The 72,089-nt window shown below is 47.0% G+C and overlaps 1 pseudogene; it reads left to right on the plus strand.

Moving 5' to 3' along the window:
- The first annotated feature begins 21,755 nt into the window (after nucleotides 1–21,755).
- On the plus strand, nucleotides 21,756–25,811 carry LOC125554679 (annotated as a pseudogene).
- Nucleotides 25,812–72,089: the final 46,278 nt, after the last annotated feature.

Consider the following 72,089-nt stretch of genomic DNA (forward strand, 5'->3'; position numbering starts at 1 on the left):
TGCCTGAATCAGTTCGGCTTCTTGAGTCTCAACTTCAAGTTGAAAGACATCGATCAGATGTTATGCGACAGGAAGCCGAAGGAATTAGGAAGTCCCTGCAGAATTCAGATGCATACTTTCTGGTGCAACAACCAGTGCTGGAGGATTTAAGCGCCAAACAAGAGAAAGGTAATAAGCTTGCTAAGCATCTTGCCAGCATTATGGGTACCTAGGATATTGTTTCTTGAGCTCTTTTGAAGTCTTTTCAGTTCTGGACTTGTTTTGCTATGGCGTTTATATGCTGCCTTTTCCCTATATTTGCACTGGTGGTGAACTTTGATGCCCAGTGGATGTAATATGTGTAATAGCCGTGATAGCCTAGCGTAAGTTGCTTGCCTATTTATTTCCTTATTGTCTTGTTTACTTGTTTTCTTGTAGTTAGTGTAGTTGTTTTTCCGCGGTTTGCTAGTGGCCTCAATAGCCTATTTTTTTTAAAACTAGGCCACATTAACCATGGGCTACATATTTACTGTAGTTATCATGGGCCTCCTACGAGCCGTACAAACAATGGGCCTTTTAAGGGCCATAAAAACAATGGGCCTTCTACGAGGCGTACAAATAATGGGCCTTATACGGGCCATAGACACAATGGGCCTTCTACGGGCCGTATGATCGGTTGGCCAAACATGGGAAAATAACAGACCACATTATGGTCGTAAATGGGCTAGAGTTGAAATCGTCCGTTCATGGGCTGACCATAACGTGCTGACCATAGCAGACCGTCGTTAATCGGCCGTATTCGATTACGCTATGAAAACGGCCCAACGTACTAATGGGCCACAAACAAGCCGACTATAACCATGGGCTGAATTTGGCCCGCAAGCAAAAAATGACAGTAACGGGCCGAAAGTAAACGAATGCTGGAAATGAGCCCAAGAATAAATGGGCCCTGAGAAGGCCGAAAGATAACATGGGTTGGAAACGGCCTAACGGAATAATGAGCCGTTAATGGGTATAAAGTGATACACTGTTCATTATGGGCCAGTTTTACCACGGGCCGTTAATGGGCCGAGGGTTACTAAGGGCCTCATATGGGCCGAAAGACATCAAGGGCCATACATGGGCCGGAAGTTAAAACGGGCTGGAATTATGTTGGACGGCCTAGATGACGCTACTGGGCCTAATTCGGATAGGCCGTAAACGGGCCCTAGGTTAGCGGGCTGCAAATGGGCTATATGCGAACAGGCCATTAACAGGATTGTCGTGGGCCGGCCCGCCACCTTTTGACCAAGTGAAACGGGTCGGCCTTTTCACAGGAATGGGCCTCTGTTGGGCCGTGCCACGTGTCGGCGTATCATAGGCCTTTGGGTCCAATGAGTGGATGACATCTGTCCCAACGGTGAGCCGACACGTGTTCCCTCCAGCCAATGATGATTTTACACATGGAAAATCCCCATTGGTCAGGGCTGTTAACGGCTTATCGGATCCAAAACCAGACCCGATAGCTTAACGGCGTTCCGTTATGGTGGATGCCACGTGTCGGTCACCCTTGACGAAAGCACTTTTGTGACGCGCGATTTATCATCATGGAAGTGGACACTTCTATGATGATAATTTTCATAATGTCATGGAACACTTCTACGAGAGAACAGGTATGACTATCTTGATTCTGTCATAAATTTGTCATGGATGTACATGCATGACAGAAAACGTGACCTACTGTGACAAACACGTACCATCACTGAAGTGTATTTTTTTGTAGTGAGGTGGGTTGTCCCCATCAACATCCATGCCAAGTACAACTTTGGAGGCCATGATGTGAGCTCAGCTGCTGATGAGGTTTTCGCCGGTGGCCGAGCAGATGGGCGAATGGCGTGCCACCATCCAAAGCCTGCTCGGTTCCACCGAAGATGGGGGCTCACGGCGAGCTGGTCCACCACGAACTCCCCAAGCGACAGCAATAGCTCGTGTTGTTAATCGCACGGAAGGGTCCATCCTCATGGTGCAATCCCCACCATGACAGCCAGTACGAGCGCAGCATAATCAAGACCCCGACGATGTCTGATGGCCTCTTCTGACCCTCGAGCACGTCCGGGCCAACGTTGAGCCCAGGAGGATAGGCGGAGAGGAGACGCGTGCATCATCGAGCTGCGTCGTGATGACCTCCCCCGGACCGACGGGTATGACGGCCTGCGCTCGGTGTTGGAGGGTGCCTACCTTTCGAGGTTGGTTGTCCTGCCTTTACACGAGAGCTACAACAAGTCCGTTGGCCATCCGTTCGCATGTTCAATCCAGAGATACCTGAGAAGTACGATGGGAGGCTGAACCCGGCAAAGTTCTTGAGCATCTACACTATTGCTGTTTAGGATGCTGGAGGAAGAGACAAGAAGGGGTTCGCCAACTACTTCCCTTTGGCCCTCAAGTCCAATGTGAGGTCTTGGCTGATGCACCTACCGAAGAACTCCATTTCGTCATGGGCTGACCTGTGCCATGAGTTCATTGGCGCTTTCACTGGCGGTCATCAGGAACCCGGCAGGGCCAGTGATTTGTAGCTTGTCTGGTAGAAGGAAGGAGAAACCCTTCGTAAGTATTTGCGGAGATTCAGCAAAGTTCATAGGAATATCCCAAATATCCATCCTTCAGCTGTAATAGCTGCCTTCTAGTCCAATGTGCGCAATCGTCGTATCAGTTCCAAGATGAACATGCGGTTGCCCAAGACTGTGAAGGAGCTTTACACATTAGTGGATAAGTGCGCTCGGATGGAGGAGGGAAGGAAGTTACCTGGAGAGGAAGATTGCAGCAATTTTGATTCAGAGGGTGAGGATGAATCAACAAGTGTAAAAAAGAGCAAGAAGCAAAGTAAGAAGCAGATAGATAAAGTAGTGATGACTGCTGAAGGATAGGGTACGCCTAGTACCGGCAAGAAGGCCAAAGCTGAGGTCCCCGGCAAGGAAGCTATCGTGTGCACTGATTGCCGGGAAGCCGCTGAGAAAGCCAGGAAGGGTGATGGCCTGTACCTCAAGATTCATCGGACCAAGGGCCACGACCTTCAAGACTGTTATCAGGTTGTACAACTTGTCAAGAAGCAGAAAGCAGAGTATGAGAAGCGAGATAAGGAAAAAGGTCAGAATGTTGCTGGCGGTAATAGCCGAGGTGGTGAAGTAAACCGCCCCGGCAAACCCTTTTAGAACCAAGGAAAGCCCGCCAGAGGTCGAGAGAAGGAAACCTATGATGATGAGAGTGATTGAGGCGATGAAGAGGATACTAGTGAGCAGGAGTTTCAAAAGGCCACAGACGCCCTGTGCATTGACGGACGTGCATCTCTGCATGCTTCTCAGCGCTACCTCAAACGGTGGGTGTGAGAAGTCAATGTCGTGGAGCTAGCGCCAGAGCCCTGAAAGCCGCTCAAATGGTCCCAACAACCCGCAACCTCAAGGTCACAAAGATGCTGGTGGATGGTGGGGCTGGGTTGAATCTAATTTCCCTGACAGTCATCAACAAGCTTCAGATAGGAGAATAAGAGCTGGAGGTTACCGACATGTTTCAAGGAGTTAATCCCGGCAGGAGCTGTCCTAAAGGAAAGATCACGCTTTTATTTACTTACAACTCAAGAATTACAACTCGATACTGAGAACAAAATATGACTCTATGTGAATGTCTCCGGTGATGTACCGAGATGTGCAATGAATCAAGAGTGACATGTATAAAAAATTATGAATGGTGGCCATTTTACAAATACGATGTCAACTACATGATCATGCAAGGCAATATGATAATGATGAAGCGTGTCATAATAAACTGAACGGTGGAAAGTTGCATGGCAATATATCTCGGAATGGCTATGGAAATGCCATGATAGGTAGGTATGGTTGCTGTTTTGAGGAAGGTGAATGATTGGTTTATGGTACCGGTGAAAGTTGCGCGGCACAAGAGAGGCTAGCAATGGTGGAAGGGTGAGAGTGCGTATAATCCATGAACTCAACATTAGTCATAAAGAACTCACATACTTATTGCAAAAATCTATAAGTCATCAAAACTAAGCACTACGCTCATGCTCCTAGAGGGGTAGATTGGTAGGAAAAGACCATCGCTTGTCCCTGACCGCCACTCATAAGGAAGGCACTCAAAGAACACCTCATGCTTCAAATTTGTCACACAACGGTTACCATACGTGCATGCTACAGGACTTGCAAACCTCAACACAAGTATTTCTAAATTTCACAATTACTCAACTAGCACGACTCTAATATTATCATCTTTATATCTCAAAACAATTATCAAGTATTAAAGTATTCAATGCACTCTATATGAAAGTTTTTATTATACCCATCTTGGATACCCATCATATTAGGACTAATTTCATAACCAAAGCAGATTTCCATGATGTTCTAAAGGACTCTCAAAATAATATAAGTGAAGCATGAGAGATCAATAATTTATATAAAATAAAACCACCACGGTGCTCTAAAAACATATAAGTGAAGCACATAGAGTATTCTAATAAATTCTGATTCATGTGTGTCTCCCCCAAAAGGCGTGTACAGTAAGGATGATTGTGGTGAACTAAAAAGCAAAGACTCAAATCATACAAGACGCTCCAAGCAAAACACATATCATGTGGTGAATAAAAATATAGCCTCAAGTAAAGTTACCGATAGATGAAGACGAAAGAGGGGATGCCTTCCGGGGCATCCCAAAGCTTAGGCTTTTGGTTGTCCTTGAATTTTACCTTTGGGTGCCTTGGGAATCCCCAAGATTAGGCTCTTGCCACTCCTTGTTCCAAAATCCATCAAATTTTTACTCAAAAACTTGAAAACTTCACAACACAAAACTCAACAGAAAATCTCATGAGCTCCGTTAGTATAAGAAAACAGACCACCACTTTAAGGTACTGTAATTCACTCATTCTCTTTATTTATATTGGTGTTAAACCTACTGCATTCCAACTTCTCTATAGTTCATACCCCCTGATACTAGCAATAGTTTCATAAAAATAAGCAACAACACATGAAAAACAGAATCTGTCAAAAAAAGAACAGTCTATAGCAATCTGGAGGTTTCAAATACTTCTGTAACTTCAAAAATTATGAAAAATTAGGACGACCTAAATAATTTGTATAATGATTTACTGCAGCTGGAATTGGTATTCTATCGCTCTCTAGTACAAAATGAAAATTATTCTCGTGAGCGCATACTTTCTGTTTTTTCAGCAAGATCAAGCAACAATCACTCAAGAAGATCCTAAAGGCTTCACTTGGCACAAACACTAATTAGAACATAAACAACACAATCATAAGAGTGGATAGATGATTTATTTATTAATAAATAGGAACAAAAAGCTAGGAACAAAAATAAAATTGGGTTGCCTCCCAACAAGCGCTATCGTTTAACGCCCCTAGCTAGGCTTTGATAATTTCAATGATGTTCACATGAAACACAAGAATTGAAGCACAAAGAGAGCATCATGAAACACGTGAAAAAAACATCTAAGTCTAACATACTACCTATGCATAGGCATCTTACAGGCAAACAAATTATCATAGCAAGCAAAAACTAGCATATGCAAGGAAGAGGAAAGAGACAATAGCAATCTCAACATAACGAGAGGTAATTTAGTGACATGAAAATTTCTACAATCATATTTTCCTCTCTCATAATAATTACATGTGGGATCATAAGAAAATTCAAAAAAATAGCTACCACATAAAATATTTTCAACACAATCCACATGCATGCAAAGTTGACACTCTTCCAAAATAGTGGGATTAACATTAACTAAAGTCATGACCTCTCCAAACCCACTTTTACCAAAATAAGATTGAACATTCTCCAAATATGTGGGATCTAAAGTTGACACTCTTCCAAACCCAGTTTCAATATTGCAAACATTATTATCAATCTTATATTCATCATGGGGCTTAAATAAATTTTCAGGATCATAAGAAGAATCACCCCATTCATGATCATTGCAACAAGTAGTGGACATAGTAAAACTAGCATCCCCAAGCTTAGGGTTTTGCGTATTATTAGCACAATTGACATTATTAGAATTTATAGTAACATCATTGCAATCATGCTTTTTATTCAAAGACCTATCATGAATCACATTATAAAGCACTTCATCACAATTTTCAGATTCACGGATTTCAAGCAAAACTCCATAAAGATAATCTACTGCACTAAACTCACTAGCAATAGGTTCATCATAATTGGATCTCTTAAAGAGATTAGCAAGTGCATGAGGATCCATAAACTTTTAGCAAGCAAAGATGCAAGAAAAAAGAAGGTACATGGTAACACAAGGAAACAAAAGATCGAACGGAAGAAGGGCGAAGAAAAGGCAAAGGTGCAGTGGGGGGGAGGAAAACGAGAGGCAAATGGCAAATAATGTAATGCGAGGGAGAAGAGTTTATGATGGGTACTTGGTATGTCTTGACTTGGTGTAGATCTCCTTGGCAACGACGCTAGAAATCCTTCTTGCTACCTCTTGAGCATGCGTTGGTTTTCCCTTAAAGAGGAAAGGGTGATGCAGCAAAGTAGCGTAAGTATTTCCCTCAGTTTTTGAGAACCAAGGTATCAATCCACTAGGAGACTACACGCAAGTCACCTAGTACCTGCACAAACAATCAAGAACCTCGCAACCGACACGATAAAGGGGTTGTCAATCCCTTCACGGTTACATATGAAAGTGAGATCTGATAAAGATAATAAGATAAATATTTTTGGTATTTGTCGGAGTAATGGGCCACGGGTGGGCTAACCCGAGGCCCAAAACCTTTCAAGACATCGGGGCTGACTGCGCCCCTCGAGACGCCAGATGCAAAGCTGCCTTCTGGAGGACGGCTGAAGGAACAGTCGGCTACCCGCATGCAGCCGAGTCCTAGAGGCGAGGTCAAGACCGGCCGACTCCCGCCTGGCGGCTTCCAGAGAAGACGGCCACGGGGAGTCGGCCCACGGCACCAACAAAGCCCATGCCCTCATCAGGGGGGATGGGACGGGGAGTGGCAACAGTGAAGCCCACTCCCTCCCCTTTTCCAGGAGATGGCTAGGCCACAGTGCGTTGTACCAATGGAGATCTCCGTCTGGCGCAGCACTGTTGCCATGCCATCCCTGACATCAGCAATAGTGGGCGGAGTCCTGTGCCCATGACGGCCTGTCAGTACGGTCCACGGATGACGGGCCCTACCGATCAGCGAGAGTCCAGAAGACGGCAAGAGCGCCACCAGTCGGACCCGTAGGGAGCCGGCCCCCGGGAGTCGGCCTGCCCCTCCCACGGGTTCTCCGCGCCATTAACCAGACGAGACAGGGAGTGGCTATAGTGATCACCTGCCAGAGAACCCCCGACAGTATTTTTGTTGTATAGATTGAGAAGTAAAGATTGCAAAATAGTAAATGAGATGCAATAATAAAAAGAGATGCAATATAATAAGTAAGAGACCCGGGGGCCATAGGTTTCACTAGTGGCTTCTCTCATGATAGCATGTATTATGGTGGGTGAACAAATTACTGCCGAGCAATTGATTGAAAAGCGCATAGTTATGAGAATATCTAGGCATGATTACGAATATAGGCATCACATCCATGTTAAGTAGACCGAAATGATTTAGCATCTACTACTATTACTCCACACATCGACCGCTATCCAGCATGCATCTAGAGTATTAAGTTCATAAGAACAGAGTAATGCTTTATGCAAGATGACATGATGTAGAGGGATCAACTCAAGCAATATGGTATAAAACCCATCTTTTTATCCCCGATGGCAACCATACAATACGTGCCCTTGCTGCCCCTACTGTCACTGGGAAAGGACACCGCAATATTGAACCCAAAGCTAAGCACTTCTCCCATTGCCAGAAAGATCAATCTAGTAGGCCAAACTAAACCGATAATTCGAAAAGACTTGGCAATATATCAAATCATGAATATAAGAATTCAGAGAAGAACCAAATATTTTTCATAGATAAACTTGATCACAAATCCACGATTCATCGGATCTCGGCAAACACACCGCAAAAGAATATTACATCGAATAGGTCTCCAAGAACATCGAGGAGAACTTTGTATTGAAGATCAAAGAGAGAGAAGAGGCCATCTAGCTAATAACTATGTACCCGAAGGTGTATGGTAAACTACTCACACATCATGGGAGAGGCTATGGTGTTGATGTAGAAGCCCTCCGTGATCGATTCCCCCTCCGGCAGATCGCCGGAAAAGGCCCCCAGATGGGATCTCACGGGTACAGAAGGTTGCGATGGTGGAAAAGTGGTTTCGTGGCTCTCCTGGATGTTTTTAGGGTATAAGAGTATATATAGGCGAAAGAAGTACGTCGGTGGAGCTTCATGGGGCCCACGAGGGTGGGGGGCACGCCCCCTGCCTCGTGGAAGCTTTGTGGACTTCCAGACTTGTGCTCCAAGTCTCCTGGGTTGCGTTTGCTCCAATAAAGATCCTTGCAAAGGTTTCGTTCCATTTGGATTCCGTTTGATATTCCTTTTCTGTGAAACATTGAAATAGGCAAAAAACAGAAACTGGCACTGGGCCTCCGATTAATAGGTTAGTCCCAAAAATAATATAAAAGTGCATATAAAAGCCCAATAAACATCCAAAATAGATAATATAATATCATGGAACAATAAAAAATTATAGATACGTTGGAGATGTATCACCTGCCGGACCACCCCCTCCAGTCGGGCCTATGGACCCCGCCAACGAGGCTGCTGCTCCCACAACAGAGGAGGTGCCACTTGTCGTTGTTGCCAAGCCCCGGGCTCCCACTTGGGCAAGGCACATTGTCCACTTTCTCCAAACCAGAGAGCTTCCCGATGACCAAGATGAAGCTGAGAGAGTAGCCCGGAGGTCCAGTATGTATCAGTTTGTCGATGCCACTTTGTATAGAAGGAGGCCCAACGGTGTGAAATTGAAGTGTGTCTGCCGGGAAGAAGGAAAGGAACTGCTGGATGAGATTCACAGAGGAATGTGCGGCTCCCACATTGGATCAAGGGCATTAGTTGGGAAAGCATTCCGACAAGGATTCTATTGGCCCATGGCCCTCCAAGATGCGGTCGAGCTAGTCACGACATGTGAAGCCTGTCAGTTGCATTCCAAGAAAACACACCTGCCTGCCCAAGCTCTTCAAACAATCCCTCTATCATGTCCATTTTTGGTCTGGCGGCTCGATATCGTCGGCCCCTACCCCCGAGCAATCGGGGGCTTTGAATTCTTGTTCGTTGCCATCGACAAGTTACAGAGTGGCTGAAAGTGACTACCTTGATAAAGGTGACTTCTCAGTCAGCTATGAAGTTCATGAAAGAATTGTTGTGTCGTTTTGGATTTCCCGTAAGGATCATCACCGACAACGGCACCCAGTTCACGAGCCACACCTTCATGCAATATGTTCATGCCCTCGGATGCAAAGTCTCATTTGCCTCTGTGGCACACCCCCGAAGCAACGGACATGCTGAGAGGGCAAACGCTGAAGTGCTACGTGGACTCAAGACAAGAAATTTTGATGTGCTGCACAAGCACGAGAGGCGGTGGATCGAGGAGCTGCTGGTAGTTCTATGGTCCCTCAGAACGACACCAAACCGAGCTATCGGGCAGACTCCCTTCTCCCTGGTATATGGGGTAGAAGCAGTTATCCCCACGGAACTCATTTACGGGTCGCGTCGAGTGCTTGCCTACAATGAAGTAGCGCAAGATCAGCACAGGCGTGATGAAGCTGTGCTACTCGAGGAGAACCGTCTCCGGGCTGCTATGCATGACGCACACTACCAGCAAGCCCTGCATCGCTATCATAGCCGCAGGGTTCATGCCCGGTGTTTTGAGGAAGGTGACCTTGTCCTTAGGCGCGTTCAGTTTGCCAAGGGTACACACAAGTTGTCACGGAAGTGGGAAGGCCCTTACCGGGTTGTATGATTCACCAGACGTGGCGCAGTCTACCTGGAGACCGGAGATGGCACTGAGTTGCAAAACTCATGGAATATTGAGAATCTCCGCAAGTTCTACCCGTAAGGCGCGGCTGTCGGGGCCTGCCCGGCAGCCACCCTTTTGTACAGGCCTTGCCTCAGCTACATGTAACCCCTTGTATAAAGCCAGGGTGATGACCCCGTGTTAGAGAAAATAAAGAAGCTCTATGGGGGGGCCCAACCGAGATTACATTCATGCATAAGCATTCCAAGATCACTTCATAAGAATTTCATGAGAATTTGCATATGCATATAGATAGGATCGCATCCTGCATTCATTCTCATATACATGGAGTTACAGGTTCCTACCGCGAACTTGGCTTCGACAAGGAGTGAGAAGATTTCCCGACACTGCCATCCCGGCAAGCCATGCAGATAAGTTCCACCTCCTGTCCATTACTGTTCTGTAAAGCTATAACTTTGCATGAGAATACGCCGCCTCTTTTTTGAGACGTAGGTGTTCCCATCCATAACTCGAATGTTGCTTTGGTCAGGATGGTCGCAGTGGCCTTTGGTAAAAACAAATTGGCGGGGGGGCTAGTCCCTCTATCTGTTCCCTGGCAGACAAGAAGGGTACTGGCAAGATAGTGTGCCGGGAAAACTCATTTATTTATATTAAAGAGGCATCTCACCTCTGCATGGACATACAGATGCATGGGTTCCAGGCAAGGCTCATCTTTTTCATTAATATGCTAATACAAGTACAAGTATTAAAGAACGCAAACATGGACTCGAGAGACTATATTGTTTGAATTAAAATTTGGCAATCGCCTATAGATTTAAGACTGAAAAAAGGTAGGTGCTCGTAAAATCCTCTCCCTATCCATCTTGTCCCAGGTAGTGCGGTGGGAAGAGAGGGAGAGCGGGGCGCACACAGGCACAACGCCACTCCGATCCTGTCAGGGCCTTTCCAACGCAACCTGACAAGATCGGGTGTGGCGAGGCTGCGAAGGACGAAGATGTGCAGAGCACCTCGATGGCCCCCTGGTCACCGCCTCCAGGGATAAACAGGGGGCTCCATCACGGGCAGCGGTAGAGGAGGATGCCGGTGCCCAGCCAGAAGACCCCTTTGGGGAGGTGGAAGCACCAGGGGAACGAGCCTTTCCCCACCAACGGAGAAAACGGTGATGACGGTGCCGGGGAAAGAGGGGGAGATCCAGACAGACGGGCAGTGGGTCGCTAGTACAAGACGAACGCGTCGATGCTATCGTGCTCCTACTCGGCGGCCTGCCTCCTGTCTTCTCCTTCTCCCCTGGCTTCGTCTTCATCAACACCGCTCCTCGGGAAGGCCGATACTCCAGCCCGACACCTTCCCCAGAGAGACGGTGAGCGGCCAAGACGGCCAGGGGACTGGGGGCGCACCGCTCCCCACCTTGGCGCGCCTCTCATCGACATCAGCCCCAAGGGCTTTGGGGGGATCAGTGCTGGGATTACCAACAATATCTAGCCCCGCTTCCCGGCCAAACCTCGAAGGAACCAAGAGATTCATCACACCAAGGACCAGGCTCACTCCTCGAGCATCAACACCAGCATGTGGCGACATTAGCCCCAACCAAGAGCCCGGGGGCTGGTCCCAGACTCTTCCCTTCGACATTGCCAGCGAAGGCAGAAAATAAGAAGAGGAGGAAGGCGAAGATGAATGACTCCATCCTCCTCCGCCACTCCCTTTTATATGCAGGGCGAGGATGGGGCACTCCATCAACAGGCGACCATCGCCCTCCTCCGCCAATTCAAGATCACCGGGCCCTCACCATGATGCTCTTCCGCACCACCCGCCTCCGTTACCTACCCCGTGTGATGCATGCAACATGTGTGGCCAAGGATAGGAGCATGGTGGGAAGAGTGAATTGACCGTTTCTACCCCGTGCATTAAAGTCATTCATGAACCATTACTTGAGTGGCCCCACCACTATTGTCTTTACATGACGCACGGATAAACCGGAAACCGGCCCGGAGTCAAGGCTAGTGAAGAAGCAAAGAAGACTTCAAGAGACCAGCCTCATCAGCAACCCTCGCCTGTGCACTTATTAGGCCCTACCCTGACGTCGCTCGGCAGAGCTTCGGGGCAGGCCCGAGGGCTTCTGTCGGTGCAACAAACCCTGGGTCTGTTGTCCAGGCTATGCACAGGCGAGGGAATGAGGTTGAAGCACCAGCCCAAGTCAGGATTCAAGAAACCAAGAGATTTGAAGGACCAACATGCATATTATAAAGACCAAGAATGAGCCAAGGAAGCAGGATACCGTCAAGAGAAGAAGCCTTGCTTGCCGGGCACGCGAGCCTGGCAAGGGGCAAGGCCACCACAAGACGCAGACAGCCGGCAGGGCATGCCTGGGCTCACGGAGCCAAAATCGCCTCACCAACCGATCCAACATGACCCACGTCGTCAATCAGTGTGGTGTCGATACGCAAAGTGATTAAGTGGCAGCCATTCGCCACATGGCAGCCATTTCCTACTGGAGAAACCCACAGATGACACCTGTCCTGCAACGTGTCAAGAGAACAGGCGTGGAGCTAGCGAGATAGCCCAGCAAGCCTTGCCGGGCAACCAACGATGTGACGTTAAGCGGTGCATTTAATGCGCCTTGTCAGCCCGTAGAGTTAGGTATGATAGCATTGTTTGCTATCTTATCAGTGCGTAATGACTACTTTGCCATTGTGGTTACCCCTTGATCTATAAAAGGAGGCCCAAGGAAACCATAAAAAGGGTTGGTAGATTGGATAACTCACACCCCCATACACGCGTAGTTGGTGCTGCCTGAGGCAACCCCTACCGGGCAAGTGTACTGCGCACCACCACCACCTTTTCCACCATCCATCCACTGAAGAAGGAGTAGGGTTTTATGATACGCGATGGCCCGAACCTGGGTAAATCACCTGTGTGATCTCTGTTGCGCTTCTCCACGCTCGTCGGCTCTTCGTGCAACGCGTCGCCCCCTGCTGAACAAGCAAGGGACCTCCTAGTCCCATAGGTGGCCGTGGTTCCCAGCGACACTCGTAGCGGAAATCTTCAATAGTAGCGTGAACCCATGCCATCTGCCTTAACCAACAGGCATTCTGACTGGGAAGCTAGTGCCCAAGATGCGATTCTATCCCAATCACGTGATGAATTCATGATTGGGGCACTACCGCATTTCGAGCACAAAGCAAGGTGGATATCATTACAACATACCATGTAGTGAATAGATGAGAATACAAGATAAAGGCTTACACTCGCCACAAGTTACAACATTCATACAATAATACATCAATCAATAGCAACCATCATACAGAAGAGCAGGATACGACTACGGATAAAATCAAACGGAAAGAAGAACGACATCCAGCCTGCTAATCGCAGTTTCCCCGACCCGGAACCTATCCCTTGATCAAAGAAGGATAACTCCAATCAGGCAATCAAGCATCGCTCTCACGTCGGGTCATTGCATTACCTGTACCTGCAACTATTATTGTAGTAATCTATGAGCCATGAGGACTGAGCAATCCTGTTACCATGGGTATCAAGACTAGCAAAGCTTAATGGGTATGGAAAAGGATAAGTGGTGGGGCTGCAGCAAGCGGCTAAGCATTGTATGTTGGCTAACTTACGAGTACAGAATAAGGTGAGAAACTATGAAAACGGTCACAGACTAGTAATGATCTAGAACTGATACTGAACTACTTATGTTCAAACATAACCCAAACCGTGTTGTCTTCTCAAACTTCCCCGAAAAGAGACAGTCACGGTTACGCACGTGGTTGGTGTATTATAACTGAGTTTACTTCAAGTCATGTACAACCGGATATTAACAAATTCCCATCTGCCACATAACCGTGGGCACAACTCTCGAAAGCTTAAACCCTGCAAGGGTGTCCCAACTTAGCCCATGACAAGCTCATGATCCGCGGAGACAATCCTCCATCTTGGGAACCTCCGACCAGACTTAGAATCCCGGTGCACAAGACATTTTGACAATGGTAAAACAAGTCCAGCAAGACCTCCCGATACACCGACCTAGCCTGATAGGAGTTGCGCGATCTCGTTCTCGGGGTACATCAGATGGGACATCCTACGAGTAAAACCAGCCCTTGAGTTTTCCCGAGGTGCCCCGCAGTCTACCCATTTGGGACCAACACCATAAATACTGGCCCCCTGCTATGTAGAAAATCCTCGGGTTCATGACGCCCTATGCCAATTAATTATTTAGTTCAAGTATTATTATGGAAAATGTTAAAACCATTGTTGGGCCTTACTGGAAGAATTGTATTCAAAGCGAACTGTCAAGAGGGCCCTATACCCCTCACAATGTTAGGGATGCAAAATCAAGGAATATAACTCCGGTATGTCGGAATCTAGGGCGGCAAGAGTGGAACAAAACACCACGCATAAGGCCGAGCGTTCCACCCTTTACCAACTATATATGTGCATTAATTAAATAAGAGATATTGTGATATCCCATGATATCCATGTCCCAACATGGAACAACCTGCAACTAGCAACGCTATAAGAGGTGCTGAGCAAAGCGGTAACATAGCCAAACAACTGGCATAGCCTAGTGGTCGGAAGGGGCTGATGCCTTCCCACCCACCTAGGTTCAAGGCATGGTACTTGCAATTTGGGTTTGTTGCACCAATTATATTGTAGGGGGTTCCCTTATAGTCTTTCTGTCAAAAAAACATAGCCAAGTAATGGTTTGCTAGGATGGTGGAAAAGGTTAGAGGTTTTCATGGCAATTTGAGAGGCTTGATAAACAAATGGTAGGTAGTGCGACATAGTGGTAGCATCGAGACAACTAGCAAAGCAAAGATAGTAGTGGTACCAGAGTAACGGTCATCTTGCCTGAAATCCCGCTAGGAAGAAGACCGAACCAACATAGTCGAACGGATCCTCACAACCGGAAAGAAGCAAATGACATAGTAGACAAACAAGCATAAACATGGCATGATGTACAGTCAAGTATGATGCATGTCCGGTTTAATGAGGCATGACATGGCAAAGTGCAACAAACAATACTACAAATTAAGTAGAGCTCGCATGTTCGTCACCGAAGAGCTCTTCCTCATATTCTTGTTCTTCCATGCCTGGCGAAGTAAAAAGCCAAGGACAACCATTGAGTATGCTTGAATGTACTCGCAAGAACCCCATGTTTTGGAACAAGGTATGAAAATGCATGATATAGCACTAAGTAGGAAATTTTTGAAGAAAGCAAGTTTTGAGTGGAATGACATGTCCTAACAACTTGTAGAGTATGCATCATAAGAATTCAGATATCCCTGTGAAGAGATTACATATATCAACATAAATAGAGTTTGGATCACCTCCAACTTAATCAACATGTCAAGTCACTCAACTCAACTTAAGTAGTTTTCTCCCACACACACACACTCACAGGTTCTTGTAAACAATGGATGTCGGGTTTCTGGAACGACACCTATGGGATCCCTCGATAGAATCCCTTCTACGGTTGCGGGGTGTGGGGCTGCGCAAAGAGCAGATCTAGAAGTTCAACTCGGTGGGATTTTTTACCCAGATTTGGGCCACAAGCGATGCGTAAAACCCTAGTCCTGCTTTGTGTGTATTTAGTCTTCTTGAGCTCTTGAACTAGCTACGGTGCATGCCCAGTCCAAAAAGTCCGAATCCTTCCTCAGTACACCTCGGGCCTCCTTTTATATGTCAAAGGGGTTGCCACAGTGGCACACATGAGGTGGCAAGTATGTATAGTGTACAAGTTTATCTCCTGACATCCTAGGAAAAGCTCATTTAATGCGTCGACTATGTCCTCTTGCTTTATCGGGGACGGTAAGGGAGCTCGCCCTGTCCATCACCGCCTCGCTTTGCTTCGACGCACGTCCAAGGTGACGAGGCATGCAGCGCCACGCTGGCTAGTTGGCTGCTGAGCTGGTGTGATGGCAGGGTCTTCATGAAGATCTACATGCCACCACTTAGGTGCTTGGCTAGTTGGCCTAGAAGTTGCATGCTGCCACGCAAGTGCGTGTCTAGTTGGTAGGCTGGTCGCCACATCCGACCGAGCACGGGGCAGCGAAGCTTTGGTAAGTGCAGGCCTGGCCTCGGCCCCGCAGACGCCCCCGGCAAGGGCCTTGTCGGGATCTCGTGGGCGTCCCCAGCAAGGGTCATGCCGGGGGCTTGCGAGCGTCCCTGGCAAGGATCTTGCCGGGGGTCTTTGTCTTGTGGTACACATCTAGGCTTGTAGGCATTTGGTTTTCACCAAGATCTGCATGCCACCATGCAGGCACTCCCGAGCCTTGGTCTTGACATTGTCGATGGCGTCATAACTCTCAGGCTCAAGGGTGGCAATCTTCCTGGTGTTGGGAAAGTTGCCACGGCAAGGCTCTTACCGGGGCCATGCAGGCCGTGCTGGCAAGACGCTTGTCGGGGGAAACCCATCCTGTCCCTTTGCTCTTTATGCTTCTAGCTTGGGTGCTGCCTGGGTAGTCTTGTGTCTTTGCATCCTCTGCCCTGCCGAGCCCGGCCGCAGGTGTGGCTATGACTGCACGTGCACAAGTAAAGGGGTACAGAAGGGCCCCTACTTTTGTACACCGAGAGGAGGCCCTGGGCCAGGGCCACACATAAGCGCGAAACGTTATTGGGCCAGGCCCAGAACAGTGCATGGGCAGGCATGGCAGAGTTTTAACTGCGGTAACTCCTTACTAGTTGTGCTTCCCCACATCCCGTATTGAGTGCGTGAAATGGGGGTCGTATGTGGGGCGGTCGGAGCATGTTTGCGTCACCCTGCAGTGAATAGTGGAGAGGCGGCCCACGTCTTCCCCATAAAAAAGAGGAAACCGCAAGGGCGCTGCTCATTTACCCCATGCGCTCTTTCCAATCTCGGAACCTCCATTCCCCTCTTCTTCTCCAAGCGCGAACTGAAGCTTTCGCCTTTGCTCGCCGCCGCCACCACCGTGCCCCCATTGCTCTTGACCCCTTCACCCCCCCCCCCCTCAGCCGCCATGGCGCCCAAGTCGAGAAACGGCAAGGGAGCGGCCATGGACGCCGGGGGGAAGGAGGCACCAGAGAGTGAGTTGGTGGAGATGCGGACGGAATGCGCCCTCTTCACCTCGACGGTCGATGCATTCACCCTCAAGGAGAAGTTCAGCCCCCTGTGGGGGACGGAGACATCGAGGCACCCCGCCACGCGTATCATCCCCGCAGCCTATGCCAAGGACTGCCCAAATCAGTACCGCTTCTTCGTCGATTACTTCTCCTGCGGGCTCTGCCCCCCCCCCCTTCTGTGATTTCTCCAATGACATCATGCACACCTTTGGCTTCCATCTTCTGGATTTTACGCCGAACGTTGTGGCGTGCATGGCCTTCTTTTCCCACCTTTGTGAGGGCTTTGCCGGAGTGCATCCCAGCACGGCGCTTTTCCGCCACTACTTCACCCCTCGCATCTAGCTAGGGGCGCCATCTCTGGCTGCGTCACCTGGATCCCGAGGACTCAGAGCAAGGGCACGTACCCGGAGGAAGCCCAGAAGGAGAGGCGGGAAGAGTGGCTGGGCCGATGGTGCTGGATTGTGGAGGAGGATCTGCAGGAGTTCTGCTGGGTCCGGCCAAAGCCACCGGTCTGAAGGAAGGAATAGAGCGATGTTGACGCCGATGACAAGAAGCTCATGGTCGCCACCACCAGGATCCATCGCCACACCTCGGACGGGCTCACTCTCGAGATGATCGGGGCCGATTTCATCCGTCACCGGATTGCCCCACTGCATAATAAGGGGATGCCGGCCTGGGACTTCAGGAACGTGGCCGACATCATGAGGCACCGTCCCGGTCTGAATCACAACTTCACAGTGCGGCAATACGCCCACCTCTGCCAGAGGCTTTTTGAGGTCAAGGTCGATGAGGGCGGCAGGGCCGAGAGGACCGGCAAGGCCGACAAGACCGGCAAGGCTGGCGAGGTCGGCAGGTCTCTGTTTGGGTTGCCGGCGGAGTTGGTCCCACTGAGAAACAACTCTTGCTAGACCACCATTGTCGCCATGATTCAACATGCACAGCCTCAACCCAACTTGGGACGAGCCGGAAGTAGAGCTGGTGCAGGAATTCTTCGACAACTTGTTAGAGAGGTATGTTCATGACGAGTCACAGCTCATCCGCGACACCACCACGGAGGAGCTAGCATACATCACCACCCAGGCAGAAGAGGCAGCGCTTGTCGAGGAAGCCGGTAGCCTCGGCACCGTCGAGGACGAGGCCGACATGGATGCAGAGGAGAAGAAGTTCGCCGAGTGGACGGGAGCTGCCAGGGGATCCAGCGACGCCGGCGCTGGGCCCCCCTTGTCGAAGACGTGGTCAAGCAGTTGGCCGAAGAGAAGGCCAAGGCGGAGGACCCCTCGGCCCGGGAGAGAAAATGCGTCCTGCGGCGGGCTAGCTCCGGCAAGCCGGTCCGGCCCGGCAGGACCACGCAGCGGCAACAGGCCCAGGCGCAGCCCGCACGTGAGATGAGGGCAGCGACAGTGAAGAAGGCCGCGACCGCCACTTCTTCCTCATCCAAGCGGCGCAGGACGCCTTCTCCTTCCCCTCCCCCTCCACCGCGGACGCCGCCCCAGAGGACGACTTCGACTTTGGTCCTTCGGTCCGAAGAGGGAAGAGGAGACAAGTAGAGGAGGATGTGTAAGCACCTCGCCCTTCACCATTTCTGATCCAAAGCCTGTGTCATTTTTCCTGACTTGATCTTATGTTTGCAGCGACACAGAGACGCTGGCTCAAAGGGCGGCGAAGAGGGCCAGAGCTTCGACGGGCGACAAGCCCAGGCGAGCACTCTCTGCATGCCGCAACTGGTAGTGATCAGCCCGGACAATAGCCCTCGATGCAGCCCCCGCTTCAGCCCCCAGGTTCATTACTCCTCATCGACGGGCGTTGGGGCGTAATCCTTGGTGCTAACCTTGCCAGGTTTGCAGGAGGAGAGCGACAGCAGGAGGAGCCACTAAGGGCCACTCCAGACATGCCGCCCCCGTCAACCACGCCACCCAGAGGGGCGTCCCCGGCAAGGGCACCTTCCGCCGAGCCCATGCGCATGGAGGAGGAGGAGGAGGAGGCAAGCATGGTTGTTGGCTGCTCTGTCCTGGCCACAAACATTTGCGGGAAGGGAACCACTTCTTCCCAGCTTGGCATGGGTAAGTGGCCCGCCTCCCATCTCTGTTTTCTTCCTGTTCTTTGTTCTGAATTGTGATTTTGGCCCTGCTTCGTCCTTCTTTCTGGTTTCAAGACCCTCCCTCGATGGACCAGGAGGATATCAACACCGTCATCGAGAGGGTCACCAAGGACGCCGAAGCCGAGTACGCCAAGATCGCGGCTTACATAGCCGCCAAGTCTGCTACCGAGGAGGCCGGCAAGGGGCCTGCCGGGGAGGCCGGCAAGGGTTCTGCTGAGGAGGCTGCCAAGGAGCTTGCCGGGGAGGCCGGCAAGGCCACTGCTGCGGAGGCCGCCAAAGAGCCTGCTGGGGAGGGGATGGCCGACGACCAACCTTCCTCCCCTACATCCCCCACCTCGGGCAAATACTTGAAGGAGGGTGACAAATTGTTCGTCCGCCTTCCAGGGACGACGAGGGCCAGGGCGCCAGCCGAAGGGGAGGTGTTTGATGATGAGGCACTCGCCACCGCCGGGCTCCAGGTTGTTGACGAACTGAGCACCGCCGGTGGCGGTTTCGAAGAGGAGCAGCTTCTCCGGGCCATGAGCGCCAACTTCCAGAATCTCCAGGCACTCCACCGTGCCCACCAACACAAGGTGAAATAAACGATGGCGGCGGTGGACAAGGCGGAAGCAGATTTTGAGGAGCACGTCGCTCAGACGTAGGTCTGGTTTGGCGAGGCCCAGGAAGAACTGAGGGTTGCAGAGGGTCAGCTGGACGAGCGCAAGCGGGAGCTCATACTGAAGCAGGTCGAGATCGAGAAGGCCTAAGAGGCGGTGAAATAACATGCCGCCAAGGATGAAGCCGCCCGGGTGCAGCAGCAAGCTCTGCTGGACACCTAGGAAGAAGACCTCATTACCCACGAGCAGGCGCTTGCCGCCACGCTCCGCGGCAAGGACGAGGAGATCGGGAAGATCATCACGCAGTGGACCCAGGAGCTGGAGCAGAGGTACAAGGAGGCCCTCGATGCTCTGGCTCGCGACCACGCTGGCAAGGTGGAGAAGCTGGAGCTGGAGCGGGAGGAGCTGAAGAAGAAGGTCTTGGAGCTGATAGAGGAGAGGGACACGGCCAACCGCACTCTGGCGGATTCACAGGTTACCATCTCCAATCAGATCAAGCTGCTTTCCGAGGCCAACAGCTCCATTGATGGTCTGAAGCTGCAACTGGGCGCTTTGTAGGGAATGCTTTCAGAGGACACAGCCCGGGAGGAGACCCTGAAAAAGGTCCTCGAGACCGAAAAGCAGCTGCAGAGTGATGACACCGCCACCCATAAGGACTATGAGGAGGGCGTCAACCTTTGGATTAGCTGCCTCATCGGCGTTGTAGGGAAGCTCACCGTGTACCTAGCCGTCATGGGCATGCCGGACGTTAGGTTCTCCCAGGAGGCAAACACAAGCCCCAATGCCAGGCTGACCTTGTTCTTCGAGCGCATCCTCGCTGCCCTTGAGCAGCTCCGCTCCAATCGAGCGACCTATCTGGCTAGTGAGTCCCGGAGGCTTTGCCGGGGTGCCCTGGCCAAGGTGCTCAACAAGGTGGCATTCTGGAACCCCAACGTCGACTTCGCCGACGCGCTTGAGAGCTTGCGGGAGGGCATGGACCTCGCGACACTCGAAGAGCATATCGAGCCCATCACCAGTTGCGTCAACGGAGTCAAGAGGGTGGAGGGCCCGTGCCGGGACTAGCCACCCCGTTTCTCCTTGTCTCCACGAGTTCATGCCCAAGACAATTTATCTTAAGTTAGAACCGCGACAACCACTAATGTAATATAACTCTACAGTATTTTGAAATGAAACATGTTATCTTCTTGTTTGATCTTTCCTTGTATGTACATACCCTACGCCTAGTTCGATAGGTTTGCCGGCGCATAAACCCATGATGTGGCGCTTTGAGAAACGGATCCTTAGCAGCCTGCCGGGGGGCGCTTGCTGCCGGGCAAATCACCTTGCCGTTCTCGGCGCAGCTGCCTGATGTGTTGAGCGGACTTGAAACAGAACAAGGGTGTTGACAATAGCGGAAGGGTTCCCTTGCGTGCAGGTTTTCCATACAAGGAGCAAGATCCTTTGAGGAAGATAACCTTATAAAAATGAAAATTGCTCAGGGTTTTGCGTGACTTAGCTTTTTGTTGCCACGCGGATGGTTGTTGTGGCTGCGGATAGCACCGCCTCACCTAGTTGATGGCACCAGAGCATGGCTGATCGATGTCGCCTTCTTCTCCCGAGCCATCGCGATCAAGAAGTCGATGAGCTGGTTTCAAAACTGGATTTTCACAGCCTCAGCGCCCCTGCCTGGCACGCCAAAGATGTCGGGGTTCTGTCACGACTCCTATGGGATCCCTCGACGGAATCCCTTCTACGGTTGCGGGGCGTGGGGCTGCGCAAAGAGCGGGTCTAGAAGATCAACTCGGTGGGATTTTTTACCCAGGTTCGGGCCGCAAGTGATGCGTAAAACCCTAGTCCTCCTTTGTGTGTATTTAGTGTTATTGAGCTCTTGAACTAGAAATGGTGCATGCCCGATCCAAAAAGTCTGAATCCTTCCTCAGTACGCCTCGGGCCTCCTTTTATATGTCAAAGGGTTTGCCACAGTGGCACACAGGAGGTGGAAAGTATGTACAGTGTAGAACTTCATCTCCTGACATCCTAGGAAAAACGCATTTAATGTGCCGCCTATGTGTCCTCTTGCTTTATCGGGGATGGTAAAGGAGCTCGCCCCGTCCATCGCTGCCTCGCCTTGCTTCGACGTGCGTCCAAGGTGACGAGGCATGCAGCGCCATGCTGGCTGGCTGGCTGCTGAGATGGTGTGGTGGCAGGGTCTTCATGAAGATCTGCATGCTGATGACCCACAAGTATAGGGTATCTATCATAGTTCTTTCAATAAGTAAGAGTGTCGATCCCAACGAGGAGTAGAAGGAAATGACAAGCGGTTTCCAGCAAGGTATTTTCTGCAAGTACTGAAATAAGTGGTAACGGATAGTTTTGTGATAGGATAATTTGTAACGAGCAACAAGTAACAAAACTAAATAAAGTGCAGCAAGGTGCTCCAATCCTTTTTGTAGCAAAGGATAAGCCTGTAAAAACTCTTATATAGAGAAAAGCGCTCCCGAGGACACATGGGAATATCGCCAAGCTAGTTTTCATCACGTTCATATGATTCGCGTTTGGTACTTTGATAATTTGGTATGTGGGTGGACCGGTGCTTGGTTACTGTCCTTACTTGGACAAGCATCCCACTTATGATTAACCTCTATTGCAAGGATCCGCAACTACAACAAAAGTATTAAGGTAAACCTAACCATAGCATGAAACATATGGATCCCAATCAGCCCCTTACGAAGCAACGCATAAACTAGGGTTTAAGCTTCTGTCACTCTAGCAACCCATCATCTACTTATTACTTCCCAATGCCTTCCTCTAGGCCCAAATAATGGTGAAGTGTTATGTCGTTGATGTTCACATAACACCACTAGAGGAGAGAGAACATACATGTCATCAAAATATCGAATGAATACCAAATTCACATGACTACTAATAGCAAGACTTCTCCCATGTCCTCAGGAACAAAGGTAACTACTCACAAAGCATAATCATGTTCATAATCAGAGGGGTATTAATATGCATATAGGATCTGAACATATGATCTTCCACAAAATAAACCAACTAGCATCAACTACAAGGAGTAATTAACACTACTAGCAACCTACTAGTACCAATCACGGACTTGGAGAAAAGAATTGGATACAAGAGATGAACTAGGGTTTTGAGAGGAGATGGTTCTGGTCAAGATGTTGATGGAGATTGCCCTCTCCCGATGAGAGGAGCGTTGGTGATGACGATGGCTACGATTTCCCCCTCCTGGAGGGAAGTTTCCCCGGCAGAATAGCTCTGCCGGAGCCCTAGATTGGATCCGCCAAGGTTCCGCCTCGTGGCGGCGGAGTTTCGTCCGAGGAGATGGCTTATGATTTTTTTTCATTGAAAGACTCCATATAGCAGAAGATGGCCACCGGAGGGCCACCAGGGGGCCCACGAGGTAGGAGGGCGCGCCCCCACCCTCGTAGAGACGGCTATTCGAATAGCTTTACACTCTGTAGAGGTTGCACAATTTACCCACAAGATCCGAGGAACTCCCGTGTTAGCCATGACCCGTTGTACCTCAAGTACCTGGGGTGAGCACCCGATCACTATCTTTCCCTAGTTGTGAATTACATAGAGTCCACTCGCTTAGTAACAACCCCCGTGCCAACATTCTCACAATAATATCGTTGTCTCTGGAGCCTCTCTCCCAGACATACCATAGAACCATGCACAAAGGTAACAATGGTGTGTCTGGTGCCTTGTAAAAATAGTCATGGCCGCCCTACCAGGCACGACCCCGTCCCGAGAGTGACCATGACACTCCTAGCACTAGTAATGCAGGCATCCATGCTAGCACGAGCTAGGTAATCAATAATGCCCTTTCCCAAATAAGGGTAGCGTGGTTGCGCATGTAAGGTTGGAGTAATGGTCACGACTTAAGCCAATCTGTTTTCGAAAACAACACGCTCACTTGCCTCGGTACACCTACTTCTTTATCAAGAGGTTACCTAGCTCAATATCTCCCTCAGGCAGTAGTGCCACCCGACGGGGTTTTCGAAAAGTCGTTGAAAATTCTTTTGTCGCCATCACCATGCATATTCATGTCCCATTTGCATCGCAACTACTTTAGAATCATATTGAATCCCACTCACATAACCCTCATAGGAAGGTAGGGTCATGAACAATGCAAGTATCAACCAGGAAATAATGAAGGAAACCCACCAAAGTGGTTACCATCTCATCATAATTCCGGTGCAACAATAATAAAGTGATGTATGACATGCATAGGAAGTGTTCATCAACATGGTCAAGGGGCGGCTTGACTAGCTCCGCAAGGTCTTCAATCTTTTTGGTCCATCTCCGACTATTCCGTCTACTTCATCAACTAACGTCGGAAGCAACCACAATAAGCAACACAACAAGCCAGAAATAAAAGTGCTCTAAAAATGTGAGTTGGACTTTTCTTGGATACCTCTGGTCATATGAAAAATGACCAAAGTGGTGTCATTGGAAGTGGATTAATGGATACTTTTGAACATTTCACTATGATGGAATTAGGAGATTAATGGATTTGCAATAAGTCATCAGAAACATTATTTTGGAAAATGAGCGAACGCACCCATTTAACAAAGAGTGAATTTAGAAGCACCTCGGAGTTGGTTTCACTGGATTTGGAGTTGAAATGAATTTCCGAGGAATTTGCAAAGTTGGCTATACATGGAGAAATGGACCAATATTTGATGTTGCAAAGAAAGTATTGGGAAAATGTTTAAACGCTAAGTTATGAACCTAGAAGAGTCTAAGAATTTGAATCAAGGCATTTGGATCAGAGATGAGCTCTCTGTGATTTTTCTAAAGTTCATTGCAGAAATGGAAAAATAGGATTTGATAAATATTTGTGAAGAAAACATTTCTGGAAAAATGATCCAATTGTACCATGTGATAGAGAATGAATTTATGAACTACTAGAAATCTCTCCCTAATAATAAATAATAAAGCACGGATTGAGTCTCCGGGTGCACCGTCGCAGCAAGTTTGCAGAAAGGTCCTTGTGCTTTTTGGTAAATGATCCCACAGTCCCATTTGAGTGGATCTGAGAAAACGTTTTGGTTTTGCAAACTAATCCCTGCATTTTGTAAAAATTCCCTTCGCTCTCCTTTCTTCTATCTTATCCTCTTCATCGCACCGACGGCTGCCCCTCCCCTCTCGTCGGCTCTCTCGGCGTCTCCCTCCCCTGCCCTGGCTCTGGCTCCCCCCTCTACCTCGGGCCCTCTCAGTCTCTTCTCCGCCTCCGGCCTCCCCGGCCCCCCTGTAGGCGCCTAGGCACATAGCGCCCTCCACGGCTGATGCCGGCACCTCCACTCTCCGTTCCTCTTCATTGTGCACGGTAGCAGGAGGGGCCCTGATGGGAGCACGCTTCTGCCCCCCGTCGCGGCCCTCCCCCTCGCCGACCGCGTCGAGAGTACACCTGACGGTCTCAGTGTCCACCTCAAACGCCCTGATCAACCACAAGGACACCCTAATCCACAAGGCCATCCCGGTGCCCACGCCTGACGGCAGGGCGATGGTGGCCATCATCTACTTCCAGCCGCACCGCCAACAGTGGGCCACGGATCGACCCGGCAAGAGCACCTGGAAATCTGTGAGGCTGAGCAACATCCTGGCCGTGGTGGACCTGGCACTCCACCACGGGCAGCTCTAGGACAACACCAGCTTCGGGATTGTGTACGTCTTCCTGGAGCTGCACGGGCTGGCCTCCGCGTCTCCGATATCATCCCGTCCGTGACACGGAGGCTAACCTCGCGCGTGGAGAGCAACTTCCTCGTGCAGACCCCCGGCGGTGGGGCGCTGATCCAAGTGGAGCTCGTCAAGGCGGCCGGGGGTGAGGAGTTAATGGTTCGCGTGCTGGACGAGTGCAGTGGGACGTGGGAGGAGGAGGACGACATCGGCAACGTTGCGGTGCCCATGGACGCGTCCGGCATGGTGGCTGTGTCCACGAAGGAGTGCCCCGGCTGAGGCCCAGCACCGTCTACTACAGGGACCTCAACAGTGGTGAGACGCGGGTTCGGGCGTACAGCCTCGCGGGCAAGCACAAGAAGGTCGAGGTCGTTGAGTCCCTCTCCAGGGTGGAGGGAAACAAGCGGTCGTGATTCTGGTTCACGCCGCTCTATTCATAGTGACAGTGAGTCCTGATCATGATCAACGTCCGTTTTTAGCCTGATCGTCTGATCGTGATCCAATGTCTGCGAGTTGTGCAATGTTCATCAAGAGTCTGTAGTATCTCTTTACGCACAGCTTATTCACCTGAACCTTCTCCAGTTAAGCGGCACTCCAGATTTGACAAAGATGCTCTTAAAAATATAGATATGATTAACATGTTAGTCTTGTTCAGTTTGATTCGTACTGCTTCTATATGATCACCTGTAGGAAAAACTGTCTATGCCAATGGTGGGCTCTATGCCGAGTGTTATTTCAGAATAACAATGTGGACTTTCTTCTTTACCATTTGTACGACCCTTTTTTGTATGATTACTTTTTGCATAGTAAGCTCTTCCATGATTACTAATAGTCTGAACGTTGTTTTATTCTGCAGGTTGTTTGCATACTTAAATAGAGAGTCATACACACACAAACTTGCTTAGTTTGGTCTCTTTACATATATCACTGTTATTTCCTTCCACAAACACTTTTTAGATTCATTTTGACACACTTCTGAGTGTTGTCACACATAATGACTGCGGTTCACGCAACATGTAACCATTCCAGTTAATGTTAACTGAGAATTATTATTTCGCATCACACTAGCAAGATAGGAACACAAAAGACAAGATTAGTATGGCAATACTTTTTTATTATGTGCGATGGCACCCATTTTTGTTTTTTGTCACAGACACATCAATCTGCATATAGGATGTGGCGTTTGACCCTGATAACATCAAGAAATTGTCAATGGACTGCACTCAAGCCAGAGAATTGGCCTTTGCAGGTGCTTATCTTTTGTTATTGTCTTCTTACACTATCTAGAATGTTACTAGCATTAGAACTGTCATTGACCCTACTGCTATCCTTCTTTCCTTTTAACTTAACCTTGACAGAGGCAAACAAACCTGTTGATGATGTGGAAAGATGTCAAGCACATTCTTCAGAATGATAAACTGTTGGGTGACAGAGTGGAGAAAATGGTCAAAGAGTGTGATGCCTACACGAGTTCTACAAGAAAGTAGATGTATCTCCCCATAAGGAAATGGTAGTGGTTGATATCAACAAATAATGAGAATTCCATGATGAAAAAGATGTAGTGACATGTTGGAACTGCTAAAGTGAGGAGTGTCCAGTAGGTCCCTAAATGATCCTAATAACCTCCTCCACTCATGTTAATCTTTTGATGAGATGGAATTGGCATTTGGTTGATGGATCCTTAAAGCACTTTTTTTGTTGCAAATCACCATGTAGTTTACCAATATTTCATAGTTCTTTTATTGCAGAACATGGAAAAACCTATGATATAAGCCTTCCGTAGCAATGCATCGGTATTTAGCTCACAAAGAAGTGGCAAAAAGGCTGGAGTGGTGGAGGCAAGAAAATAATTTTGAGTAACCAACAAAGAAAAAAGCTCTTTGTGAAATCAGAACAAAGTCAAAAATAGAGTGCTTCATTTCCTACAACTTTTTCTTGTGTTATTACTTTCATAGTGAGTGCAAGTTTGCAATCACATATATGCAGAGGTCTGCTGCTAATGGGTTCTAGGTTGCCGGGAGTGAGGAAATTATATTAGCCAAGGAGTGAGCCCTCTGTTTTGTGGTGCAGCAGCATTGTCTATTACAATGTACATTCTATTATTTTTCCTTTTCTTTTTTATAATTGTAACTGAAGGAATTTTTGCTAAAATAAATTGGGTGCATTACAAGCTTATGTTGAGTGTGTTAATTCCTATCATTTTGTTGTCATGGAGACCTAAAAAATGACATTTTTCTTCCATTTCCCTGATCTTCATTTCCAGATCTGAACCGTGTCGTTGCTTATCAATTCTCACATCCATTTTTATCAGTTCACAAGGATGTGCATCCCTTCTTACATGGGGAACCAGATAACAAGAACAGGTAGAGCAGGCTTCCAACCTCCTCCAAGGAAGACGATTATGGTGCGTGACCTCAAGCAATTGTTAGTTTAGATTGGTAACAATAATTGAAAATCCTATATATTGCTTTTGTTTTGCAATTAGCGGTACAAAAGATTGCTCTAGGCACAAGAATAGTGGAAGGTTACCGGTTCTTAGGAAATGTAGTTCTTTTTGTTTCCAGCATGTTAGAAGTTGCATGTGTAGAACTAATGAAGTCGATAATCCAATTATGTGCCAGTACCTTCAGGTGCTGGTTTATTTGTCTTGGTGTCATTGCTCTTTATGTCACTGGAAAAAATAGCGCACTATAGCGTGTAGAGAACTGCCTCGCTAAATTAATTTATGTACAATGTCTCGCTAATAGCACGTTGTAGCGCGCTATAGCACACTAATAGCATATTTTCAGGGCCCGTGCTATTTTCTATAGCGCGCTATTTTTTCATTTTGTAGAGACATGGTTTTCCTCATTCTTAAGTTATTTTCCTTTGCATCCAACATTGTTTTTCCAAGGTTGTGATAAAAATGGATGAGGTCGTCCTTCTACAAGCCATCATGAGCTGTTATATGATCATACTACGCTCTGAGGTCATCTTTTTTATATCAAGATGAATACCTGATAATCCAAAAAAATAAGAGAAAAGCAAACTCATTCATTGTGTAGTTTTTGCTGATATACATTTTACCTTGGTGTGTCGTCTTCGGATGGCACCGTATGGATGTTGGCGTGCCGCATTGATGGACGATTATACGGACACATGAACTTTCTCTCCTGTTGCAACGCATGGGCATTTGTGCTAGTTTGAATCATTAAATTTGGAGTCCATTTGAATTGTTTATGGATTTTACAATATTTCTGGAAAAGAAAAGGAAGAAAAGAAATCAACCTTATAATGCGCACTAGGTGAAGCCCAGCTATATGGCGCCTACTAGGGTCAGCCCAGTGGCTCACTTGCGCGAAGGAGGTGGTGATGCCGAAGGCGCCCTCCTAGATTACGTCTTGGCTGCGGGGAGACGGCTCCCAAAGAAACCGTGTCCACATAAACTCGCGGGCTCGACCTGCTGGTAACTGACATGCGGGCCCCGCCCACAGGTCATCTTCTTCCTCGCGCTTGGGGTAGAGGAGGCCGACCGAGTGAGGTGCTGTCTTCCTTCCCGTTGACTCCAGCCGTCCCCGGCGGCATCTGGCATACTGATAAATTCAGGAGTTCGAGCCAGGCCGAATCATGGGTGTCGGCGTTCTAGGAACCAGGTACCCAGACTTGCCTGCCAGCGGCCCACGGCGTGGCTTCATCAACGACCTGGTACGGCCCATCTACAAGACCACCAAGAAAATACCCTCGTGAGGGACCAAGCCTCATGAGGCGGGCAATGCCAAGACCTCCCGAGGGAGCGGCCTCCCCAGGCAGCCTCCCGAGGAGCAGAGATTTCTATGCAGGTACCCAACCTCATGAGGTTGCGATGATGCAAGCCATGACAACCAAAGCAGGCGGGCACCAGCGGGCACAGAGGAGGCAGATTGATCTTTGGTGCAAAGGAGGCAAGGATAGGCGTGGGTTCCCGAGGAATCTGGCAAAGGTTTCCATTCAAGGGCAACAAGACCAAGACCATAGATACGTCCATTTTGCATCATGCTTTTATATCGATATTTATTGCATTATGGGATGCTATTACACATTATGTGACAATACTTATGCCTATTCTATCTTATTTTACAAGGTTTACATGAAGAGGGGGAATGCCGGCAGCTAGAATTTTGGGCTAGAAAAGGAGAAACTATTAGAGACCTATTCTGCACAGCTCCAAAAGTCCTGAAACTTCACGAAAGTCATTTTGGAATTAATAAAAAAATACTGAGTGGAGAAAGCACCAGAGGGGGCCCACACCCTGGCCACGAGGGTGGGGCGCGCGCCCTACCCCCTGGGCGCGCCCCTGCCTCGTGGGCCCCCTGGTGGCCCTCTAATGCCCATCTTCTGCTATATGAGGTCTTTCGTCCGAGAAAAAAATCATAAGCAAGCTCACGGGACGAAACTCCGCCGCCACGAGGCGGAACCAACCTAGGGCTCTGGCAGAGCTATTCTGCCGGGGAAATCATCACCATCATCAATGATCCTCTCATCGGGAGGGGGTCAGTCTCCATCAACATCTTCACTAGCACCATCTCATCTCAAACCCTAGTTCATCTCTTGTATCCAATCTTTTTATCCAAACCTCAGATTGGTACTTGTGGGTTGCTAGTAGTGTTGATTACTCCTTGTAGTTGATGCTAGTTGGTTTACTTGGTGGAAGATCAAATGTTCAGATCCATATGCATATTAATACCCCTCTTATTTTGAACATGAATATGCTTTGTGGGTAGTTTCGTTTGTTCCTGAGGACATGGGAGAAGTCTTGCTATAAGTAGTCATGTGAATTTGGTATTCGTTCGATATTTTGATGAGATGTATGTTGTCATCCCTCTAGTAGTGTCATGTGAATGTAAACTATATGACACTTCACCATTGCATGGGCCTAGAGGGAGGCATTGGGAAGTAATAAGTAGATGATGGGTTGCTAGAGTGACAGAAGCTTAAACCCTAGTTTATGTGTTGCTTCGTAAGGGGGTGATTTGGATCCATATGTTTCATGCTATGGTTAGGTTTACCTCAATACTTCTGTTGTAGTTGCAGATGCTTGCAATAGGGGCTAATCATAAGTGGGATGCTTTTCCAAGTAAGGGCAGTACCAAAGCACCGGTCCACCCACATATCAAATTATTAAAGTACCGAACGTGAATGATATGAACGTGATGAAAACTAGCTTGATGATAATTCCCATGTGTCGTCGGGAGCGTTTTCCTTCATATAAGAGTTTGTCCAGGCTTGTCCTTTGCTACAAAAAGGATTGGGCCATCTTGCTGCACCTTATTTACTTTTATTTCTTGCTACTCGTTACAAATTACCTTATCACAAAACTATCTGTTACTGATAATTTCAGTGCTTGCAGAGAATACCTTACTGAAAACTGCTTATCATTTCCTTCTGCTCCTCGTTTGGTTCGACACTCTTACTTATCGAAAAGGCTATGATAGATCGCCTACACTTGTGGGTCATCAAGACTCTTTTCTGGCACCGTTGCCGGGGAGTGAAGCGCCTTTGGTAAGTGGAATTTGGTAAGGAAAAATTTATATAGTGTGCTGAAATTTACTGTCACTTGTTACTATGGAACATAATCCTTTGAGGGGCTTGTTCGAGGTATCTTCACCTCGACCAGTAGAGCGAAGAATTGCTCCTCAACCCACTGAACCTACTGAAAATGTTTACTTTGAAATTCCTTTGGGTATGATAGAGAAACTGCTAGCTAATCCTTTCACAGGTGATGGAACATTACATCCCGATTTGCACCTAATCTATGTGGATGAAGTTTATGGATTATTTAAGCTTGCAGGTATGCCTGAGGATGTTATGAAGAAGAAGGTCTTCCCTTTATCTTTGATGGGAGATGCATTGACATGGTATAGGCTATGTGATGATATGGGATCATGGGACTACAAGCGATTGAAATTGGAATTTCATCAGAAGTTTTATCCTATGCATCTTGTTCATCGTGATCGTAACTATATATATAATTTTTGGCATCGCGAAGGGGAAAGCATTGCTCAAGCTTGGGGGGAGGCTTAAGTCAATGTTATATTCATGCCCCAATCATAAGGTCTCAACAGAAATGATTATTCAAAAAAATTATGCTCGGCTTTCTCTCAGTAATCGCTCCATGCTCGATACTTCTTGTACTGGATCTTTCATGGTGAAGACTATTGAATTCAAATAGGATTTATTGGAAAGAATTAAACGCAACTCCGAAGATTGGGACCTCGATGATGGTAAGGAGTTAGGTATAACACCTAAGTTTGATTGTGTTAAATCTTTTATGGATACCGATGCTTTCCGTGAATTTAGCACTAAATATGGACTTGACTCTGAGATAGTAGCTTCTTTCTGTGAATCCTTTGCTACTCATGTTGATCTCCCAAAGGAGAAGTGGTTTAAATATAATCCCCCCACTGAAGTAAAAGTAGTTGCACCTATTAAAGTTGAATAAAATACTATCACTTATAATGATCATGTTGTTCCTGCTGCTTATATTGAGAAACCACCTTTCCCTGTTAGAATAAAGGATCATGCTAAAGCTTCAACTATGGTTAACAAAAGTAACATTAAGACACCTAAACCCCCTGAGCAAATTAAAGTTGAACCTAAAATTGCTATGGTTAAAGATCTCTTGGCCGATAATATTTATGGGCATGTTATTTACTTCTGCAATGAAGCTGCTAGAATTGCTAGACCTGATGCTAAAAATAAACATAGACCTGTTGTAGGCATGCCTGTTATTTCCGTTAAAATAGGAGATCATTGTTATCATGGCTTATGTGATATGGGTGCTAGTGCAAGTGCAATACCTTATTCCTTATACGAAGAAATTATGCATGATATTGCACCTGCTGAGATAGAAGATATCAATGTTACAACTAAGCTTGCCAATAGAGATACTATTTCACTAGTTGGGATTGTTAGAGATCTTGAAGTCTTGTGTGTGAAATTTAAATATCCTGCTGATTTTCTTGTTCTTGGTTCTCCACAAGATAGCTTTTGTCCCATTATATTTGGTAGACCCTTCTTGAATACTATTAATGCTAAGATAGACTGCAATAAGGACATTGTTTCTGTTGGTTTAGGGGATATGTCTCATGAGTTTAATTTTGCCAAATTTAGTAGACAACCCCATGATGAGGAATTTCCTAGTAAAGATGAAATTATTGGTCTTGCTTCTATAGTCGTGCCTCCTACTGATCCTTTAGAACAATATTTGCTAGACCATGAAAATGATATGTTTATGAATGAAAGAAGGGAAATAGATGAAGTATTCTTTAAACAGGGACCTATTCTGAAACACAACTTGCCTGTTGAAATCATAAGGGATCCTCCTCCACCCAAGGGTGATCCCGTGTTTGAGCTTAAACCATTGCCTGATACTCTTAAATATGCTTATCTTGATGAAAAGAAGATATATCCTGTTATTACTAGTGCTAACCTTTCAGAGCACGAAGAAGAGAGATTATTGAAAACTCTGAAGAAGCACCGTGCTGCTATTGGATATACTCTTGATGATCTTAAGGGCATTAGTCCCACTCTATGTCAACACAAGATAAATTTGGAGCAAGATGCAAACCAGTTATTGATCACCAACGACAGCTAAATCTGTAACACCCACGATGCGGTTATATCTCCCACGTGTTGGAGCACGACTTAGAAGCATAACCGCATAGTAGGCATGTTGCAAGAGGGGTAATCTTTACACATCCCATGTACTGAATAAGAAAGGGATAAAGAGTTGGCTTACAATCGCCACTTCACACAATACATGAATATAGCATTACATCAGCCAGATACAATCAAGGTCCGACTACGGATCCAAATAAAGAAAAACAACCCCTAATGCAAAAGATCCCCGATCGCCCCGACTGGGCTCCACTACTGATCAACTGGAAACAAAACAACACAACGAACACGATCTTCATCGAGCTCCTCCTTGAGCTCGGTTGCGTCACCTACACGGTTATCATCGGCACCTGCAACTGTTTGAAGTAATCTGTGAGTCACTGGGACTCAGCAATCTCACAGCCACGAGATCAAGACTATTTAAGCTTATGGGTAGGAAAATGTAGTGAGGTGGAGCTTCCGCAAGCGCTAGCATATATGGTGGCTAACTACCGCAAATGAGAGCGAGAAGAGAAGCAAAGCACGGTTGTAAACTAGAAGTGATCAAGAAGTGATCCTGAAACTACTTATTTTCAAGCATAACACAAGAACCGTGTTCACTTCCCGGACTCCGCCGAGAAGAGACCATCACGGCTACACACGCGGTTGATGCATTTTAATTAAGTTAAGTTTCAAGTTCTCTACAACCGGACATTAACAAATTCCCATCTGCCCATAACCGCAGGCACGGCTTTCGAAAGTTCAAAACCCTGCAGGGGTGTCCCAACTTAGCCCATCACAAGCTCTCGCGGTCAACGAAGGATATTCCTTCTCCCAGGACGACCCGATCAGACTCGGAATCCCGGTTACAAGACATTTTGACAATGGTAAAACAAGACCAGCAAAGCCACCCGGATGTGTCGACAAATCCCGATAGGAGCTGCACATATCTCGTTCTCAGGGCACACTGGATAGGTTAAGCTACGAGTAAAACCAACCCTCGAGTTGCCCCGAGGTGGCTGTAGGATCGAAAGTATGTCTAGAGGGGGGGTGATTAGACTACTTGACCAAATAAAAACTTAACCTTTTCCCAATTTTAGTTCTTGGCAGATTTTAGCTATTGTAGGACAAGTCAAGCAATCATCACACAATTCAAGCAAGCATGCAACATATTGGCAGCGGAAAGTAAAGCATGCAACTTCCAAGAATGTAAAGGGAAGGGTTTGGAGAATTCAAACGCAATTGGAGACACGGATGTTTTTCCCGTGGTTCGGATAGGTGGTGCTATCCTACATCCACGTTGATGGAGACTTCAACCCACGAAGGGTAACGGTCGCGCGAGTCCACGGAGGGCTCCACCTACGAAGGGTCCACGAAGTAGCAACCTTGTCTATCCCACCATGGCCATCGCCCAAAGAAGGACTTGGCCTCACTCACTACATAGATACACAGAACGATTTCCTTGGCCTAAGTTGCGGAACTCACGCTTCTTCAGACTCATAGCTCCGGCTGAAACATGTGCGGTACGGAACGCCTGCTGGAACTGATCCCAAGTCACATTTGCTATGGGGAATGTAGTGGTGTAATTCTCCCACCATGAGGCTGCTGGTCCATCCAGTTGATGTGTGGCAAAGCGCACCTTCTCAGCGTCAGTGCATCCTGCGGTGGTCAACTCTCTTCCGATCTTGCGAAGCCAGTCATCTGCAATGATCGGCTTCGTGCTGCTAGAGAACACTGGTGGGTTCAACCTCAAGAAACGGGTAAGGTTGTCAACCGGGGGTGGTGGCGGTGGGTTGTTGTTGTTCTGGATTTGATTCTGAATGAGTAGCTGCATGAGGGCATTCTGGTTCTGGATCAACTGGGTAAGTTCCGGTGGGAATTCCGGGTCACGTCTTGGAGGCATCTGTTAGGTTTAGAGTGGATGAGAAATTAGAATAGAATAAGGGCCTAATGAGAGAAATCACTACCCATATGCTTATGATAGCAAGAAAAATTTCAAATCAAGCAATTCACACAGATCACACCACACAAGCAAAAACCTACAGGTAAGGTCATATCCACAATATATATGATCTCTTCATACTACCGCAATCATTCGTTGGACTCAACTTGGTAGTGGTGGTCTGAACTAAATCTTCTCAAATCAAAGTCAACTCTAGCTTCTTCTTCTTCTTCGTCAATGATGTCTTCATAGGTCATGGTCAGGTCAAACTCGGTGGGACCGATTTGCTCTTTCGGTGAGACCGAAAAGTTACAAAAAGGAAATAAGAGTTTACACTGCAATCTCGGTGGGACCGAGACGCTCTTTCGGTGAGACCGAAAAGTTACGAAAGGGAAACAGAGAGTTTGCAATCCCATCTCGGTGAGACCGAGATCCCTATCGGTAGAACCGAATTGCTAGGGTTTGGCAGTGGCTTATGACAAGTGAAACTCGGTGGCGCCGGATAGAAAGAATCGGTAGGACCGAGTTTGGCTTAGGGTTTAGGTCATATGTGGATATGGGAAAGTAGTTGAGGGTTTTGGAGCATATCACTAAGCACATGAAGCAAGAGGCTCATTAAGCAACACCTCATCCCTCCTTGATAGTATTGGCTTTTCCTAAAGACTCAATGTGATCTTGGATCACTAAAATATAAAATGAAGAGTCTTGAGATTTTGAGCTTGAGCCAATCCTTTGTCCTTAGCATTTTGAGGGTTCCACTTTCACATCCATGCCATGCCAATCATTGAGCTCTCCTGAAATAGTCATCTTGGAATAGCATTAGCTCAATGAGCTATATGTTGTTATGAATTACCAAAACCACCTAGGGATAGTTGCACTTTCAATCTCCCCCTTTTTGGTAATTGATGACAACATATAGATCAAAGCTTCGACAAATGATAATAAGCATGAAATATATCGTCGCTTTGAGAAGTATCTGACAAGTAAGAGCTCCCCCTAAATTTGTGCATATTTAAAATTTGCTTTGGACTGCAAATGCACAAAGAGTTAGAGTCATGGGTTACTCTTCCATGTCACATACATCTTGGTGGAGCGCTTAAAATGATAAGAATGAAATACATGCACTCATCACCAAGAATAGTGAATGATCACATAAATAGATAAGATGATAATATTAAGCAAACATTAAGTGTAGCTTATGATCAAACACATGATCATCAATGTCTCATGAGCAATGACATAGTATCTCACACAAAAGCAAACAAAGTTCGAAAAACCACCAAATAAAACAAGAGAGAATAAAAGCAACACTCTCTCTCTCAGCCTATGATCTATACATTTTCTCCCCCTTTGGCAACAAGTTACCAAAAAGTTCCTACAAAATGCATATTGCTAAGTCGACCCTCAGGCTTGATCTTCAGGTGGTGGTGGAGTCCGAAGCACTCCAAGGACGAAGCCTTCTGTAGACGTGGTCGGAGTCGAGGCTGAAGTGGACGCTGGAGCTGGTGGAACTGAGGCTGTAGCTGGTGCAGACGTGGTGGCTCTGGTGTCAGCAACTGGCACTACAGACGACCTCGGACCTCGTGGTACTCTGGCAAAGGCATCAGTTGTAGTCTTGCCTCTCCTCTCCTGCATGTCATCCTGGAGCTGCTCCACTGCAGTCTGAATCTCTGTCACTTTGACATCCAAGTCATAGAACTTTTGTTCCATGATCCTCTCTAAGCTTACCTGGTTCTGAGTTAGGGTGGCTAGTCCTTGCTCAATCCGCAGGGTGGATGCAATCAAGTAACCAAGTTTCTCTTGTTTGGTTTTCAGGAAATATTCAGATGCCTCCTCTTGAGTAGGCATCTTGGCAGCTTTCTCCTTCCTCGCCTTCTCCTTCTTGGCTTGTGCTTGGGCATATGATGGCTCATTCTCAGTCATGACCACTTGATTATCTTCAAAGTCTGGACGGATGGGCAGGTGTTCCTTGTCCAATAAGTATATGCCCGTGCCCATCTTAGAGTTGATGAGCTCCTGAATCTGTGGGGCATATCCACAGCTCCTCTTCTGGTCTGCTGCTGTCCTCTTGATTGTTTCAATCATAAGGCTCTTGACTTTGAATTTCTGTGGCACGTCAAAGATATGAAGCAAGTTGATCGCGTGTCCCCTGATCATCTTGTGATCTCCAGACTTGGGCAATAGAGTGTGCCTAAGAATCCAGTTGATGGTTGGCAGCCCTGACAGAAGATAGTGTACTGAGCCAAACTTGAACGTATCAAGTGCTTCATTTGGAATCTCCTTGTACATGTTTGACATTGAGTTGTGGTCCATCTTCTTCTTGGCATAAATGTCCAAGTCATCGTCAAGCTCTTCTGGGGCATTAATCAGCTGAGCCCATTCAGCAACTGTAGACTGGTACCTCGTACCCTCTGACATCCATACAATCCTGCCATCTGGATAGAAGTGGGCTGTGGAGTAGAACTGCATGATGAGTTCCTCGTTCCACTTTGTGAGCTTCTGCCCAACAAAGTCCTCTACTCCACATGCCTTGAAGATGTCCTGCACTACAGGGTAGTACTCTTTGTTGTCCTTGATGTATTGCCAATCAACCCATCTCATATCACAGACATTTGGCTTCTTGTCTAGCAGCACTGTCTCATCAAAGTCTTGCTGCTCCTTGGTGTGAAACCTGTAGTCAACTGCAGTCCTTCTCCTTGAAGCATACGAATCTGCTTCTCTCCACTTCCGGAGCCCTGAATCTCTCCTGAGTTTCATATCCTCAGCCACAGGATGAGCATCATTGTGGTCTGGGATCTTGGGCTTGAGCTTTCTACGAACATTCTCTTCTTCTTCTGCAGCTTCAGGCACTGGGGCCTTGTTCTTCTCAGTAGCTGGGATGCTTCTTGTGTTCCTCTTTGGCTTTGGCTTTGGAGCTGGCTTGGCCTTGGAAGCAGCTGCCCCTATTCTTATAGCATCACCCATCAGCTTGGGTGCCTTAGGTGCTAGTGTAGCTACCTCTTATTCTTCCTCCTCATCTTCCATGATGGAAGCCTTGCCAAGCACTCTGGCTATAGTTTTCTTCACCCTTTCTTTCCTCTTCTTGCCTTCAGCAGCAACTGGCTCAATGGGAGTGGGCTTCTCGGTTGAAGCTCTGGCCTTTGACATAGGCTGCTTGCCTGCTGGCCTTTTGATCTTCATCCCTGGTTTTATGCCCTGTGGTGGCTCAACTCTCTTGGAAGTTGCTTCCTCTTCTGCCACATAATCCTCATCTTCTGAGTCTGAGGCTCTCTTCTTTCTCTGTCTTGTGGCAGCTTTAGGAAGATTGCTAGGGGTGCTCCTGCTGCCATCATCTGAGGAACTTGAGGGACTAGTGCCCTCACTCATCTGCACTTGCTACTCTGACAAGTTCTGGCTATCACTTTGGTCTGACATGATGCAAACTCTGACTGCTGACCCTGTGAATAGGTTATAGATGAGATAGAGTGGATGAGCATCACAAAATGCAGCGATTTTTGCAAAAGAATAATTCAAAAACTTAGTTTTAGTTTCCCACTGAAAGCATCTCGGATCTACCGATTTCTAAACTCGGTGATACTGAAGCAGTTTTGGCACCTAAACTAGTGAACTCGGTCAGACCGAGTCATAGTTCGGTGGCACCGAGACTACTAGGGTTTCACAGAGTTCCAAAATCGGTCACACCGATAAGTAATTCTCGGTCAGACCGAGTCTCACTTGTGCAATGGCATAAGCCAAATCGGTGGGACCGAGTTTTTCAACTCGGTGGGTCCGAGATGGTTTCGGCGGAAACCTAACCCTAAAATTTTCGAATTAAACCTAATCTACGAGTTCATTGACTGGATAGAAGTTTAACAAACGTGGCAAGAATCATGATGATCACAATGTGCTAAGAATCGGATTGGGGAATAGCACAAAGATCGAGTCCATACCCTAGTTCGGCGGAGACTCGCTACGGCGGCAACGGCAGGGTTGAATTTCCGTTGACGGCGACGGAGACCAGTGACTGGAGGCGGCTGTCGGCGAGGAGACGATCCGGAGACCAAGTTGGCAGAGCAGGCTATCGCGCGGGCGAAGGGGTTCGGAGAAATTTCCAAATTTTTGCCTGTGACTATATATAGCCCGCCCTGTCGGTGTGACCGAGTGGAACAACTCGGTGGCACCGAGATGCAAAACTGTATACAGTTGTTGCAACTCGGTGTGACCGAATGGTTCAAATCGGTTGCATCGAGATCGAAAACCTAGATCAACTTAATGATCTCGGTAGGACCGAAAGTAGGGTATCGGTCAGACCGAGAATCATAAAGAGGTTTTGGAAGTTTAAGTCTATGACGAATCGGGGACTCCGAGCGCTCCTCACACAGAGTGGTTCGAATCTGACTTGATCAAATTTTGTGATGTAGCATGAATAGAGTTTGAGATGAGAAAAGCATAGATAGCTAGAGGAGGTTCTTAGGCATTCTTGTCCATCCACTTGGCAAAAGGAAATAAAACCAAACAATCAAAACAACAAGTGGATGTCCTCGAATGAGTAAAATATGCAACCAGCATGCTCACACAATAAGATGGCAAATGAAATATGTGACAAGGCATGCACAACCAATTCTAGCATCTATCAAGCAATTTGCGATGACAAGGTCATCTATATATGAGTATATTGACTTAGGAGTCAAGTGAGAACACTTGATCATAGGTCATACTCATCGTTTAAGCTCAAGTGGGGTTACCACTTTTACATAAAGCATTGTTGTGTTCACATCTTTAGAGTTGCTTTAGCTCAAGTCTTAGAGTAAAGCTCCCCCTAGATGTGATATCCCCCCTTAGAGGGATGAACTAACCTCGGGTTTTGTCGATGATGACTTCATGTAGATGTTGAAGATGTGGATGCTCAATGTTGATGTAGATCACTTGGAGCTATCCATTTGAGTGAATTGCACTTTCAATACCTACATGGGTTAGTCCCACAAGGAACAAACAAGTATATCCATAGACATAGAGTGATGCACACACAAGATGATGTCCATGAAAACTTTTAGGTTACCTTGTCCCTTGTCTTACCAACAAGAGGGTTTGTGACTCCTTGAACTAGTGCAAGATGTGGAAGTTGATTGCACTTGTTCTTGCCAAAATGATAAGAGTGAAGTATGTTGGCGGAGTCACCCTCAAGAACTCTCTAGTTCTTCTTCTTTTGGATCCACACCATCTTGATGGGAATCCTTGGAGTTGTAGTCATACTTGATGAAGTGGAACTTGAAGTAGTCTTGGGAATCCACTTGACTAAGGTCTTAGGAGCTTCTTCAAATGCATCAATTTCCTCTTGAAGCTTGTCCTTGCCTTTTTGCTTGTAGTCTTGTGGTGGAAGATCATCTTGAGCTTGTGTCCCCTTGAAAGAAGTATCATACTTCTCTTGTTGAGGAACAAACTTTGTCTTGGGGTATTGATCTTCTTCCCACTCAACTCCATTGGCATTGAATTTTCGTTCAAAACCAACACCTTGATTCTTCCGGTGCATTCCTTGCTTGCGCACAATTTCCTCGAATTGCTTACTCCCGGCAAGGCTTTTGTACACTCCTTTCTCTATAATTCCCTTCAATAAGCTATTTTCTTGCTCAAGTGTAACTTGGCTAAAAGAATCATTAGTGGAATCAAGAGAACTACTAGAAGCAACAATATTGGATTTAGCATGATCATTGTTACTGCTAGAGGAAGAATATTTCTTGTTCTTGTTACTAGACTTGACTTGAGGCATGTAAGTGGATAAGAGTAAACGCTTGGCAATGTAAGAAGAACTTTTCTTGCGTAGATCATCATTGATTGCTTTTAAGAACTCATGCTCTTGCTCAAGATTGAGCTTTTCAAAGCGTAATTTCTCATGAGCTCTTAAAAATTCTCGATGATCTTCGAAGATAGTTTCATGAGCTAACTTAAGAGTGTTTAGTTCTTTAGTTAGAGCCTCAATCTTCTCCTTATCATTGTCATTCGTTTTATCTTGATTAGCATGATTAATTGACGTTTCATCATAGTATTCATCACTAGAGTTGTCAACAAGCAAATCATCACCTAACAAGTCATCTTCATCACTATTGAAATCAACATACTCGGGGTGTGTTACCTTAGGACCTTTGGCCATGAAGCATCTTCCAATTCCTTCATTTGGTGAGTCAAATATGTCCTAGGAGTTGGTTGACACAAGTGCTAGACCGGCAACACCTTCATCTTGAGTATCTTCAGAGTCGGAGTGATAACTTATCTCGGAGTGGCTGTCGGAGTCGGAGCCGGATACCCATTCACCAACATGAGCTTGATGTCTTCGTTTTGTGTAGCTCCTTGATGATTTTTCCTTCCTTTCCGAATCCTTGCTTCTCCATGAGTATCTTCATTCATAACAATCATCTCTACTCCTTCTCTCTCTTGGTGGTGATTCTTTGCTTCTTCTTTTTGGAGAATCTTCTCTTCTCTTGTAGGGAGCCGTACACTCATTGGAATAGTGTCCGGGTCTTCCACAACTGTAGCAGTTTCGCTCTCGACTAGAAGATCTTTTGTCATTGTAGGACCTTGACTTGAAGCTTCTATATTTGCTTCTACTCTTGTAGAACTTGTTGAAGTTCTTCACCATTAAGCTCAATTCTTCATTGAAGTTTTGTTTCTCACTTGATTATGTAGGGGCTTCACATGAGGCTTTGTAGGCACCACTTGATTTGTTGTGAAGTTCCTCTTTATCCTTAAGTGACATCTCATGAGCAACAATTCTTCCAATCACCTCCGTTGGCTTGAGATCTTTGTAATTGGGCATCATTTGGATCAATGTGCACACGGTATCATATTTTCCATCCAAGGCTCTTAGAATCTTCTTGATGATGAATCTATCGGTCATCTCTTGACTTCCTAAGCCGGCAATCTCATTTGTGATGAGAGCAAGCCTAGAGTACATTTCACCGACACCTTCACCATCCTTCATTTTGAACTTGTCAAGTTGATTTTGAAGCACATCCAACTTGGATTCCTTGACGGAGTCGGTACCTTCGTGCATATCAATCAAAGTGTCCCAAATTTCCTTTGCATTCTCAAGTCGGCTGATTTTGTTGAATTCTTCAGGGCACAATCCGTTGAAGAGAATATCACAAGCTTGAGCATTGTATTGCAACATCTTCAACTCATCCGCGGTAGCTTCACAGTTTGGTTCTTTCCCATCAAAGAAGTCACCTTGCAAACCAACACACACAATAGCCCAAACGGCGGGGTTATGTCCAAGAATATGCATTTTCATTGTATGCTTCCAACTAGCAAAATTAGTACCATCAAAGTAAGGACCTCTACGGTGATAATTTCCCTCGCTAGACGCCATACTCTCCTAGGTTGTGAAACCAAGGCTATGACCACCAAAAGCTATGGAGATCAAAGCAAATAGAGACCAAAGCTCTGATACCACTTGTAGGATCAAAAGTATGTCTAGAGGGGGGTGATTAGACTACTTGACCAAATAAAAACTTAACCTTTTCCCAATTTTAGTTCTTGGCAGATTTTAGCTATTGTAGGACAAGTCAAGCAATCATCACACAATTCAAGCAAGCATGCAAAGAGTATATTGGCAGCGGAAAGTAAAGCATGCAACTTGCAAGAATGTAAAGGGAAGGGTTTGGAGAATTCAAACGCAATTGGAGACACGGATGTTTTTCCCGTGGTTCGGATAGGTGGTGCTATCCTACATCCACGTTGATGGAGACTTCAACCCACGAAGGGTAACGGTCGCGCGAGTCCACGGAGGGCTCCACCTACGAAGGGTCCACGAAGTAGCAAACTTGTCTATCCCACCATGGCCATCGCCCATGAAGGACTTGCCTCACTACCGGTAGATCTTCACGAAGTAGGCGATCTCCTTGCCCTTACAAACTCCTTGGTTCAACTCCACAATCTTATCGGAGGCTCCCAAGTGACACCTAGACAATCTAGGAGACACCACTCTCCAAGAAGTAACAAATGGTGTGTTGATGATGAACTCCTTGCTCTTGTGCTTCAAATGATAGTCTCCCCAACACTCAACTCTCTCTCATAGGATTTGGATTTTGTGGAAAGAAGATTTGAGTGGAAAGCAACTTGGGGAAGACTAGAGATCAAGATTCATATGGTAGGAATGGAATATCTTGGTCTCAACACATGAGTAGGTGGTTCTCTCTCAGAACATATGAGTTGGAATTGTGTATGTGTTCTGATGGCTCTCTCCACGAATGAAGAGGAGGTGGAGGGGTATATATAGCCTCCACACAAAATCCAACCGTTACACACAGTTTTCCAATCTCGGTGGGACCGAATCAACAAACTCGGTCGGACCGAAAAGGTAAACCTAGTGACCGTTAGAGATTTTCGGTGGGACTGACATGCAACTCGGTAGGACCGATATGGTTAGGGTTTGGGCATAACGTAATCTCAGTGAGACCGATTACACAAACTCGGTGAGACCGAGTTTGGTAATAAGCTAACCAGAGAGTTGGTCAGGCAAACTCGGTGGGACCGATTTGCTCTTTCGGTGAGACCGAAAAGTTACAAAAAGGAAACAGAGAGTTTACACTGCAATCTCGGTTGGACCGATTCGCTCTTTCGGTGAGACCGAAAAGTTACAAAAGGGAAACAGAGAGTTTGCAATCCCGTCTCGGTGAGACCGAGATCCCTATCGGTAGAACCGAATTGCTAGGGTTTGGCAGTGGCTTATGACAAGTGAAACTCGGTGGCGCCGGATAGAAAGAATCGGTAGGACCGAGTTTGGCTTAGGGTTTAGGTCATATGTGGATATGGGAAAGTAGTTGAGGGTTTTGGAGCATATCACTAAGCACATGAAGCAAGAGGCTCATTAAGCAACACCTCATCCCTCCTTGATAGTATTGGCTTTTCCTAAAGACTCAATGTGATCTTGGATCACTAAAATATAAAATGAAGAGTCTTGAGATTTTGAGCTTGAGCCAATCCTTTGTCCTTAGCATTTTGAGGGTTCCACTTTCACATTATTAAATGTTGTTTAGCATGGCAAGGGGTGAAGCAAAGTAAACTACCTATCTAGACAAGTTTAAATGCGGCCGGAACAACAAGCAACAAGTCCAAAAAAATCCTCATGAGCATATTATAGATTTGGTACTGTTCTGCCCTAAACACAATTTTAGAGTTATTAAACATGGAAAGTAAAGTCACCATGTTAAACTAGGCATTTTTCTGCCCCATTTACATATGAAGTTTGTTAAGTTTGGAGCTACAGTTATTTAGTTATGAATTAAATCATTTTAGCATACTATATGAGCAAGTTTAATCAAACATCATTTTAAGCATTTTAAACATGCAGGAAAGTTGGATATTATGAAACTAGATGAAATTCTAGTCATATCTCATATTTAAAGTTTTTATATGTGATGCATGGTTGGTGAGTTATGGTATGCATGAAGTTCAAGGGGGGTTTTGTAAAACTGGTAAACTCTGGAAAGGACAGGAGCTGCTCACATTGGGCCAAGCCCAGTCCGCGGAGGAGGCCGGGCCTTGCGATCCGGCACGGGAGGCCGAATGAGGCCGATGACTTGTCGCTGGCATTGCGCGGTCAACGCGAAGCAAGCAGCAGCAGCAGTTCGATCAGGGAAACAGGGGAGCGGCCGCAGGAGGACTTGGCGCGGCGGCTTGCCGGTGGTCTCCGGCGAGGGCACCGGTGGCCGGGGACGGGGTCTGCTGGCGCTGGATGCGTGGTCACTGCTCAGGATTAGCAAGCCGCTGCTGCTCTCTGTACTGAAGAAGAGAAACGGCAGAAGGCCATGGTGATGGAGAAGAAGCAGGCAGGGGACCTTGGCAACAAGGTCGGCGGGAATCACCGGAACGGGAGGAATGAAGTCGTCCGGCCTCGGTTCCAGGCAACGGTGGCGGACGGAGCTCCGGCAGGAACTTGGTGCGAGGGCGCAGCGACCTGAAAGAGGCGGCGAACAGAGGAGACTGCGGTGTGCCGAATCGGAGGCTGATGGAGGCGGGTCCAGCGACGGCTTGCGGGCGGAGCTAAAGAAGGCTGCGCGTCCTCGGCGGCGGCGCCATGGCAAGGCGCAGAACCAGCACGGGGCGAGGACTCGACGAGGCGGAGGGAGGCGGATCCGGCAGCGATGAGGAAGCAGCGCAAGGACGACGGCGTCGAATCCCTGTCCATGGGAGCAGAGGGGGAGCAGAGAGATTAGGGAGGCTTGGGAGTGAAGGAGCAGGGCGCGGGGTCCTGTGGAGGCGCGCACAGGAGGAGCTCAGGTAGGGCGCCATGACGCTGATGTGCTCCGTTGTGATGAGGCAGAGGGCGGGGTGCTGCTTCTGTTGTCACCGAAGGCGATGAGCTCCGGCTCAAGGAGAAGGCCGAAGCACTTGGGGACAGAAAGGGGGCGCGCGAGGGTGGCTCCGGTGGTTGGTTGGGTACGGAGAACAAGGTGAAGGTGGCGGCGGGATTTGGTTGGGATCTGGATTGGCAGGAGTTGGTGAATCGAGAGGGGAGCGAGCTGTGCAGTGGTTGGTTTGGACCGGATCCCGGTGGGAGAAGTGGGTGGCGGCGCAGCGACGGGACAGGAGGAGGATTTCTAGGGTTTTTCCAAATTAGGTATGGGATGGACTATATATATAGTGGAAGGAGGATGATTTGGATCATCCGATTTAGATCAGACGGTCGAGAATAGATTGGTTAGAGAGTCCAAATAATAAAACGGAGATGTTTTGTAGATGTTTGGGGATGATCCGGACCCAACGGTCACAACTGCTCGGGTCGGGTCCGGAACAATTTTCGGACGCGTGCGAGGGGTCGATGCACTGTGCAAAGAGGGGTTTTCGGACCGTGCGATCGCATCGGACGGCTCCGGACGCAAAGAGGGGTAGGTAGATGGACTAGGTGGGCTGTGGCGAGGCTGAGAGGAGAGAAGAGAGAGAGGGCCCGGCAGTAGTTTTCGGAGACCGAAAACATCCGACGTTTAACCGACTATAATGTCGCTATAGTTATCCGTTGGGGCGTCAAACGGACCCCGAATGCGATGAAACTTGGCAGGCGGCCTACCTACACTATAATAAGACTGCACGCCAACTTCCAACCCATTCCGAGAACATTTTTTGGCCACTTATAAAATAATAATTCGGACATGCTGCGGGCGCGTGCGAGTGTGTCTGGGCTCAGAACAAACAACGGAAGGAACGGGGAGACCCGGACTAATGCAAGTTTCAAAAACATGATGATGCAACGCAGATGACGACATGACAAGATGCAACACGCAAGCAAATAACATGGCAAAGACAACGAATAACTGGAAGACACCTGGCGCGTCAGTCTCGGGGCGTCACAAAATCCTAAGTTGAAAGAAGTGGTAATAAAGTAAATATTAAAGCTCCTTGAAGCAGGTATAATTTATCCCGTTGCTTATAGTCAGTGGGTAAGCCATGTCCATTGTGTCCCTAAGAAGGGAGGTATTACTGTCGTTCCTAATGATAAAGATGAATTGATTCCGCAAAGAATTATTACAGGTTATAGGATGGTTATTTTGCTATGATCTTGAGGGAATAAAACAAAAGAGATGAAATAAAAATAAATAAAGAGATCATATGGATCTTATGGAGAGTAATGAGCTCACATATAAAGAGTATGATGAATAAAAATTATTGAGAGTTGACAAACATAGTTTTGGTCATCGTTGCAATTAATAGGAAGTAATAATGAAAGAGAGGTTCACATATAAATATACTATATTGGACAACTTTTATAATTGTGAGCACTCGTTAAAGTATGATATGCTAAAGAGTGGATGTTGGACAAGGAAGACAACATATGAGATAAATTATATTGTCATCGATCATCCAACATGTTGAGCTTGCCTTTCCCTCTCTTGCTAGCCAATTTCTTTGCACCAAGTAGAGATACTACTTGTGCTTCCAAATATCCCTAAACCCAGTTTTGCAATGAGAGTCCACCATATGTTCCTATGGATTGAGTAAGATCCTTCAAGTAAGTTGTCATCGGTGCACGCAATAAAAATTTCTCTCTAAATATGTATGATCTATTAATGTGGAGAAAACAAGCTTCATATGATCTTGTGATGTGGAATAAATAAACGCGACGGACTGTATAATAAAGGTCCATATCACAAGTGGCAATATGAAGTGACGTTCTTTTGCATTAAGATTTCGTGCATACAACCATAAAAGCGCACGACAACCTCTGCTTCCCTCTGCGAAGGGCCTATCTTTTATTCTTGTCTTATACTTCATGCAAAGAGTCATGGTGATATTCACCTTTCCTTTTTACATTTTATCCTTTGGCAAGCACATTGTGTTGGAAAGATCCTTATATATATAGCTAATTGGATGTGAGTTTTCATGAACTATTATTGTTGACATTACCCTTGAGGTAAAACGTTGGGAGGCAAAACTATAAGCCCCCATTTTTCTCTGTGTCCGATTAAAACTCCATACCCACAAGTATTGTGTGAATGTTAGCAATTGTGAAGACTAGATGATAGTTGAGTATGTGGACTTGCTGAAAAGCTCTTATATTGAATCTTTCCTATGTTATGATAAATTGCAATTGCTTCAATGACTGAGATTATAGTTTGTTGGTTCTCAATGAAGTTTATGATCCATACTTGAAATTGTGATCGAATTGTTACTTTAGCATAAGATATCATATGACAATATATATATACGTTGCTATTCTAAGAATGATCATGATGCCCTCACGTCCGTATTTTATTTTATCGACACCTCTATCTCTAAACATGTGGACATATTTTTCGATATCGGCTTTCGCTTGAGGACAACCGAGGTCTAAGCTTGGGGGAGTTGATATGTCCATTTTGCATCATGCTTTTATATCGATATTTATTGCATTATGGGCTTCTATTACACATTATGTCACAATACTTATGCCTATTCTCTCTTATTTTACAAGGTTTACATGAAGAGGGGGAATGCCGGCAGCTGGAATTCTGGGCTGGAAAAGGAGCAAATAATATAGACCAATTCTGCATAGCTCCAAAAGTCCTGAAACTTCACGGAAGTCATTTTTGGAATTAATAAATAATACTAAGCGGAGAAAGCACCAGAGGGGGCCCACACTGAGGCCACAAGGGTGGGGGTGCGCCCTACCCCCCTGGGCGTGCCCCGCTGCCTTCTGGGCCCCCTGGTGGCCCTCTGATACCCATCTTCTGCTATATGTGGTCTTTCGTCCAAGCAAAAATCATAAGCAAGCTCACGGGACGAAACTCCGCCGCCACAAGGCAGAACCTTGGCGTAACCAATCTAGGGCTCCGGTAGAGCTGTTCTACCGGGGAAACTTCCCTCCGAGAGGGGGAAATCATCACCATCGTCATCACCAACGATCCTCTCATCAGGAGGGGGTCAGTCTCCATCAACTTCTTCACCAGCACCATCTCATCTCAAACCCTAGTTCATCTCTTGTATCCAATCTTTGTATCCAAACCTCATATTGGTACCTGTGGGTTGCTAGTTGTGTTTGATTACTCCTTGTAGTTGATGCTAGTTGGTTAACTTGGTGGAAGATCATATGTTCAGATCCATTATGCATATTAATACCCCTCTGGTTTTGAACATGAATATGCTTTGTGAGTAGTTATGTTTGTTCCTAAGGACATATGAGAAGTCTTGCTATAAGTAGTCATGTGAATTTGGTATTCGTTCGATATTTTGATGAGAATTATGTTGTCATCCCTCTAGTGGTGTCATGTGAATGTCGACTACATGACACTTCACCATTGTTTGGGCCTAGAGGGAGGCATTGGGAAGTAATAAGTAGATGATGGGTTGCTAGAGTGACAGAAGCTTAAACCCTAGTTTATGCATTGCTTCGTAAGGGGGTGATTTGGACCATATGTTTCATGCTATGGTTAGGTTTACCTTAATACTTCTGTTGTAGTTGCGGATGCTTGCAATAGGGGTTAATCATAAGTGGGATGCTTGTCCAAGTAAGGGCAGTACCCAAGCACCGGTCCACCGACATATCAAATTATCAAAGTACCGAACGTGAATCATATGAACGTGATGAAAACTAGCTTGACGATAATTCCCATGTGTCCTCGGGAGCGCTTTCTTTCATATAAGAGTTTGTCCAGGCTTGTCCTTTGCTAAAAAAAGGATTGGGCCATCTTGATGCACCTTATTTACTTTTATTACTTGCTAGTCGTTACAAACTACCTTATCACAAAACTATCTGTTATCGATAATTTCAGTGCTTGCAGAGAATACCTTACTGAAAACGGCTTATCATTTCCTTCTGCTCCTCGTTGGCTTCGACACTCTTACTTATCGAAAAGGCTATGATAGATCCCCTACACTTGTGGGTCATCAACCACTAGCATGGCAGGAAGGATGTCATCACCCAGCCCACCGCTCTGTCATGACCAAAAGCTTTGCAGGCGAAGACCACCTTTATTTAGGATAAGACATACCACTTGTCCCCTTTCAAATTGGCCACTGTGGAAGCCCTTCCAGCCTACGTTTTGGGTGAAGAGGACTGAGGCCACTATAAGTATAGGTTAGCCACCACCGTAGAGAGGGGTCGGTCAGTCGACTCATTCCTTCACCCCCAACCTCGCCAGGTTGGTCATCCGTTGTACTAGTTCATCCTCAGACCCTTGATACGTCTCTGTCGTATCTACTTTTCCAACACTTTTGCCCTTTTTTTGGACTCTAACTTGCATGATTTGAATCGAACTAACCCGGACTGACGCTGTTTTCAGCAGAATTACCATGGTGTTATTTATGTGCAGAAACAAAAGTTCTCGGAATGACCTGAAACTTCAGGGAACAACTTTTTGGAAATAATAAAAAGTCCTTGCAAAGGATGAAGGCCAAGGGGGCCACCACCTGTCCACGAGCGTGGGGGCGTGCCTGCCCCCCTAGGGCGCGCCCCCTACCTCATGGCCCCCCTAGAGCTCCTTCGACCTCAACTCCAACTCTATATATTTGGTTTCGGGGAGAAAAAATCAGAGAGAAGGATTCATCGTGTTTTACGATACAGAGCCGCCGCCAAGCCCTAAAACCTCTCGGGGAGCTGATCTGGAGTCCGTTCGGGGCTCCGGAGAGGGGAATCCGTCGCCATCGTCATCATCAACCATCCTCCATCACCAATTTCATGATGCTCACCGCCGTGCGTGAGTAATTCCATCGTAGGCTTGCTGGACGGTGATGGGTTGGATGGGATCTATCATGTAATCGAGTTAGTTTTGTTAGGGTTTAATCCCTAGTATCCACTATGTTCTGAGATTGATGTTGCTATGACTTTGATATGCTTAATGCTTGTCACTAGGGCCCGAGTGCCATGATTTCAGATCTGAACCTATTATGTTTTCATCAATATATGAGCGTTCTTGATCCTATCTTGCAAGTCTATAGTCACCTATTATGTGTTATGATCTGTTAACCCCGAAGTGACAATAATCAGGATACTTACCGGTGATGACCGTAGTTTGAGGAGTTCATGTATTCACTATGTGTTAATGCTTTGTTCCGGTACTCTATTAAAAGGAGGCCTTAATATCCCTTAGTTTCCGTAAGGAACCCGCTGCCACGGGAGGGTAGGACAAAAGATGTCATGCAAGTTCTTTTAAATAAGCACATATGACTATATTCGGAATACATGCCTACATTACATTGATGAACTGAAGCTAGTTCTGTGTCACCCTAGGTTATGATTGTTACACGATGAACCACATCCGGCATAATTCTCCATCACCGATCCATTGCCTACGAGCTTTCCATATATTGTTCTTCGCTTATTTACTTTTCCATTGCTATTGCTATCATCACTACAAAATACCAAAAACATTACTTTTACTTTTTCTATTGTTACCTTTTGCTACCGTTACCACCACTATCATATTACTTTGCTACTAAACACTTTGCTGCAGATACTAAGTTTCCAAGTGTGGTTGAATTGACAACTCAGTTGCTAATACTTGAGAATATTCTTTGGCTCCCCTTGTGTCAGATCAATAAATTTGGGTTGAATGCTCTACCCTCGAAAACTGTTGCAATCCCCTATACTTGTGGGTTATCAAGACTATTTTCTGGCGCTATTGCCGGGGAGCATAGCTCTATTCTTTGAGTCACTTGGGATTTATATCTGCTTATCATTATGAAGAACTTGAAAGAACCAAGAACCAAGATTTATCCCTGAACTACAAGGGGAGGTAAGGAACTGCCATCTAGCTCTGCACTTGATTCACCTTCTGTTTTGAGTAAGCTTGCGACACCTAAACCTGCTTCTGCTATTCGTTCTGATATGTTGCATGTTATTGATGATGTCACTTCTGCTATACATGATACTTATGATGAAACTACTTCTATGCTTGATACTACTGTGCCACTTGGTGAATTTCTTGATGAACAACTTGCTATGGCTAGAGAGAATGAAAATATTTAATCTGATAATACTGATGAAAGTGATGATGAAGACTTGCCTATTATTCCTAAGGGTTATGTTTTTTATAAAGAAGCTTCTTTAGCTATTTTAGCTTGCAAAGATAGATACGAACTCAAGAGGTTATTAGCTAAATGGAATCAGCAATCTCTTAATGCTAGGATGAAACCTGACCCGGCTTTTGCTACTTCACCTATCTGTGTTACTGATAAGGATTATGAATTCTTTGTTGATCTTGATATAATTACTTTGGTTGAATCTGATCCTTTTCATGGCTATGAATCTGAAACTGTTGTGGCACATCTTACTAAATTAAATGATATTGCCACGTTGTTCACTACTGATGAGAGAACTCATTACTTTTATATCCTTAAAATATTTCCATGCTCATTGAAGGGTGATGCTAAGATATGGTTTAATTCTCTTGATCCTGGTTGTGTGTGTAGTCCCCAGGATATGATTTATTACTTCTCTGCTAAATATTTCCCGGCTCATAAGAAACAAGCTGCTTTATGGGATATATATAATTTTGTGAAAATTTAAGAAGAGAGTCTCCCACAAGCTTGGGGGAGGCTTCTCAAGTCACTTAATGCTTTTCCTGATCATCCTCTTAAGAAAAATTGAAATACTTGATATCTTTTATAATGGACTAACCGATGCTTCGAGAGATTACCTGGATAGTTGTGCTGGTTCTGTTTTCAGGAAAAGAACACCGGATGAAGCTGAAATTCTATTGAATAATATGTTGACAAATGAAAATAATTGGACACCTCCGGAGCCTATTCTTAACCCAACTCCTAAGAAGAGGGGTATTCTATTTCTCAGTCCTGAAGATATGCAAGAGGCAAAGAAATCTATGAAAGAAAATGGTATTAAAGCTGAAGATGTTAAGAATTTACCTCCTATTGAAGAAATACATGGTATTAACTTACCGCCTGTTGAAGAAACATATGATCTTAATCCTTTACCTATTGAAGAAAATCATGGTCTTGCTAACCCGACATAGGTAGTAAAGGTAAATTCTCTCTATAGATATGATAAAGCTGAAATCCCATTTACTAAGTTTGCTAGCCCATGCTTAGATGAGTTTGATAAATTTATGGCTAAGAAAGAATACTTTAATGCTTATTTTGGTAGACAATTGAAATACAATTCAAATATGCTTGAACACTTGGGTGATTATATGGCTAATGTCAAAGGTGAACTTAAACTTATTAGTAAACATGCTTCTATGGTTACCACTCAAGTAGAACAAGTACTTAAAGCTCAAAATGATTTGCTCAATGAATTGAATAGTAAGAATAATGATAATGCTGTTAGAGTTATGACTAGAGGTGGTAGAATGACTCAGGAACCTTTGTATCCTGAAGGCCACCCTAAGAAAATTGAGCAAGATTCTCAGAGAAATAATTTGGATGCACCTAGACCTTCTAAAAGGAAGAAAAAGAAAAACGATAGGACTTTGCATGCTTCTAGTGAACTTGTTATTGAAACACCTGAGAATCCAAATGATATTTCTATTTCTGATGCTGCAACACAATCTGGTAATGACCCTGAAACTAGAAATAGGGTTAATGATAATGTTCATGATGATGCTCAACCTAGTAATGATAATGATATAGAAATTGAACTTGATGTTGATCTTGATAACCCACAATCAAAGAATCAACGTTATGATAAGAAAGACTTTATTGCTAGGAAACACAGAAAGGAAAGAGAGCCTTGGGTTCAGAAACCCATGCCTTTTCCTCCAAAACCATCCAAGAAAAAGGATGATGAGGATTTCGAGCGCTTTGCTAAAATGATTAGACCTATCTTTTTGCGTATGCGATTAACTGATATGCTCAAAATGAACCCTTATGCTAAGTATATGAAAGATATTGTTACAAATAAGAGAAAGATGCCGGAAGCTGAAATTTCCACCATGCTTGCTAATTATACTTTTAAGGGTGGAATACCAAAGAAACTTGGAGATCCCGGTGTACCAACTATAGCATGCTCCATTAAAAGAAACCATGTTAAAACTGCTTTATGTGATCTTGGAGCCGGTGTTAGTGTTATGCCTCTCTCTTTATATCATAGACTTGATTTGAATAAGTTGACACCTACTGAAATATCTTTGCAAATGGCTGATAAATCAACTGCTATACCTGTCGGTATTTGTGAGGATGTGCCTGTTGTAGTTGCAAACGTAACTATTTTAACGGACTTTGTTATTCTTGATATTCTCGAGGACGATAGTATGTCTATTATTCTTGGAAGACCCTTTTTGAATACTGCAGGGGCTGTTATTGATTGCACTAAAGGCAATGTCACTTTTCACGTTAATGGTAATGAACATACGGTACACTTTCCGAAGAAACAACCTCAAGTTCATAGAATCAACTCTATTGGAAAAATTCCATCGATTATATTTGGAGGTTTTGAATTTCCTCTTCCTATTGTCAAGAAGAAATATGATATTCTTATTATTGGGGATGTGCATATCCCTGTTGAGGTAACATAGTGTTATTCCAAATTTCTCCGGTTCCATGTTATTCGGAATGAGTTCATTAACAAGACTTGATCAACCTTGTTAGTGGATTCCTTTTGATGAGCATGAGACGGATGAAACTAGAAGGCACAACCTTCTATACCCTCCTTTTACTTTCTATCATTTATATTAAATAAAATAAAAATAGTATTTTTCTTTCTATTATCTGATTATCCGTGCAATATAAAAATACCCCGAAAGTAAAAGTTCTCCAAATGCCCTGAAATTTAAATATGATTTTTTCTGGAATATTTGAGAATATTTGGCACTGAGAACACAGCGGGGGGGTCATCCACCTGGTCACGAGGGTGGAGGGCGCGCCCTACCCCCCTGGGCGCTCCCCCTGCCTCATGGGCCCATGGTGGCCCTCCTCCACTTATTCCTGCACCCACACACTTCTTCTTCCTCCCACAAACACGAATATCCAGCTCAAGCACGAGTTCTAGCTCATCTTGCTGCCATTTTCGATCTCCTTGCTCAAAGCACCTCTTACAAAACTGCTTGGGGAGATTGTTCCTTGGTATGTGACTCCTCCATTGGTCCAATTAGTTTTTGTTCTAGTGCTTTATTCATTGCAAAGCTGCCTAGGTGACCATGTTCTTGAGGTTGCATGTCAAATTTATATGGTTCCAAGTAGTTTTGATGCATGATATAGGCCCTAGGCACTTGTAGGAGTAGTTGTTATCAATATTATTGAGTTTGGTTTACTTTTATTTTGAAGTTACTAAAAATTTCAGAATTCTTCAGAAAATAATGAAGAGACTTTTGAGGGGCTCATCGAGCCGAAGCTCGAAGGAAAAGGCGTAGAAGCCCAAGTATAATCAGCCTCGCACCGCGGAGGTTCGGTCGTGTGAATGGCCTTCCGATGATTTCTTGAGAGCAGCCGGGATTTATGAAGATTTTTATGAATTGGATAAGAATGCAGGCCTCACCGCTTTCCTCCACGACGAACGCGATCAGTATCTCTTACTCACAAATATCTTTGTGCAAAACTTTCATTTCCATTCTAGGAGCTCACCACCTACGGTGGAGTTTTATTTATATGATGAGCATAAGGAGATATCACTTGATGATTTTTGAAGGGTTTGTTTGGTCCCTTTCGAGGGAACAACAGAGGAACCACATCGCAGCAATGTGGATGGGTTTATTGATATCATCACTGTAGGGGAAACGAGGAAGGTTTCCGATGCACGAATTACTAGCATACATTTTCCTGTTTTACGCTATTTTGCATTATTTGCTAGTCGTTGCTTAATTGGTCGCGGAAACTATGGAAACCTTAGTGTTCCTGATATCATTATTTTGCTCCACGGTTTATTCAGTGATAACTCTGTTAGTATGGGCGGTATTATTGCTAAACGGTTAAGTTTAAACCATACAAAGGGATCCATCTTTGGAGGCATATATGCTTCACACCTAGCTGCACATTTTAACATACCTATTAGGCATTATGAGAAGGAAGAAAAGTGATGCCTCGTGTTTATTTAGATTATAAGAGTATGGTGGCACATGATTTTATTGTTAATAATAGGGAATGAGAGTTTAAATACAAATTTTTCTTTAATAAACATCATCCTGAGACTATTACCCTGCCTGCTCCTTCCTTGCTTGATTTATCTGCAGGCCAGTACCTTGTTCCGTTAGAGGCTATTCACGCCTATCAGAACTCTACATCAGCTGCAGAGCCAGAGCCGGAACCACAAGTTGATCCTCCACGACAGTCTAATTACCAGTGCGATCCGGAGATGATTGCCAAGCAGTGGCAATCGGAGTCTTCTTCGTCGCAGTACGACCCCAAGTACTATTATGGATATCCGCCAGGCCAGCCATGGCTATAGACCAACTTAGGCCAAAAGCCTAAGATTCGGGGAGTACGTATTTCCCAACGACATTACATTTACGTTCACACACTCATTGCTAGATGTCGGTGCTCATACTTTTTCATTGTATCATACATGCTAGTTTATTTCCTTTTTATGATTTCTTCTTGTGTGTTTGATAAACCTTAAGAAAAAACAAAAAAATTAGTTGTAGCTTTTAATTAGTTTACTTTCCATGCTTGTAGTAGTAATTAAAAAGAAAACCCAAAAATATTCATGTTCTTCTTTTACTTGTTGGGAGCTTTCTCGTGTAAATAGTTTTATTTCTTTTATTTTCTTTGGGGGTCGATAGGACAAGACCATAATTAAATTGTTGAAGTGGCTCTTATATGCATTATTGTTGATCTGACAAAGAGCCCATATTGCCTTGTCTTCTCCTGTTTATTGAATGCTTGCAGATTCCATCTTAGTCCAATGCATGCGCACTATTATTACTATTCACATTGTTCGATCGTGCAAGTGAAAGGCAATAATGATGATTATATGATGAACTTACTGAGATGAGAAAAGCTGGTATGAACTCGACCTCTCTTGTTTTTGTAAATATGATTAGTTAATCGTTCCTGATTCAGCCTATTATGAATAAACAAGTTTGCAATGACAACTAGAGATCATAGTTCTTGTGCCATGCTTGATTAGCTAGGAGCTTATAATGGTTTACCTTGCGTGCCAACATGCTATTAAAATAGTTGTGATGTGGTATGATAGGGTGGTATCCTCCTCTAAATGATTTAAGTGACTTGAGTTGGCGCATGTTCACGCATGTAATTGAAACAAAATCAACATAACCTTCACGATATTTATGTTCATGGTGGATTATATCCTACTCATGCTTGCATTCGGTGTTGATTAATTTTAATGCATGTTCATGACTGTTGTCGCTCTCTAGCTGGTCGCTTCCCAGTCTTTTGCTAGCCTTCACCTGTACTAAGCGGGAATACTGCTTGTGCATCCAACTCCATAAACCCCAAAGTTATTCCATATGAGTCCACCATACCTACCTATATACGGTATCTACCTGCCATTCCAAGTAAATTTGTATGTGCCAAACTCTAAACATTCAAATAAATATCATGTTTTGTATGCTCGAATAGCTCATGTATCAACTAGGGCTGTCCGTATCTTCCATGTTAGGCGGGTTATTCTCAAGAGGAGTGGACTCCGCTCCTCACTCACGAGAAAGTGGCTGGTCACCGGGATGCCCAGTCTCATGCTTTATGCAAATCAAATCAAATCAAAATAATTGCAAACAAAACTCCCCCTGGGACTCTTGTTAGTTGGAGGCACTCGTTGTTTTGAGCAAGCCATGGATTGATGCTTGTTGGTGGAAGGGGGAGTATAAACTTTACCATTCTGTTTGGGAACCCCCTATAATGTGTGTAGAATGGAAGATATCGCCATCTCTTGGTTGTTATGTTGACAATGAAAGTATACCGCTCAAAATATTATTCACCTCTATTTCAAAACCGAGCTCTGGCACCTCTACAAATCCCTGCTTCCCTCTTCGAAGGGTCTATCTATTTACTTTCATGTTGAGTCATCACCCTCTTATTAAAAAGCACCGGTTGGAGAGCACCGCTGTCATTTGCATTCATTACTGTTAGTTTACATTGAGTATGACTTGACTGGATCTCTTTTACCATGAATTACAATGTCTAGTCAGTCCTTGATCTTTAAAGGTGCTCTGCATTTATGTTTTGCGGTCTTAGAAAGGGCTAGCGAGATACCATCTTGTTATATCACATTATTATTTTTTTGAGAAAGTGTTGTCATCCGAGATTTATTATTATTGCTCGCTAGTTGACTATGCCATTGATATGAGTAAACATAAGACCTATGCGTTATTGTGAATATGGTTAGTTCATAATCTTTGCTGACAACTTGAATGCTGACTTTACATATTTACAACAACAAGAGTAAACAGAGCTTGTAAAAGTTTTTCTTTATCACTTTAAGTTTATCAACTGAATTGCTTGAGGACAAGCAAAGGTTTAAGCTTGGGGGAGTTGATACGTCTCTGTCGTATATACTTTTCCAAACACTTTTGCCCTTGTTTTGGACTCTAACTTGCATGATTTGAATGGAACTAACCCGGACTGACGCTGTTTTCAGCAGAATTACCATGGTGTTATTTATGTGTAGAAACAAAAGTTCTCGGAATGACCTGAAACTTCACGGAACAACTTTTCGGAAATAATAAAAAATCCTTGCAAAAGATGAAGGCCAGGGGCCCACCACCTGTCCACGAGGGTGCGGGGCGCGCCTGCCCCCCTGGGGTGCACCCCCTACCTCGTGGGCCCCCTGGAGCTCCTCCGACCTCAACTCCAACTCTATATATTTGGTTTCGGGGAGAGAAAAATCAGAGAGAAGGATTCATCACGTTTTACGATACGGAGCCGCCGCCAAGCCCTAAAACCTCTCGGGAGGGCTGATCTGGAGTCCGTTCGGGGCTCCGAAGAGGGGAATCCGTCGCCATCGTCATCATCAATCATCCTCCATCACCAATTTCATGATTCTCACTGCCGTGCGTGAGTAATTCCATCGTAGGCTTGCTGGCCGGTGATGGGTTGGATGGGATCTATCATGTAATCGAGTTAGTTTTGTTAGGGTTTGATCCCTAGTATCCACTATGTTCTGAGATTGATGTTGGTATGACTTTGCTATGCTTAATGCTTGTCACTAGGGCCCGAGTGCCATGATTTCAGATCTGAACCTATTATGTTTTCATCAATATATGAGAGTTCTTGATCCTATCTTGCAAGTCTATAGTCACCTATTATGTGTTATGATCCATTAACCCCGAAGTGACAATAATCGGGATACTTACCGGTGATGACCGTAGTTTGAGGAGTTCATGTATTCACTATGTGTTAATACTTTGTTCCGGTACTCTATTAAAAGGAGGCCTTAATATCCCTTAGTTTCCGTAAGGACCCCGCTGCCACGGGAGGGTAGGACAAAAGATGTCATGCAAGTTCTTTTCCATAAGCACGTATGACTATATTCGGAATACATGCCTACATTACATTGATGAACTGGAGCTAGTTCTGTGTCACCCTAGGTTATGATTGTTACATGATGAACCGCATCCGGCATAATTCTCCATCACCGATCCATTGCCTACGAGCTTTCTATATATTGTTCTTCACTTATTTACTTTTCCGTTGCTATTGCTATCATCACTACAAAATACCAAAACCATTACTTTTGCTATTGTTACCTTTTGCTACCGTTACCACCATTATCATATTACTTTGCTGCTAAACACTTTGCTGCAGATACTAAGTTTCCAGGTGTGGTTGAGTTGACAACTCAGCTACTAATACTTGAGAATATTCTTTGGCTCCCCTTGTGTCGAATCTATAAATTTGGGTTGAATACTCTACCCTCGAAAATTGTTGCGATCCCCTATACTTGTGGGTTATCACCCCTCCTAAGGCTAATCCACCACAAAGTAGGAGTAGGATCTTACACCACAAGGTGGCCGTAACCTGGGTAAATGATCTTACACCACAAGGTGCGAATCGAGCAAGGCCATGGGGCGATGGGCTGGTAGGTTGGATAGTTTTAGTTCTTCACACACGCCCCAGAGTTTGATCCTTTCTTGTGTCTGTGGAGCCCTGAATCCGACATTTGGCGCGCCAGGTAGGGGCGTGTAGAAGCTTCCCTTCCACCGTTCGCTCCGCCGCCGTTCCGTCGCTCCCATGGCCGATGCCCGCCATGTTCACGCCAAGAGCGGAGCCACTCGCATCGCTCAGATGGAACCCATGGGAAACGGCGCCCCTCGCCGCTTGATGACCCATAAGTATAGGGGATCAATTGTAGCTCTTTTTGATAAGTAAGAGTGTCGAACCCAATGAGGAGCAGAAGGAAACGACAAGTAGTTTTCAGTAAGGTGATGTCTGCAAGTGCTGAAATTGTAAGAAGTAGAGTAGTTTGATAGAAAGATAATTTGTAACGAGCAATTAACTATAGTAGTAATGAAAGTGCAGCAAGGTAGCCCAATCCTTTTGAGGCAAAGGACAGGCAAAAACGGTCTCTTATGATAAGCAAAGTGTTCTTGAGGGTACACGGGAATTTCATCTAGTCACTTTCACCATGTTGGTTCGATTTGTGTTCGCTACTTTGATAATTTGATATGTGGGTGGACCGGTGCTTAGGTGATGTTCTTACTTGAACAAACCTCGTACTTATGATTAACCCTCTCGCAAGCATCCACAACTACGATAAAAGTATTATGAATAAATTCTAACCATAGCATTAAACTTTTGGATCCAATCGGTCCCTTACGGAATAGCGCATAAACTGGGGTTTAAGCTTCTATCACTCTCGCAACCCATCACCCAATTGCTGCTCCACAATGCATTCCCTTAGGCCCAAATATGGTGAAGTTTCATGTAGTCGACGTTCACATGACACTACTAAGGGAATCACAACATACATACTATCAAAATATTGAACACATATCAAATTCACATGATTACTTGCAACATGATTTCTCCCGTGGCCTCAAGAACAAAGGTAACTACTCAAAATGATAAACATGCTCATGATCAGAGGGGTATTAAATAGCATATTGGATCCGAACATATAATATTCCACCAAATAAACCATATAGTAATCAACTACAAGATGTAATCAACACTACTAGTCACCCACAAGTACCAAGCTATAGTTCCTGTAACAAGACTGAACACAAGAGATGAACTAGGGTTTGAGAGGAGATGGTGCTGTTGAATATGTTGATGGAGATTGCCCTCCCCAAAATGGGAGAGTTGTTGGTGATGATGATGACGACGATTTACCCCTCCGGGAGGGATGTTCCTCCGGCAAAATTGCTGCGCCGGAGGGGAAAAGTGCTCCTACCCAAGTTCCGCCTAGAGGCGGCGGCGCTTCGTCCCGAAAGTCATCTCCTTATTTTTTCTAGGTCAAAATGACTTATATACCAAAAGATGGGCACCGGAGGTGGGCCGAGGAGGGCACAACCCACCAGGGCGCGCCCAGGTGGGTTGTGCCCACCTGGTGGGCTCCCTCTGGTAGTTATTTGCTCCAATAATTCTTAAATAATCCATAAAAATCACCATGAAGTTTTAGCTTGTTTGGAGTTGTGCAAAATTGGAAGCCTGACGTAGCTTTTCCATGTCCAGATTTCTAGCTGCCAGAATTCTACCTCTTGTTGTGTACCTTGCAAATTATGAGAGAAAAGTCATTAGAATTACTCCAAAAAGCATTATTATGGATAAAAACATTATAAATAACAGTAAGAAAACATTATGCAAAATGGCCGTATCAACTCTCCCAAGCTTAGACCTTGCTTGTCCTCAAGAGAAAACCGAAATCGAAAAACATGTCCACATGGTTTCATAGAGAGGTGTCGATAAAAACAAAATACGGACATAGAACCATCTTGTTGATTATTATAAACAGCAACAAAATTAAACATAGGACTTTTATCATAGAACTTTCATCATATACTTCTCATGAATAAGTAATAGTTCATCACACAATCGAAGTACAAAGCAAATACTCTATTAGAAACGTACAAACTATGTTCTCAGTCAACTTTGCAACTACAATTCATCATCTTTTCAGGAAGGGTCACATGTCGGAGCCTTTAGGCAAGTACACATACTCAACCATCATATAGTTTTCTATGATTGCTAACACTCACCTTGTACCCATGAGAAAAACGTTTCAACTAGACACATAGAAAGATAGGGGCTTATGATTTTGCCTCCCAACATACTCACCTCAAGGGTGATGTCAATTATAATAACTCATGCCACCCATATTCAACTGGACATATGTTCCTAGATATTTCCTCACCACATGATTCTTGCCAAAGGAGAAAAATAAAAGGAATAGAGAGAAAAACTTTGACTCTTTGCATAAAAGTAAAAGATAGACCCTTCGCAGAGGGAAGCAGAGGTTGCCATGCGCTTATTTGTTTGTATGCTCAATCCCTTAGTGCAAAAGAACGTCACATTACATTGCCCCTTGTGATACTGACCTTTATTATGCAGAGTGTCGCTTTTATTCTTCACCATCACAAGTTTGTGCAACACTCAATTTTCTCTTACACTAAATTATCTCACACTTTTCGAAGCACCGATGATAACTTACTTGAGGGATCTTTCTCAATCCCTAGGTAGGTATGGTGGACACTTGAAAATAAGATTTGGGTTTAAGGGGTTTTGGATGCACAAGTTGTATCTCTACTTAGTGCGGAATTTTTGGCTAGCAAAGATAGGGGGCAAGCACTACATGTTAAAGGATCTATGACAATATGACTTCTGCGTGAATATGAACAAACATAAACAATTTTGGCATATAATATTTTGATGAGGGCTCACAATCACAAAAGATTTCTAGGATAGTATATTTATATGTGAATCTTCTCTTCCCTTATTAATTCTTTCATGAGTTGCATCATTGACTAATGCTATGTTTGTCAATCTCTAATAAAATTTTCTACTTATACTTTTCCTTATGTGGTGCCATCACCTACCATAGGATTAGTATATAATATTTTCTTTATTTATTTCCTTTATTTTATTTGTTTCCTTTCTTATTTCTTTTCTTTTATTTGCAACATGAAAGTAAAGAAAGCAGAAACTCATACTAAACTTTATTATATAACTTGCACATGATTACAAGGATAGATCACTAAGAAAACTCTCAAAGAAGAAAGGATCAAACTAAAATTTTATTCATCCAAAGCAAAATGATTGAACAAAAATAAGTAAAGGAAAAAAGATAGTGGGATGATACGATACTGGGGAACCTCCCCCAAGCTTGGTAGAAGCTAAGGGGAGTGCCCATACCCGATACTCAATTCTCCTTTGGTGTTGAAGAACATGATGGTGATGAAGATGAAGGTAATGGTGGTGGTGAGAAGGTAGAAGGTTTGCCCTTCGCTTCCTCTAGCTTCTGACGGAGAATAAAATTTTCCATCACCAACTCGCAATTATCTATCTCGAGGTTTATTATCATCTTGCATAACGCCTCCATGCTCTCGGTTTTCAACTGGGGAGGAACAGATCCATCTTCTTCATCTTCAGAGGTCCAGCTATGATGTCCGCATCCCCATGGGACTTGGGGTTTGCGATGAGATCAGCAACATTGCTCTCACCCTCAGAGTCTTGTGACGACATATTTTCAAAACTGTGCATGAAACAGCAAGAAAAGAGAATAGAGGATTTCTTCGCGATACGGTGATCAATAGGTTTGGGAAGTATATATAGATTTTTTATCTTGGAGGACAAGTATATGGTAGAAAAACGGAGTACAGGTGGTGTCCCAGGTGGGCCCAACCCACCTGGAGGCGCCAGGCAAGCCTGGCGTGCCCTGGTGTCTTGTGCCCACCAACGGATGCTTCCTAAAAGTTTCTTTATTTCCAAAAAATTTAAATATTCCAAAACTGATAAAAAATATTTTTGCGGATTTTTCGGAGTCCGTTTACTTATCGTATCACGTACCTCCTTATTTTCATGATTCTGGAGTGTTCCAGAAGGACTCATTTATGTGTTCTTCCGGTGTCATAGTTTGGATAATATTACTTTCAACATTAATTGGCGTACCTGAGATATAATGCTTTATTCGTTGCCCATTGATAACCTTCGGGTTAGTACCCATTGACAACCTCCTCGATGACGTATGGACTTTCCCATTTTGAGAGGAGTTTTCCTACAAAGAATCTGAAACGAGAGTTGTACAAAAGAACATATTCTCTGACATTAAACTCACGCTTTTGAATTCTTTTGTCATGTCATCTTTTAACTTTTTCTTTAAATAATTTTGCATTTTCATAAGCTTGGGTTCTCCATTCATCTAGTGAGCTAATATCAAATAACCTCTTTTCACCAGCAAGTTTGAAATCATAATTGAGTTCTTTGATTGCGCAATAAGCTTTATGTTCTAACTCAAGAGGCAAATGACATGTTTTTCCATAAACCATTTTATAAGGAGACATACCCATAGGAGTTTTATATGCTGTTCTATAAGCCCAAAGTGCACCATCTAATTTCTTAGACCAATTCTTCCTGGACCTATTGATAGTCTTTTGCAAAATTAATTTTATTTCTCTATTGCTAAGTTCAACTTGACCACTAGACTGAGGATGATAAGGTGATGCAATTCTATGGTTAACATCATACTTGGCAAGAATTTTATGGAAAGCACCATGAATAAAGTGTGAACCACCATCAGTCATTAAATATCTAGGGACTCCAAACCTTGGGAAAATAACTTCCTTAAGCATTTTAATAGAGGTGTTGTGATCAACACTACTAGTTGGAATAGCTTCTACCCATTTAGTAACATAATCAACATCAACCAAAATATGTGTATACCAATTAGAGGAAGGAAAAGGTCCCATGTAATCAAATCCCCAAACATCAAATGGTTCAACAACAAGTGAATAATTCGTAGGCATTTCTTGACGCTTACCGATATTACATATCCTTTGACATTCATCACAAGATAATACGAACTTACGGGCATCCTTAAAGAGAGCATGTGTCGGCGTTCTGGGAACGGGGGTCCCCAGACTTGCCTGCCTGCGGCCTGTGGCGTGGCTCAAAGGGGGGCCCAGCACGGCCCATCTTCGTCAACACAGACCCAAGACCCTCGCGAGGGGCCAAGCCTCGCGGGGCGGACGACACGGAACTTCCTCAGGCATGGCCTCATCAGGCTGGCTCGCGAGGAGGCGGAGAGATCAAGGCGGGGTACCTCGCGAGGTGCCCGTGACGCAAGCCATGACGACCAAAGGCGCCAGGCGGGCGCCAGCCGCGCATTGTCCTCCTTTCCTCTTTGGTGCAAAGGGAGCAAGCGCAGGCGAGAGCATCAAGCAAAGGCACCCGTTTTGGTGCAACGAGACCAAGACCAGTCCAACGGCAGGGAGGAAGTCATTGTGGAGCCCAAGCCAGCGTCACCACCAGAGCCTTTGGCAGGCGAGGACCAACTTTAGTCAGGATAAGTGTACAAGATGTTCCCCTTCAAAATGTCCAATTGTTGGCGCCCTTCCCGCTCAATATTTGGGAAGAGGCCCAGGGCCTTTGCCTATAAATAGGACTAGCCACCCCCAGGGTAGAGGGGCAATCAAGAAGGGAGAATCTACAAGCCAATAGAGAAACTAGCTAGGATCGGATCGAGTAGCATCACACACAGAGAGAGAGAGAAGGGCGACTGAACTCCTCCTAGCAGTTTATCCCCCCAGCCAAGAACAGACCCTCGCGAGGCTATTCTTCCTTGTATTGCTCATCATCATCAGCCCAAGAGGCAATCCACCGCAGCACACACTAGAGTAGGGTATTACACCACAACGGTGGCCCGAACTAGTATAAACCCTGTGTCTCTTGTGCTGTTCTTTCCATAGCTTAGATCTTAGCAAGGCGGAGGGGTGCAGGTAGGTAGAAGGCGAATTCTCCGCGCGCACCCCAGTGTTCGAACCTCAAGGGTCTGCCGGAACCCGAAATCCGACATTTGGCACACCAGGTAGGGGTGCGCCGGAATCCACCTTCTACCGCTTCGTGTCCCGTCGCGTCGTCATCACCATGTCCGGCGACCAGGCGGGCAACCCAGATCCATGGGCGGCGTGGCCCGCCCGCGCAGAGCCGCTCGCCTCAGGCGACCCCGTGCCCCAGGCAGCTCGCGGTCCGCAGGGCGCTGCGGGCCGCGGGCGACGTGGACAGGCTTCGACAGCTCTCACACTGCGGCAGGCGCGGTCGGCAGCAAGGGCCTCCAATCACGCCGCGACCACGACACCGTACACCCGCCGGGAGCAGGCGAACTCGAGGGCCGCGCTCACGGTGGCCCGAGAGCTGCTGCAGTGCAGGCTGCTGGAGGGCGGCCGCGACGTGCTGCTGGAGCGGGTGGCAGAGCTCCTGGGCTTCTTCGCCTCGGGGGCTCACCCCTTCTGCACCCAGCTCCCATCTCAAGCCCAGGGCGGCCCGCGCGGGGGCTCCGCGCGCGCCCGCGGGCTTCAAGGCTACCCCAACGCCGGCGAAGCTGTTGGCACCGGACCAGTGGCGGCGCTGCCCCCGCTCCCGGTCCACGAAGAAGAAGGACTCGACGCGACCCACGGCCCAGTGGACAGCCGCGCTACCACCCCACGGTGGGTGTGTCAAGCAGGACTGGGTGGCACGCGGAGCACTATGGCGTGGCCTTCGAGATGATGGCGCCAGAAGAATACGTGCCCCTCATGATGGACCAAGGACACCCTCACGAGGGCGACAAGGCTCGCTCCTCAGCCCAAGCTGGGGGGACGAGGCGCCAGAAGCTGAGCCCTTCCAGGAGCCCTGGGACGGTCCCACTGGCCACACTGGAGGCAACGATTATTGGGTACCGCTAATTCCTCAAGAGCAGGCATACGCTAATCATGGATCGCAGGAGGTGCACGTCGCCACAGCGAGCAGCTGCCCCGCTCCCACAGTCTCCTACCCCTCGGGAGGAGGGCGTAGGGGGCTGCAGGAGAGGGGCCGAGATCTGACATCACCACCGCGGCGTTCGGAGCAAGGTGTTCTCAGCTGGTAGGCCCTCTGCTAGGGAGGTGCCTCAGGGCCTGCCCCTGGCGGAGGACCCGTGGTCGTCGGGGGAACCGCTGGCGACTGCTCTACCCCATCGGCGGCGTCCTGGTTTCCGGTCGTTGTTGATGGCACTAGAGTGTGGCGCAAGGCGGGGCCCTCGTCTAGCGATATGAAGCAAGGCCGGTACCTGTGAAGAAGGCCCAGTGCCTGTGAAGCTCACCGCCCCGTGACACTCTCATGTAATAATGAGTGGGGCTGTACACGCCCCGGAGTCTCAGGGGTGCCGGCCTCAGGCCCTGGGGCTCCCTCCCACGCCCAGTGGCAGCACTTAGCTTCACGCTGGTGAGAAGACGTCCAAGACTTGATTAGGTGCCGGACGCGGCCTTTTGTCTGCTTTCATTGCTTTTCCCTTTGGTTGTCACTTTACCCCGCTGGATTCAAGTTGGATTCGAATTTGAGATTTGCGTGTGTTCGGGGAAGGGGTGCTTAGTCTCGTCCGAGCAATTTCTCGCGTTTTGATTACCACTCCGCCTCAGCTGCCTCCCCTCGTGAGCCCCTCGCGAGCCGGGTCAGGCCTAGTTTGCGCGCAGCCCAGACTGCCGCCGCCGCGTCCTCTCAGGAGGGTTTTTTACTGTAGATCCTACGGATTCGATCAGGGAACACTCGGGACACCATAGCCTCCCACAGGCTACCTCAGGGCCCGCACGGGACGAAGGTAAACTAGCCAACCAGCGCGTCGCTTAGCCAACCACTTGGCGCGGGCGCATGTGCAATGTAACATCTACTAATACGATGAACATCAGGGGCTCCCCCTCCCAAAATGCTCTCACAGCCATCAGGCCAAAACCTGAGTTCTATTCATGCAGGGTAAGGAAACAGGAATGATGCATGATCAGTCGGATAAATCCCCCAATGCGTCCTCAGGAGCACCACCCGAACCGTTGCTGGCGTCGCTGGACTCGCCATCGCTGTCTGCGTCGCCGCCAGCGGCGTCAGGGCCGTTCACCACACCGCCCTCGTCGGCAGCCATGATCACGCCGTCGTCGTCTGAAGCAAAGGCCCTGACAAGAGCATCCACATTGTCTTCCACCCAGTGCGCCAGGTCGTCTCGGATGGCCTGGGGGACTGGGGCGATGGCGGCGTCGAAATCGAAGTGGGGATCCATGTTCCGGAGATGGCTGAAGACGCGAGAAAAGGCGCGCCCAAGCAGGGCGCGGCTCCTCCCCTCCACCAACCTGTCGGCCCTGACCAACCACGCCTCCAGCTGCGTCACCACGTCGGTGAAGAACTGAAGGTTGCCGGCGTAGTTGACTGCGTGCAGCTCGCCAACAGCCGCCTCGTAGATGTTGCCCAAGGCTGTGTTGGCTCTCTCCCGGAGCGTGGTGAGCATGGAGCTGTGCTCATGCTCCAGGATCCGCCGCTGACGTATCTCGTCCGCATTCTGGCGCACGACGGCTTCAGCCTCCTCCACCCGATGGCGAAGAAGGAGCACCTCGGCATGGGAGGTGGTTGACTCCCCTTGCGCTACTTCAAGGGCGTCGTGAAGAGCATCGGCCCGCCGCGTCGCTTCCTCTAGCTTGGCCCTCAAGGCAGCAGTCCTACCTTCAGCCTCGGCCCAGATCAACCCTAGCCTCTCCTCGGACTCACGCTCGAGGTTCAAGCGCGCCATCGCCACCCGACGTCCGACCTCCTCCGGGACACGGGCTTCCCGTGTAGCGACATCATCCTCCGCCTGCGTCACCAAGCACTCCCTCATCTCCAGACGCTCGTACTCGCGGGTACGTTCGGTGGCTTCCAGCGTCAGCGCCTCCTCACGCTTCTGGAGCTCTGCTGGGTCGCCAGAGGCCACCTTCATCGACGCGAGGGCTGCCTCGTGCAGCTCCACTTGCTCCTCCAATGAGTGGCACCAGGTCAGGAGCTCCCGAGCCCGCTCCTCCGCCGCCTCTCGCCGCTGGTCAGCTTCCCAGGCCTCCTCAGCGGCCCAAGATCGGGCCTCCCGAGAGGCCACCAGCGACGCCTTGGCCTCTTAGTCGTCAAGATCGCGCTGATGGCGCGCAAGGGCGATGGCGCCCTCCAGCTCGCGCCTCTCTGCAGCCAGGCGCAGGCCCTCAGCCTCAAGGCGCGCGTCTTCATCAGCAAGCTCCTCACCAAGCAGGCTCACCGCGTCAGCCGCCCTTCGAAAGAATCCTTGGCGAAGAGCGTGACGCTCCCGGGCGCGCTCGAGCACGTCTTCCACACCATCATCTGCCCCAAGCAAGTGCCGGGGGCCACGGATCAGCACTCCCCCTCCGGGCAGGGGGCTGGGGGCTGGCACCCTCGCGACGGCCGGGTACACCACGCCAGAAGCCCGTCCTGGAGCCAGCCCTTCCCTAGATGAAGAGCGCAAGGAGCGCCTCAGCCGGTCGCAGTCCACAACCAGGCGAGAAGCCCACGGCAGGCTGGCTATGCCACGAGAAGGCCCGCGAAGGAGGATCGCGAGGTGCGCAGGGCCTCGATGCGCCTCGGGACAGATCGCCTCTCCGATCGCCCTCACCACAAGGGCTCTGCTGCTCGGAGCGCTTGAGAACGGTAGAGGGGGCGAAGGCAAGGGGGACGGCACCTCAGCCATCTCCACGAGCTCAGCTGGAAGGGGCCTGCGGAGCAAGGATCAGTAAAAGCAACAGAAGGATCGGGAGCTGGAAAAGGAGAAGGCTTACTCATTAGTGGCGAAGTACTTCCTACGCTTCAGCAGGCGACAAGGGTAATCGTCGCCCAGGGCCTCCCTTCTCTTCTGGAGGGCCTCAAAGTCCACGCGGAAGTGGTCCAAGAGTTGAGCGCAGGGATCAACCTGCGACGAGGACGAAGCGTCAAGGCGATCCGCGTCAGGGGCGCCTGCCTGATGCGCACTGCCAGTCACCTCGCCAAGAGAAGCGGCTGGAGCCTCAGGGGCCTCAGCCGCAGGCGCTGAGGGCAGCTGCTTGCCGCCCTCAGCCTCACCGGCATGGGCCCCAAGAGCTGCTCCCTCATGAGCATCGCCCGGCGCTGTCACCCCGCCGGGAGCCCCCTCGGCCTCTGGCGCCTCACGCCTCCCTGCTCCGCCACCCGAGGAAGAGTCGTCTTGGCCGACTGGAAGGGCAGTCACCATCACTGGGTTCTCGCGAGGCCCCCGGAGGCCGGCGGGGCGCGGCCCCCACTCATCAAAGATAGGCATCTGATTCACAAAGTCGCCCCTGTTCTGGCAGAGGTACAGCAAGGCCCCTCCCTGCTGGATGCTGCCAGGGTTGGGGTCCCCAGTCAGGATCAAGAGCACTGTCCTCAGCACTTCAGGCGTCAGGTCCTCTTCCTGGAGCCTCATACGATCATCACGCCCGCTGAAGGCCCACATCCGGCGGGAGTGGCGTTGGAGAGGAGCAATGCGGCGAAGCAGGAACTCCTTCACCACCTTGGGCGCTGTCACGCCAAGCGACCTCAAGAACACGAAGCAGTGCCAGACGAAGATGAGCTGGGGGCTCTCAAGCGTCTCCTGGCCCCAGCCCGAATTGGGGACAGCAGGAGAAGTTGGCTCTGATAGCAGGGGGCTGGGCACCCCTGCATCCACATACAGCCACCGCTCGCGGAACCCAGCCGCGGGCAGAGGGAGCCTGAAGTCAATCCCTGAGGCCGCTATCTCAGACGCGGCAACGAAGCTCACGCACGCCCACCATTGGGTAGGGTCGACAAGGCGCAGAGAGAAGAAGTGGCGCAGCAAGGCAACCGAAGGAAGGATGCCCATCATTGCCTCGCAAACAAAGGCAAAGGCCGAAAGGAGGGTGATGGATTCAGGACCCAGATGCATCATGTGGATCTGATAGTGGGAAAGCATGGCATTGAAGAAATCAGAAAATGGGGGAACCAGACCCGCCCATAGGGTGTTGGCAAAATACTGGACCTTGGTGACTATCCTGTCGATGGAGAAGTGGGACGCGGGCCAGGCCGTCGTCCTCCCGCACTCGTTGAAGATAGTGGCCAGAGCCGAGCTGACCTTGCCCAAGCCCTCGGCGGGGGCCGCCAACGGCGGTGAGCAAGGTGGAGGCATGGGTTTCTTCCCTCTTCCCTTCTTCGTCGGAGCCATGGCGATGGGAAGGGGGGGAAGGTTCGAGATTGGGTTGAAAACAGAAGCTGGAGTTTGAGAGGAGGAAGGACAGAGGGCGCTCGAGCAACAGAAAGGGGAGCGGCTGTGTACGACTACGAGTCCGCCTAGCATGGCGCAAAATAAGGGGGCATGGGGGAACAGTGCCGCCCACGTCCAATCAACCGCCACGCGGCGCCCAAGGCCGTAGGTTGTTAGGGCCCGCGGCGCTTCGCTCTTGCCCTTTCGCCTCCCTACACGACCAAGTCCGGGCGCGCCTTGGGCCCGGGGGCTACTGTCGGCGTTCTGGGAACGGGGGTCCCCAGACTTGCCTGCCTGCGGCCTGCGGCGTGGCTCAAAGGGGGGCCCAGCACGGCCCATCTTCATCAACACAGACCCAAGACCCTCGCGAGGGGCCAAGCCTCGCGGGGCGGATGACACGGAACTTCCTCAGGCACGGCCTCATCAGGCTGGCTCGCGAGGAGGCGGAGAGATCAAGGCGGGGTACCTCGCGAGGTGCCCATGATGCAAGCCATGACGACCAAAGGCGCCAGGAGGGCGCCAGCCGTGCAGTGTCCTCCTTTCCTCTTTGGTGGAAAGGGAGCAAGCGCAGGCGAGAGCATCAAGCAAAGGCACCCGTTTTGGTGCAACGAGACCAAGACCAGTCCAACGGCAGGGAGGAAGTCATTGTGGAGCCCAAGCCAGCGTCACCACCAGAGCCTTTGGCAGGCGAGGACCAACTTTAGTCAGGATAAGTGTACCAGATGTTCCCCTTCAAAAATAGCCAATTGTTGGCGCCCTTCCCGCTCAATATTTGGGAAGAGGCCCAGGGCCTTTGCCTATAAATAGGACTAGCCACCCCCAGGGTAGAGGGGCAATCAAGAAGGGAGAATCTAGAAGCCAAGAGAGAAACTAGCTAGGATCAGATCGAGTAGCATCACAGAGAGAGAGAGAGAAGGGCGACTGAACTCCTCCTAGCAGTTCATCCTCCCAGCCAAGAACAGACCCTCGCGAGGTTGTTCTTCCTTGTATTGCTCATCATCATCAGCCCAAGAGGCAATCCACCACACCACACACTGGAGTAGGGTATTACACCACAACGGTGGCCCGAACCAGTATAAACCCTGTGTCTCTTGTGCTGTTCTTTCCATAGCTTAGATCTTAGCGAGGCGGAGGGGTGCAGGTAGGTAGAAGGCGAAATCTCCGTGCGCACCCCAGTGTTCGAACCTCAAGGGTCTGCCGGAACCCGAAATCCGACAGTAGGCCAATAAAATCCAGATTGCAATACCTTGTGAGGAGTTCTATCTCCAGCGTGATGCCCTCCATAAGCCTCGGAGTGACATTTCCGTAGGATTTGTTCCTGTTCATGCTCATGTACACAATGTCTAATAATACCATCTACTCCTTTATAAAGATGTGGGTCATCCCAAAAGTAATGCCTTAAATCATAGAAGAATTTTTCTTTTGTTGGTATGTAAAGTTAGATGGTAAATATTTAGCAACAATATAATTAGCATAATCAGCATATCAAGGAGTACTATGAGAAACATTTATTGCAGCTAACTGCTCATCAGGAAAACTATCATCAATAGGTAGTGGGTCATCAAGCACATTTTCGAGCCTAGAAAAAATATCAGCAACTGGGTTCTCAGCTCCTTTTCTATCAATGATATGTAAATCAAATTCTTGTGAGAAGAGAACCCATCGAATAAGTCCAGTTTTACC

Source organism: Triticum urartu, chromosome 4 (genome assembly GCF_003073215.2).
Source record: "Triticum urartu cultivar G1812 chromosome 4, Tu2.1, whole genome shotgun sequence".
NCBI lineage: Eukaryota > Viridiplantae > Streptophyta > Magnoliopsida > Poales > Poaceae > Triticum > Triticum urartu.